General features: G+C 50.2%; 1 protein-coding gene and 1 long non-coding RNA gene across 6 annotated transcripts; one reads left to right on the forward strand and one right to left on the reverse strand.

Moving 5' to 3' along the window:
- Window positions 1–14,643: 14,643 nt before the first annotated feature.
- On the forward strand, window positions 14,644–23,441 carry LOC116579771. Of its 2 annotated transcripts, XR_004281415.1 has the most exons (7): window positions 14,644–14,724; window positions 15,589–15,758; window positions 16,141–16,433; window positions 17,889–18,097; window positions 19,420–19,525; window positions 20,293–20,359; window positions 23,335–23,441. It is a non-coding gene; the product is annotated as an uncharacterized LOC116579771 (long non-coding RNA). The 2 variants fall into 2 exon arrangements; XR_004281414.1 differs by lacking the exon at window positions 17,889–18,097.
- Window positions 22,473–32,577, reverse strand: CCNE1 (cyclin E1). Of its 4 annotated transcripts, XM_032325487.1 has the most exons (12): window positions 32,239–32,557; window positions 31,709–31,760; window positions 31,510–31,597; window positions 31,219–31,287; window positions 27,275–27,420; window positions 27,021–27,156; window positions 24,730–24,876; window positions 24,259–24,354; window positions 23,900–24,034; window positions 23,685–23,796; window positions 23,448–23,605; window positions 22,473–23,153 (listed from the first exon to the last, which is right to left on the reverse strand). In XM_032325487.1, exons 2-12 carry the CDS (start codon window positions 31,729–31,731, stop codon window positions 23,031–23,033), a joined length of 1,233 nt encoding a protein of 410 aa, XP_032181378.1. In that variant the 5' UTR covers window positions 31,732–31,760; window positions 32,239–32,557; the 3' UTR covers window positions 22,473–23,030. The 4 variants fall into 4 exon arrangements, with proteins under 4 accessions (XP_032181378.1, XP_032181376.1, XP_032181375.1 ...); XM_032325485.1 differs by lacking the exon at window positions 22,473–23,153 and having other exon boundaries at window positions 23,162–23,605; window positions 32,179–32,577; XM_032325484.1 differs by lacking the exon at window positions 22,473–23,153 and having other exon boundaries at window positions 23,162–23,605; window positions 32,239–32,575.
- Between the last annotated feature and the right edge of the window lie 38,135 nt (window positions 32,578–70,712).

Raw genomic sequence — 70,712 nt, forward strand, 5'->3', positions numbered from 1 at the left:
TAAACATTTAGGGATGAATCTATAAAAATATGTTTAAGGTTGGTATGCTTAAATATTAAAACCGTATTGAAAGAAATTAAAAGACCTAAGTAAATTAAGATACACAATGTTCATGGATTGGAAGATTCAGTCCTGTTAAGATATCAGTTCTTCCCAGATTGATCTCCATGCAATCCCAATTAATATCCCAGCAGGCTTTTCTGTAGCAAATGACAAGCTGATTTCAAATTTTATATCGAAATGTAAGAGATTTAAAATAGCTAAAGCACTTTAAAAAAGACAAGCAAGTTTGAAGGAGTTTCACTGCCTGATTCTAAGACTTATGAAAAAGACTTATTCTACAGTAATCAAGAAGTGTGGTGTTGGTATATGGATAAAGAAATAAAATTAATGGCATAGAACAGAGTCCAGAAATAAACCCACAAATACATGGTGAACTGATTTTTGATAAATATACCTAGGGAAAGGACACTCTCCACAACAAAAGATGTTGGGAAACACAGGAGATCCATATGGAAAAAAGCCTAAGCTTTGATTCCTACTTCATACCACATAAAAACTTAACTCAAAGTAGTTCGTAGACTGGAACATAAAAATAGAACTATAGAACCACTACAAGAATACGTAGGAGAAAATATCTGTGACCTTGGGGTAGGCTAAGATTTTAAAATAGAATACCAAAAAAAAAAAAAAAAAAAGCATGAACCATTAAAGAAAAAAATTATAAACTTAGGCTTCACCAAAATTAAAACCTACTTTTCAAAATTTCTTGCTAAGGAAATGAAAGGGCAAGCCACAGACAGAGAGAAAATATTATCAGTACACATTTGTACTGATAATATGAAGGACTTTATCACAAATACAAAAAACTTTCACAACTCAATACTAAGAAGGCAAATCACCCAGGTAAAAACTAGAGAAAGACCTGAAGAGCCAGTTCACAAAAGAAGATATAGAAATGGCTGCAAAGCACTCGGAAAGATGCTTTGCTCATCCAGGAAACAGGAATGAAATCCATAAGGAGAAACTACTGCAAACTCACAAGAATGGCTAGAATAAAAAGACCACCAGTGCCAAAAGTTGATGAGGATATGGGGTAAAAGATTAAATAGAGACTCACCATACAACCCAGCAGTCTTATTCAAGGAATTTCTAAGAGAAATGAAAACATGTGTCCACACAAAGCCTTCTACATGAATGTACATAGCTGCTTAGTCACAATAGCCCCAAACTGGAAACAACCCAAATGTCCATCAACAGGGGACCAGATAAGCAAATTGTAGCAGAACCATACAATGGCATAAGACAAGAAAAGGCAGAGAACCACTGCTACGTGCAACAGTGTGGACAGATCTCAGACTTCATGCTAAGTGAAAGAAACCAGACACAAAGTGGTAGTGTAGGTGGTTCAGGAAAGACAAATCTAATTTATGACAAGACAAAAAGAATCAGTGATTGCTTGGGGCTGACAGTGGAGGGTGTGGACCCTGACTGCAAAGTAGCCTGAGAAAAATTGTTGGGGCAACATAGAGGTTCTGTACCCTGATCACAGTAGTGGTTACACTGATACAACCCTTTAGAAAACTTACTTGAAATGGATATAACTCATTGTAAATTATGCCTTGATTTTATCTTATTTTATTTTATTTTTATTTTTTTAATTTTTAAAAAACATTTTATTTATTTGACAGACAGAGATCACAAGTAGGCAGAGAGGCAGGTAGATAGAGATGAGGAAGCAGGCTCCCTGCTAAGCAGAGATCCCAATGCGGGGCTTGATCCCAGGACCCTGGGATCATGACCTGAGCCAAAGGCAGAGGCTTTAACCCACTGAGCGACCCAGGCGCCCCTGCCTTGATTTATTTTTAAATATACCTATGTTACTTTAATCTTTAAAATAAATAGACTTGGGGCACCTGGGTGGCTCAGTGGGTTAAAGCCTCTGCCTTTGTGTGTGGTGTAAGGAAATGGTCCAATTTCATTTTTCTGCATGTGGCTGTCCAATTTTCCCAGCACCATTTGTTGAAGAGGCTGTCTTTTTTACATTGGACATTCCTTCCTGCTCTGTCGAAGATTAGTTGACCACAGAGTTGAGGGTCTATTTCTGGGCTCTCTATTCTATTCCATTGATCTATGTGTCAAAATGGATGAAGGACCGCAATATGAGAAAGGAATCCATCAAAATCCTTGAGGAGAACACAGGCAGCAATCTCTTTGACCTCAGCCACAGCAACTTCTTCCTAGGAATATCGCCAAAGGCAACAGAAGCAAGGGCAAAAATGAACTACTGGGATTTCATCAAGATCAAAAGCTTTTGCACAGCAAAGGAAACAGTTAAAAAAAAAAAAAAAGACAACTAACAGAATGGGACAAGATATTTGCAAATAACATATCAGATAAAGCGCTAGTATCCAAAATCTATAAAGAGCATAGCAAACTCAACACGCAAAGAACAAATAATCCAATCAAGAAATGGGCAGAGGACATGAACAGACATTTCTGCAAAGAAGACATCCAGATGGCCAAAAGACACATGAAAAAATGCTCCACATCTCTCGGCATCAGGGAAATACAAATCAAAACCACAATGAGATACCACCTCACACCAGTCGGAATGGCTAAAATTAACAAATCAGGGAATGACAGATGCTGGCAAGGATACGGGGAATGGGGAACCCTCCTACACTGCTGGTAGGAATGCAAGCTGGTGCAACCACTCTGGAAAACAGTGTGGAGGTTCCTCAAAAAACTGAAAATAGAGCTACCCTATGACCCAGCGATTGCACTACTGGGTATATATCCTAAAGACACAAACGTGGTGCTCCAAAGGGGCACGTGTTCCCGAATGTTTATAGCAGCAATGTCCACAATAGCCAAACGATGGAAAGAACCTAGATATCCATCAACAGATGAATAGATAAAGATGAATGGAGTACTATGCAGCCATCAAAAGAAATGAAATCTTGTCATTTGTGACAACCTGGATGGAACTAGAGGGTATTATGCTTAGCAAAATAAGTCAATGGAGAAAGGCAACTATCATATGATCTTCCTGATATGAGGAAGTGGAGATGCAACATGGGGGGTTTGGGGGGTGGAAAAGAAAAAATGAAGGAAGATGGGATCGTGAGGGAGACAAACCATAAAAGACTCCATCTCAAAAAACAGACTGAGGGTTGCTGGGGGGAGTGGGGACAGGAGAGGGTGGTGGGGATATGGACATTGGGGAGGGTATGTGCTATGATGAGTGCTGTGGAATGTGTAAACCTGGCGAGTCACAGACCTGTACCCCTGGGAATAAAAACACATTATATGTTTATTAAAAAATTTAAAAATTAAGATTAATTTTCCTGACAGTCCAGGAGTGGGGGGAGCCTTCGGCTCGGGTCATGATCCCAGGGTCCTGGGATTGAGCCCCGAGTCGGGCTTTCTGTTCAGCGGGGAGCCTGCTTCCTCCTCTCTCTCTGCCTGCCTCTCTGCCTACTTGTGATCTCTGTCTGTCAAGTAAATAAATAAAAACTTTTAAAAAAATAAATAAAATAAATAGACATGAAAATTGCGAGAGAAAAACTAAACAACAATGCAACAGCCCATTATTGTGTAAATCTGATGCCTTTTCCATACATGTGTATCAGAGATCTCTTTGCAGAAGTGCTAAAAGGCTAACTAGAAGTGTGGCTGGCCAGTAAGGAAGGGGGATCCTTGTACGAAACATTCTTTTTCCGGGCGGCTATGAAGGGAGCAGAACCGGGCCACTGAAGCTTGAGGGGGATGGGGGTGTTGGTTTGCAACATTTAAAGGCTTCAGGGCTCAGATACTGTGCAGAGAGATACTAGCAATTTGCAATCCCGTCAGAAATCGGATTGTAATTTATCTGGTGTCAAGAAGGTTCACAAGTGCTTGCCCAAGGCTGCCTTAAATGAGCATCCAAATACTGAAGACAGGCTTCCAGGCCCCAACTCTGCACTAACGTGCTGACTTCCCTTCTCTGGGTTTTCATTCCCCATTTGTGACATAAGGGGGGTTGGCCTAGATGGAAGTCTCCTACGGTGGCGACACATTCCAGGAGATGTCTGCCCCTTCACTTGTAGCTCCAGGGCTGTACTCACTCACACATTGTCACACACCCCCCCTCAGCTGGAGCACCGCCCCCCCAGGAGTTTGTGTTCAAGCTAGGAAAGTGGTGGGCTTGTCCCTGTCCTGCACACAGCTCCCCCTACTCCTGGACTGTCAGGAAAGCCCCATGCCCTGAGAAAACCTCATTTCACACCAAAAAAGTTCTCCCAAATCATACACTTTGGGTGGTTTATCACAGAAGTATTTTTAAAAGCACCAACTTGTAAATAACTTAATGACCATCACTTGGGAATGGAATATATATATAGCCTTTGAAGACTATAATAACAGCAGGAAATCTCATGGTATAATGTTATTTTATAAAAGCAGGATAACCACAGCCAGATTATGGAAAGAGCCGTGTCCACTGACCGATGACTAGATAAAGAAGATGTGAGGTGTATATATATATAGTGGAATAGTACTCAGCCACAAAAAAGAATGACATCTCGCCATTTGCAACGACATGGATAGAACTAGAGGGTATTACGCTGAGTGAAATAAGTCAGTGAGAGGAAGACAAGTACCATATGATTTCACTCATTTGTGGAATTTAAGAAATAAAACATGGCAGGGGGAGGGGTAAGAGAGACGAACCAAGAAACAGACTCTTAACTGTAGAGAACAAACTGATGATGAGCAGAGGGGAGGCGGTGGGGGCTGGGTGAAAGTGGTCATGGAGATTAGGGAGGACACTTGTGATGAGCACTGGCTCTTGTATGTAAGTGTCGGGTCACGAATGTCTACACCCGAAACAAATACTGCACTGTATGTTAACTAATTGGAATTTAAATAAAAATTTGGGGGGAGAAAAGAGGAACATTTCTTAAGCAGGATTTAACATTGTGAGCCTTTTGCCTACAACTTAGTGAATATGCATAGAAAGACAGAAGGAAATGCTCCAGGCGTCCTGATTCTTGACTGTATCCAGTACATTTGAAGCTTAGGAAGGAATGAAATGGCTTGCTGCCTCTGAAAGCAGTAGCTCAAGGGTCTCATCTTACCAGAGGCCCACCTCCTTCTAGACTAGGTTTTCCTATCAAGGGCTCTCCTCCCCAGGGAGACAAAGAGGGCAGTCGGCAGCTCCAGGTTTCTATTTTCACTGACCTAGCAATCTTAGCAAAAATGGAGAGTCTATCTGGCAAAAGTTTTGATTCTCACTGGTGAAGCCTTGGTCACACATCCTGAATTAGGATTAATGCTCTGCTGTCCCTCTACCTTGCAGTTCCTAGTAATTTTTGAATGAGGGTCCTTGCATTTCCAATTTGCCCTGCAAATTACTGGTCCTGGTAAATTAGCTGGTCCTGGGTTCAACCCAGTACAAACCCATAGTCCAAGAATAGGAGGGTTGATCCCCAGTGGAAAATGGGAAACTTTTATTAGGCAGAAGGGACGGAGAGCCAGCAGATGTGCGCCATAGAAGCGAATGGCGGTGGGGCGAGGGTCATTGAATTTACTGTGAGGTCTACTATTATTACCAACACTATGATTGTTACAGGATTTTTTTTTTTCTCTATCAGTGCCCACCAGTCTTGGTCATGCTGCTTCGAAGAATGAAGAGGTAGACCCAACCCGACAGAGCAGTGGGCAGCAAAGCCACGTTCACTGACTGACAGCAAAGCAAGAGCATAAAGCTCCCAAGGAGAGAAGGGACCCAAAGGGGTTGCCACCTGAGTTTCTAAGTCTAGGGGTTTTCTAAGTCTAGGGCTTGTTGGCAGACTGTTTTAATCTGATTAACCCTTCCCGTGCCTGTCATCTGATCAGATTTTGAAATCTATCTATCATATGGGAAAGGGTGGAGGGCTCCTTCCAGTGTGGTGTAAAATCCTTCCAAGGGTGATTTCCTCTTAGGGTGGGGCCTCCCTGCCCCTGCCTGCCTGCCTTTCAACTACCCATCATTATTATTTTGCAGTGTGGTACTATTTCTCATTTAAATACAAAATAACCCTAAATAAAAGAAATGTAGTCCTCTCTCTTGGAACCGGAGTGAGAGCTGTCAGAACCGTGGTCTGGGGTCTGGGGTCTCCATCCCAGCTCACCTCCACAGAGTGCAGCTCCACTGTTTCCAGAGCTGGCTCAAAGCACCCCCTAGTGTCTGCAGCTAGGAGGGGTCCAGACTTGAATTATCCGGATCTGATGGAAGACTTCGTTTGCAGCTCATGAGGTGCATTCCCCGGAGGTTGGGGGAGGAGTGGTCTCAGATATCATCTCTCTTTTGCCAAGTCTCTGCGTTAGGCCTCATTTTTATTTCCATCTCACTGGGAGGAAAATCAGGGTTCACCGTGGCTGGGTTTCCCATCCAAGTTCACAACTCCAAAAGGTAGAAAGGGGATTAGAACCTACATGTATAAACTCAGAAGTCCAGGATCCGCCCTGTGAATCCTTTCTGCCTTGACACCGGGACAAAACCTTGAAGCCTCTAATCACGGCTTCCTTAATATGAAAGTGAAAATACACCCAGTCCTTCACGAGGGATCTTAGGGCACCTTCCAACTTTCTCCCCTGCCTAACCCAAGTGCCCGTCCCGGTGGGGGAGGCAGAGGGTTCATCACAAAGGCTCAGATACCTACCAAGCCCTCCCTGACACAGATCTCATGCCTGGTCTCCACTCACTCCCAGGAAGAGGAAAGAAGTCCTTCTGGCTTGCCCAGAGCTCTGTTCAACAGGTTTCTACCCTTCTTTCCAGAGGCCCAATGCTGGACAATTCTCGTTTGCCGTGAAAGTCCCTGTCATTATCTTCATTTTCCAAATACTAATCCAGTTTCTCGTGGGAGATACCTCCAACTTTGCTTCCCTGAGCAATACCAGAATGCATGTCCTGTAGGCCTCTGAGGCAGTTTCCCTAGGCGCACACCCAGAGCGCTACTGTTGGCTCCACAGGTACAGGGCAGGGACTAAGGGGAGGCAAGGGCCTCCCGACATTTGTTCCCTAGGGCTTCGCTTGCTTGGCCTCATCAGAGCCTTGCAAAGGTATGGATGCATTGCATTTCTCTGCACCTGTCATGTGCTCTGCCATCCCTTAATAGCACCTGACCCGCTCATGATCCCAGGGTCCTGGGATCAAGCCCCATGTGAGGCTCCCTGCTCCGAGGGAAGCCTGCTTCTCCCTCTCCTCCTCCCCCTGCTGTGTTCCCTCTTTCTCTAATAAATAAATAAATAATATCACCTGACCTGCTCAACTGTGTCAGTTCAAGGGTACTGTGGCTCTCGCTCCTTTACTCCACCTTCCTCTGATCCCCAGTGGGGATGAGCCTTGTTTGTCCGTCTTAGCCATTCTGAGTCTCCCTCTGGGAAAGGCCTATACATACCCTTTGCCTTTGTTTTGCCTTTTTTAGATTTCTTTTCTATTTTGGACTGGTTTTCAGAAGTTCGTTGATTATTCTAGCTAGAGCCTTCTGTTGGGTTAAGCCATGGAGAACATATCCTCCTAGCTTATCACCCATATGTTGATTTTGTTTGTAAGTTAAGCAGTATTTTCTATTTTGCTGCAGTCAAATCCATCATATTTCTCCTCATGGACTGAGCTTTAGAGGTAACGATAAATCCTTTCCTATTACAGAGATATTTCCTACATTCTAACTTATTAGCTTTATATTTTTACCTGTAATAACTAGATAGTTAATCTCTTTGGAGTTTATGTATATGGTATGAGGTAGGAATCCAATTTTTTTCTCCATTATGGAAAGTCAATATTTCCAGTGCCATTTACAAAATAATCTAGCCTTCCTCTAATAATTTGTGATGGTCTCTATTACATGCCAAGTTATCATGTTTAAACGAATTTATTCTGGACCCTCCAAACTATTCCACTTACTATCTGTTTCTGTACCAGTATCACATTATTTCAATACTATGGTTTTATAATCTATTTTCATGTCTATAAAGTAAGACCTTCCTTTCATTTTTCTTTTTCAAAATTATCTTAGCAGATCATGGGCCTTTATTTTTCCATATATATCATGGAGTCAGTTTCCCCAGTTTCAACACCATCAGGCTAGAATTTTTACTGGAACTCACTGAATACCCTGATCACTTATGTTCTTTTAAAGTTAAGGCATTATACCACTATGTATCTGCACATTTAGGTCTTTAAAAAACATCCATATATTTGAGTTTTAGATTAAACTCCTTAAAGGTCTTGTGGATTTTTTTGTTAGGTCCCTAACAAATTTCTAAATACTTCAGTATTGTGCAAGGTATCTTATTTTTATTATATTTTCAAGAAATGTATTCTTATTGCAGAGAAATCAATTATTGACTTTACATTCTGATCTTATATAAGCTACTCTTATTCAATGTTATTAGGTTCATTGATTCATCTGTTGATTCTCTTGTGTTCTATGTTGATGATCATTTGACCAAAAAACAAAAACAATGTTCCATAACATCGGTGGACCTTGAGAGCATTATGCTAAGTGAGATAAGTCAGACAGAGAAAGACAAATACTATATGATATCCCTTATACGTGGAATCTAAAAAATCAAAACGAACAACAAAACCTTGGAAAACAGTGTGGAATGGGAGTTACTAAAAGCTGCAGGCGGGGGAATGAGAGTTTAAGAGTATATACAAAATGGGACCAGGGAGGGAGACAAATTATAAGAGACTCATAATCTCAGGAAACAAACAGGGTTGCTGGGGGGTGAGGGGAAGGGGTGGGGTGGCGGGGTATTGGACACTGGGAAGGGTATGTGTTCTGGTGAGTGCTGTGAATTGTGTAAGACTGATGATTCACAGACCTGCACCCGTGAAGCAAATAATACATTACATGTTAATAAAATAAAATAAAAATAAATAAATAAATAAGTAAACACACAATACCTTAAAAAAAAAAGTACATACTTATCAATAGTAGATAAATAAGTCCTGGGGATTTGATACACACTGTAGGAATTAGGCAACAAAACTGTATTATAAACACTGAACTTGCTAAAAGACCAAAATAAGAAGCAGGAGAAGCAGCAGAAACCGCTGTTTTTTTGCTTCCCATCCTTTATCTGCGTGTTCTCACTTTCCTGCACTGCCCAGTACCATCAAGGACCATGTTCTGGCCCTGCCAGAAAAACATCCTTGTCTTCTTTCTGACTTTTTTTTTTTTGATTGATTGATTGACTTTAAGTAATCTCTACACCCAAGGAGGGGCTTGAACTCACACCCGGAGATCTAGATTGCATATCCCACTTACTAGGCACTTCTCCTTCTGATTTTTAAAAGGCTAAGAAGATTCGGGTTTTCGTCTAGTATTTCGTCTAGTTTTCGTCTAGTATTTGAAGGCAGCCATTAGAAATTTGCTCTTGAGAAGGAAGGCTGGATGGAGGAGAGCGAGACAGGAGGCAGAAGGATGGATCCCCTAGAAATCCTTGAAGCTGAAGCCGGGCAGTCGAGTGTAGCAGAGAGAGGTGGGGATAGAACTGATGGGATTCTGGGACAGATTACATTCCTGAGTGAGGATCCAAAATTGAAGCCCTATTTGGGGGTTGGCTGCCCCCAAACAGGGCTGGAAGAGATAGTGATGCTCTTCACTGAGGGGAGCTTAGGGGAGAAGCAGATTTGGGGAAGGAAGTTGGGTTCCACTTCTGACGCGTTCGCCCACTTGGGGCTGTGGAACATCCAGTGAGGGGTCTACCAGACGTGTGACCAGAAGTATATAGAACCGAGGGCAATGGTCTGGGAGAGAACAAAGATTTAGGGTTCTAGGCTTAACAACTCCAAGCGGTATTAGTGAATTTCACAAAGCGCCGGGCACATAGGGGTCAGCCGCTAGTAGAACTGCCAGGATTACGCTCACAGCGGTGGGAGTTCAAACCAGGGATGGACAGACATCCTAGGGCCAGCCCAGAAGCCAAGGGGGCTGAGGCCGGAGCCCTGGGCGACACCAGAACCGGAGGGTCTGAGGACGCCGAGGAGAGACAGCAGGAAGGGCGCACTGGGGAAGCCTAGGGGAGAAGGACCGAGAAGGGAGTGACTGCAGAGTTTATCTGGGAGTGAACGCGCCCTCTCGCGAATGGCCAAGCTTTACCCGGGCTTGCCTCTGGAGAGCCAGGGCTAGCACACTGTGACGCACGCACCTCCCCTCCCACCGCCCTGGGGTCCAGTAGTCTCCAACCCCGCGGCGCTTGACAGCGGCCACGCCCCCGGCCCGCCCCGCCCCCGGCCCCGCGGAGCGCCGGCGCGGAAACGGCCACGCCCCCATCCCCGCCCACAGCTGCTTCGGCCCCGCCCCTGCCGCGGGGCGCACCCCGCGGAGCACCGGAGCCCGAACTGACCCAAGGTTCGCCCCCTCGCTTCGCGCGCGCCCGACTGGCCTGGACAGGGAGCGGCCCGCTCAGTCTTCACGGCCGGCGTCGGGACGGCGCGAGGCCGCGCTCGGGGACCTCAGCGCCTGGCGGCCGCCGCCGTCGTCGCCAAGGTTCCAGCCGCGCTCCCGTGGCCGCGGCGGGGCGGGGCGAGGCGAGGCAGGGGCGGGGCCCGGGGGACGGCGGGCGGGGCGGTGTCACGTGGGTAAACACGCTGCACGTGGAGCAGAGCCTGAGCGCTGTGGGCGGTGCGGGCTGCTGGCTGGCTCCGCGGGGCCAGCAGTCTGCAGCGTGCGGCCGGTGCCGGTCCTGGAGGCCGCGGCCTAGAAGGGCCGCGCGAGCTAGGCTGAGGTGCAGGTCCCCCCATTCTGCTCCTGGGCGGCACTGAGGTCGGGCTTAGCCGCGCCAGGCCCTGCCCCCTAAAGGACGTAGCAAACCTGTGATAGCCAGATGGGGTGGGCACGGTCCCATCTCCCAGATGGAAGAAGCGGCACCGGAGCGCCTAAGAAACTTTTCCAAAGCCACGAGGCCAGAAAGTGGTGCGCCCTAGGTCCTGAGCCTCCTGGCTCCTTCGTGCGTCTTGTGAGGTCTTGTTCCTCACGTCCTGTTCCCACCCGAGGAGTTGGGAGTTGGCAGGGACACTCGGGGAAGGCCTAAGGTTCCCCGTTTGTGCAGCAGGGTAGCAGCGGTGCCCGCCTCCACCGGAGGCTCAGAAGCCGCGTTCGCCAAACGGGGGCGGTAGCTTCCGCCCAAGCGTGGGGGGGGTGGACCTTGATGGGGGGGGGGTTCTGGCCCAGCGTCGCCGCAAGACCCTTCTTCTGGGACCCACCTGTTTCTTCAGGGAGCTGGGGGTCGTCAGCGACCCTTGCATTGGGCAGCGTCCAAGACACTCATGGGCTCATTCCCGGAGCCGCCTCCTACCCTGGCCGCCCGTTCTCTTCTCTCCTCCTCTTCCTCCTCCTCTTCCTCCTCCCCTTCCTCTCCATCCTTCCCCTCCTGCGCCCGCCCCGCGCAACCCCGAGGCGCAGCATCAGCACTGGGCCGCCGCCTGGAGTCAGGACTGGCGGAGGCCTGGGAGGGGTGGACAGAGTGTTCAGGATTCAGAGGAGAGCGTGTCCTGGCCCAAAGGCGGATCTACCTCGCTCTAGGGGCAGTACCCAGCGCTCTGGCAAGTGCACGCGCGACTCGGGCTCCCTAGGTCCGGTCCCTGAGGGAGTACTGGGGCCTCCCTCAGGGTTGGGACCCTGGGTTGGCTTTGGGGGTTCACCTAAGCTGGTTAATAGGATTAACCAACCCCGGGCTTCTTATGCAGTATAGACACCTGAAACAGCCCCCTACCTCCTTCCATTTGACCTTGGGCGAGAGGCTGAACATGAACCGTCCTGTCTCAATTTCTTATTCTCTAAAACGGGGTGGTGGGAGACTTAAGTGACTAAATAAAACCTTGGCGACAGTGCTGTGCACGCCGTGGTGCGCACCCATACTCTGGCTGGGAACTGTGTTTTCCTGCTGCTGGAATCCAAGCCCAACCCCTGTTCTTTCCTCAAGATCTGTTTCGTGGAAGGCTCCTGGCAAGCACCTTCGAACAGTGACTTGCCCTGATGCATTCGCTGACAGGTCAAGACAGTGACACAGGCCTGTGTGGTGCCCCAGCAGCTGAACCCTCCTTGTTGCCTCCTTCCTACTCACCTACCTACTGACCAGCCTCAGCTTGTCTCCCTCTGATAATACCGCTTCCTCTGCCCCACCCCCATGGGAAGACCAGAGGTCTAGCATGTTTGGCCACACCCGTTCTGAGCCTCCCTGAACTGCAGTGTGAAGTTGGATGGGGCACCTTTATTCTACTGGAGAGGGAAAGTCTAACCACAGTGGTTTTCTGGGTAGCAAACAGGCTTTGTGCATGAGAGGCCCAGGCCTGGGGCTTTGGCTAGTGAGGACCCTCCGGATCTCTGTCTTTTTCCTCCTGGCTAAACTAGGGGATCACAGGTGCTGGTTTAAGGAAGGAAATGAAAACACAGGGAGACCTAAGAAAAGCCAGAGGGAAAATTGGGGGAGGGACGGGAAGGTAGACCTCAGTGGGGTGTTGCTGCCACCCCTGAGGCAGGGTGTTGGGGCAGGCATCCTTACATGAGTGTCTGGAACCTTCCCTGCATGCTGGGCTGGCACAGGCAGTGGCCACACACCTGAAGCAAAAAGGATCCTGAAGTGGGATTTTTGCAACAGCTTCAGATCTTTGCTGTTTCAGAGGGTTTCTGGTGTTTGTTTCTGTATTTGCTGCTTTCTCAGAACAGTATCCCTTTGCTTCCTCCATGGAGTCAGGTAGTTGGGATGAGACTGACTCCAACCCTGCCCCAGGGCCTGGCCGGAGCCCACATTTGGCCAGTCAGAGCACTGCCTCCCTCTGGCCACAGTGATGAGAGAAAATATGGTCATGTGACCCATGCTGGACCAATGAGTGTCATCCTCAGGACTCTGGCTAGAGGTTCTGGGAAGGAGGTGCTTGCTGGTAGGAATATTACCCTGGAGATAATGGCAGGTGCCATCTGGAGGAGGAGGTCAACACAGAACAAAGCAGAACTAAGCAAGGGAGAGAGATTCCTGATGATAGCATATGAACACCCAGATCCAGCCATTCCTGAAGCTATGTGTGCCCCTGGGCTATCTAGTTAAAAGTAGCCGTGAATTCCTTGTTTCTCCTGTTTGAATTGTGTTTCACTTGCAGCTAAACATCTTTATGTCATCTTGCCATCTCATTTCTTGATGAGAAGGCTGAGACTTGGGGGCTCCAGGCCACATGGCTTATCAGAGGTTGATCTGAGCTACAGTTATCTGGAGAGTGTCTCTGGCAGGAGGCTCCTGCCTCCTACAATCTCTCTCAGTCTCCTGCTCTGGCCTTCCTGACCAGTGAATCTGTAGCCTCCCAGCCCACAGATAGTCTTGACTGAATATTCTCTGGCCAGTGCTCCCTGAGTGTGTCTTGTCCATAACCGTACCTCAGGGCCAGCCGTAGAGGCTTTGGGCAAACACTGGGGGGAGAGAATTAATGAGTCATCAAAACCCCTGTGCCTTTTTGGGGTTTGGAGGAGTTCAGAAAATCAGGAACTCCCAGAGTTTCCTCTCTTCACTCTGCCCCCTGCCCTTGGCATTCATGACATCCCCTTGTCCCTCTTTCACTGATGACTTTACCCGAGTCCTTGCTCCAGTCCCTCAGTTCTTCCTTGGACCATCTTGTGGATGGCCGTATGGCCCGTCTTGGGCAGTGGAGTGAGGGATGGGCTTTCACTCTAAATCCCTTGCCCCATACCCCTTTGCACCACTCCAAAGGCTCAGGAACCCCAGAATTGCATCCAGGAACACCCCCAGAGGGGCCATGGCTGCTCCCCCTACTCCTCATCATGCCAGAAGGGGCGAGCGAGAATACACAGGAGGAGAGGGCTTGTTGCCGGGCCACAGGCTGTGCGCCTCCCGAAATGTGCGGCGGCACATCTGCCCAGAGAAAAAGGGAGGCCTGGAATCGCAAGCTTTGTTATTTTTACTTTTCGGTGTGAGGGGCCATCTGTGCAGGTTTGAGCTTGTCTGGAGGAATGAGGATTTGCAGATGAAATTCAAATGTAGGATTACTTTGCAGGCTGTCACGCTGAGACTTTCTGCCCAAGCTGGGGTGGCCGCGACAAGACTTCCAGCAGCAGAGTGTGCCAGGGTCCAGCAGCTGTTCAAGGTGAGCGACTATGTGGGGCCCTCCACCAGGGCATCATCAACCCCCATGGTGACAATGGGTCTTCTCAGCGCTGGTGCCACCAAGGCTGCCCGGAGGGGCCTGGAGCACTGGCTGAACACACTGGTCCCCGTCGCCTGCCAGGAGGCCATCCGGAGGTTAGGAAGCCAGGTGGAGGAGGAGATGGGCAATGCCAGCGTGAGGAGTTGCCTGTTCCTCCCAAACAACCTCTATGAACTTGCAGCAGCACACCCGCCCTCGACTATGCCCACGGTCCCCGTCATCAGCTGTAGGACACCATAATTCCCCTGCATGGAAACCAGAACTTTGCCATCCAAGTGGCAGGGGGAGCTGGCCACTTGGGCCCCCGCTCTAGGACCTTCCCACAAACCAGGGCTATGGTGGGGAAGGGTGTCAAGGTGAAAAGGGGGGCAGGAGGGTCATCCCAACCCCATTCTAGAAGCTCTTTCTGAGGCATTGCAGCCGAGAGTCCTCACACGGGGCTCTCATTTTAGCTCCCGGCTGCTCACAGGTCGTGCACCAGCCCACATCTCCTGCAAGGGAAGTTAATCTCCACACAGCAGCCTAAGTGCCAGGTAAGCACATTTGTCTGGTTAATTTGTGATAGGAAACATTGTTTCTGCGCTAGATGCTTTCCTCGGACCTGTCCGGGGCCAGATGTTGGCAGCCTGTGATGGGGAGGCAGCCGGAAGGAGAGGACCGTGAGGTTCAGCACTTCTCTGCTTGGAAACTTCGATGCCATTCGAGACCACTCCTCCCAGGCTTGGGGGAGCGGGGGAGGTGGTGACAGACAGGGGCAAATGCTTTGGGGCTCTTTCAATCATCTCTGTGTTCCAGCACACACACCCTTGTCCAATTTATGCCAAATAGTAAAATGCAATACCAGTAGACGGGGATTGCGGGAAGAAAGCAATCCATAACCTCTATTTTTTGTTCTTCAAAAAGAACCCTTGGGTGAGGAATGTGATTCGAGGTGCACCAAGAAGGGTTCTTGGCCCTGAAATGCTGCTCCAAACACACACACTCCTACCCACCCAGCCACCCACGTCAGCAAGGGTACCTGTCCACTGGATTATGGCAAAGCAGGAGGCTGGCAGGGCCTGGGGACAGGACAAATGGCCACTGCCAGTGCCGTTGCCATTGCCCGGGTACCAAAAGCACAGGGGGAGGGGCCCAGAGGAGAGCTTCCCGGGTCCTGCTGGGCTCTAGGCTCACTCTGGGCCTGACTTGCTGGGGCAAACAGACCTTTTTTTTTTTTTTTTTTTTAGACACAGAAACAAAAGGATGAAATCATTAGCATCAATTGGGCACATTCAGTGAAGATTACTGACACGCCATTGTTAGGAGGATAAAAGAAATATAATTAATAAAACCCGCCCAGCCCGCCTTTTGTGCTCCCATGAATTCTTTATTGGCACCTGCATCTATCTCGTCCACAGACGAGCCCTCTCCTTCCACTGCCCTGGACGTCGCTAAAATGAACGGTGCAGAAAATCACTCCCGGGATCTGAAAACTCATCTTTTTCTGCTGCAATGTGTCTTCTGGTGCCTCCGTGCTCTCCCTCCCAGGGCAGAAGTAGAAAGAGCATTTCGTAGCCCGACAGCACAGGTTCTATTCAAGGAAGAACAAAGCTGGACCCCAGCTGCCCCCACCCCCATCCTCGGGGACCCTGTCCAGGGCCACCCTGCACAGCCAGGCCCCTTTCAGGCACCAGCCTTTGGGTGGGGGTGGGAGCATTTTCTGGAAGCAGCCCCAGAATCACACTTATCCCCTGTCTGGCCTTGACATGCCTGAGATGGGCCGAGTGTCAGAGGTCACCGTGAGGGTCATCAGGCCTCCTGGAGGACCTGGGGGATGTGGGGCAGCCCTCTGTCCCTGGCCAGCTTCCGGCCCACCTGCTTGCCAACCTGTCCTCTGCTCTGTGCACTGTCGCCCTCGTCCCCCACCCACCCTTGATGTCAAGAGAAATGAAACCTCCTTTGCATGACAGGAAGCAGGGAAGTTCCCTGAAGTGTACTGCAAACCTAACACCCCAGCCCCGGCTTTCATCACCACCTGGAAGACCAGCCTTTGAAGAGAAACAGAAACCCACTCTTAACCCCTGAGAGCCTGGGCTTCCACTGAGAGAACATGCTGTGGCCTCCCACTCACTGGTCCCTTGAGGGGTGTGAAGCCCGAAATGGGTCAGTGATGAGCCGAAAGCCCCACAGCATCGCGCGGGGAGCCGAGACTCTCCCGGAAGTCCAGGAATCTGAAACCCCAATGCCTGTGGGAGGCAGACAGGTAAAGATGTCTTTGGACACCACAATGCTGATCGTGAACATGCTCAAATAGTCTGGTCTCTCTGTCACTTTCCTTGAACCTTTCTGCTCTCTTTCTTTGTACTCTTTGCTTGCTTTTCACAGTTTGGGGCACAAGCATTTGTCTTCTCTGGGAGGTCGGCAGCGTGTGGATGAGAATCAGAGGCAGGGACTCCCGAGCCAGGGGCAGGGGGCCGTGGGCACTCTGATGGTCTGCACGTTATGGGCCTTGCCGGCCAGGCTGTCAGAGCCTGGGGGGTGGGCACAAGCCTATGTGAGCTCTCCCACCTTTCACACATCGGCTCAAATGTTTCAAAACCTCTTAGCAGCCCAAACACAGAGCCCCCCACGGCGGCAGCAGCCCCGCAGCCCAGATGGGCAGCCTCTTCTTCTCCCCCTGAGAGCCCCAGGGACCCTGCACAGAGTCGGGGAGGGATGGAGGACACCGAAGTTCAGGGGGAGGGCTTCAGACCGAGTCATCATCTCACACGATGACGGATTGCTCGTTGCTCCTCTACAACAAGGTAATCACTTGGTTAGCTTGGCAAGAGGGACACAACGAACCATCTGGAGGACTCAGAGAATGGCTTTGCCTCTCTGCTCTCTGTGTGATGATGCACTGGAGTCCGGGCTTTTGTGTGTCACTCCACTCTTGTGACCCTTCCAGGAACTGGAATTCAATGGTGTGGGGCTCCTTTGCCCAGAAGAAACACTAGAACAGCAGCAGCATCTCTGTTCGGGTCTTGCTTCTTGCTTCTCAGTTTGAATGTGGTCTTTGCCAAGTGAAAGATAGCATGTATTCTTCTGGGCATGGAAGAGTAAGAAATTTAATGAAAATGACTACATATCTAAAAACCAATCCATCTCCCTGCTCATCCAGGGAGTGAATATTTAATAAGCACCTATCATGTGCCAGGCCCTGAAATGATGTGCTAAGCAATGAAATCAATTGCCAAGCAATCACTGAAAAAGAAAAATGGGAGGGGGTGGGTGTGTATGGGTATGTGCGTTTTTAAGCAACTTAAGAGATATAATTAGATGAAACAGCTCTGTATAAAACCCAGCAAATGTTTTGTCCATGCATATGTTCGTGTCTGCATAGAAAAGGTTCTGGAGCCACGAACCCTATTTTAACATACAAACTGTTAAGGATGGCACCTCGGGGATTTTTACTTTCTCTGTTGTACATGTCCATAGAAGTCTAATTTATCATATCACACATGTTCTGCATCCACAATCAGAGAAAAGCCAAGGAACTTAAATAATAGCAATTTTCACGGATGAAAAGATGGCCTTCATAAGTGCTGGAGCCACCGCGGGAAGGCAGGCTCTCTCCTGCTCCCTGGCTGGGAGGATTGATCGGCATAATTTGGGGAATTAGCTGACCACACCTAGTAAAGCCACAGGAGCACACGCCCTTTGACGTGGTGGTTTTCAGATCTGGGGACATGCCCAGGAGAAACCCACACACATGGCCCACGCGTGTGCAAGATGTTCATGGCAGCGTCGTCGGTGACGGTGACGGCATTGCTGACCTACTCATGGGCTGGCCTGGGAGGAACTTTATACCTCGTGGGACAGTCACAGAAGAGAAAACTCGACCACAGTTAAAAATAAATAAATCCAACCCTCTATATGTTCACGCAGGTGAATGTTGAAAATAACTTTGAAAGAGAATAGGAAGTGGTATTATTATTATTTTTTTAAATATTCATTTATTTGACAGAGAGAGATCACAGGTAGACAGAGAGGCAGGCAGAGGGGGAGGGGGAAGCAGGCTCCCTGCTGAGCAGAGAGCTTGATGCGGGGCTCGATCCCAGGACCCTGAGATTATGACCTGAGCCAAAGACAGAAGCTTAACCCACTGAGCCACCCAGGTGCCCCAGGAAGTGGTATTATTATAGGTAAGGATGGATGCCACTCTTGCTGATTTTTAAAACGCCCAGAGAGGTATTTTTCTAAGTCTATTGCTTATGGAGCCAAATATAAAAGATAAAAGTCTAAAAATATGTGTGGGAATCATTCACACTGATCCCGGGGTGATTATTTCCTCTGAGGAGGAAAGACAATGGGACAGGGGAGGGAGACAAGGGGGCCCTTCGGTGGCATCCTTAATGTTGTAGTCCTTTAAAAAAAATGTGACGAGAAATTGGGGATGGGTCTTCATGTAAGTTACTGTATTGCTTTCTGCACTTAAACGTGTTTGCCTGTCTGATGCGTGGGAGCTGATCTCACTGATGACTTGGGAATTGAGTGGTTTTCCTATGTGTATTGTGTATTGCTAGTTTCCATTGTATTAACAACGGGAAGTGGTGTAAGCAGTTTCCCTAGAGGATGCAAAGTTTTCCTAGAAGATGCAAAGTGCATTGCTAGGAGGAGATGCGCAGGTGGAGGAACCCTTCAGAGGGGAGGTTCTGGGGACAGCGGTGTGGGACAGGCAGGGCTGGTCTCCTATGGGAGCTGAGGGTCTAAGCTGCCTGTGGATGAGCAGACAGGCCGAGATGCAGGTGCAGAAGTCACTGTGGCCTGGAAGGACAGGTGGGGTAGTCACAGAGGCAGGGCCATTTAGAAATCACTGATGCATGGAGCGCACGGTCCTTTTCCCAGGATGCTGAGAGGCAGAACTCTGGGCTTGTTTCTTCAATTTCTGCCTCCAGACGCAGGTCTGAGCCCATCACCGTCCCCTTCACAAACACCAGCTCCCTGCTGCCAGGGACACTGGCCCATGTGCAGCCTGACGTGTAAAAGCCCATTATGACGTGGCCTCTGTCACCTGCACTGCCTCATCTCCTATTTCCTCTACTGAGTCATGACCGTGACTCCTCTTTACTGCTGCAGACACAGCAGCACCCTCTCAAACAGACACACCGGCTCTGCTCCAGGCCCTTCCCATGCCCCCGTGCTCCTTCCTGGCTCCAGACAGGCTCACCTGAGCTCTAGGATTGCATCCCGTGTGCTTTCATCTCTAGGACTGGTGGTGCCCAGTGCACAGCAGGGGCTCAGGACTGAGGCCACCTCACATACCACAATGAGGAAGCCAGCATCAGACCAGAACTGACTGCAGTCAGATGCTACGTGAGTTTGGGAATTGGCATTGATCAGGAAAAATGATTTAAGAGACAGGCGGGGGGTTAGGGTGTAAAGGGAGTCGTTATTCAATACAGGACAGCATTGGCCTCCCGTCTGAGGCTCCTGGGAAATGGTACCTGGTAAGCCTGTGAAACTGAGCACATCAGCGTCTTCGGGAGTTAAATTTGGAATTGGGATGAGGTAGGGAAAAGTCTATGCTCATTGAATACAAAATGCAATTGTCTGTCAGTGCGGGAACTGAAGTATCTGCAGCAAATTATATTTAAGACTCTATTGTCACAGGCAGATTAGCTAATGCTTGATTTTAAGTATAGGCTTCTAATGCTATTACTCCTGGTTCGCTCTGCCTGGCAGGTAACCTTGTGGAACAAATGACTGCATTGCTTGAATAACATATTTGATCAAACAGGACAATTCTTTCAAAAATTGAGTTCTCTGTGGCAATTTGAGACCTGTAATCAGCAAATTAGATGATTACAGCAGGGATAAAAATAGTCTTCTAACAATGTCCAAGGTATAAATGTGATTTGAATTTCAAAATGTTGAACATGTGGTAGGGAAATGCACGGTTGGGTAAATATGACTAGACATTATCAGATTTGATTTCTCTTTCCAACCCTGCTCTGAGCTAGAGCCTAATTTTGCCCGAATAAACGCCAATCTCGTTTGCATCTGAGTTAGAGGCTAGAAGTCTATCTTGCTCTGTGCTCCAAATCTTAAAGGGCTCACCAGCTTTACTTATCTGCCTTTAGGAACTTCAAGTCCCTGTGAACCTCAACATCATTTATCCACTTGGTGTGAAATCCTTGCAGTAAGAAGGTGAGTTCCATGAGGAGAAGATGGCATTGGAAGGCCTTGCATACCCACTACCTGAAAACCATGGTTTTCTTTCTTCCGCACGGGGGACAGAGACACCAGAGCAATTCTGGGGAGGTCTAGCGAGTGAACTGTGAGCTAGGGTGTGACATGAGGATGTGGTTTGCTCTACCACAATCCAATCAGCCCTTATGGTTGGTCAATAAGTTACTCTCTTAGCTTCTCCTCTAGCACAAGGAAGTCAGACTAAGGGACAACGTCACCACCTCCTCTGGGTCCTCCTGCTCACCACCTCTGCCTCAGAGCATTTACTCATCCAAGGTGGACCAGAGCTGGCATTTTCCCTCCGATGTCTTGTTTGGCATCCCCTGGCCTCTGCTGGGTTTAGCTGAATGGCAAAACAAAAATGATTTGGCAAATGAGTATGCAGAGCCAACCAGCGAGGGAGCAAAGTTGGTGCCGACTACTAGAAAGGGAGGAGCTCCTTAGAGCTGGGAAACTTGATGTTACTTACTAGTGGCTCTTAGTGTTTCTGGCAAAGTCACAGAAAATATGGGTTCCTATGAATTTCACTTTCCCACCTAGGATCCACCCGGGACACATCCTTCATTAGAGCTGCCTGTGGTTAAACACTGCTATTTGATAAAAACAAAAAGCACCGAGGTCCAGAAATGCAGCACTCTTGAATTTGCATATAAGGCATTCGCATTTCAGCACGTGGGCCAGACTGTCCATGAAGTAGTGTTTGCCTCAAAGGTGTGTTCAGACCAGTGTTACCTCACCGGTCAAGCCCTAAGACTTATCCATAGCTTTGAAAATAGTAATGTTTCTGGTGCCCAAAAATGCATAGAAAATTCCAAATGTGAATTAACCACTTTTAGGATTTTTCCAACAAGTCACTTATGAATGATCGCTGTTAAAAATCCACTGCTTTTTAAGCTGGGAGCATCTCTGCCTGAGATGAAGAAACAGTTAGCTCGGAGAACCATTTGACTACCAGCACATGTAAATTTATAATGCATTCATTCAGAATGCCGTATTAAAACGTGCCAGAACTATAGCGTCACAACAGGAAGGAGTAGGGTCTCTCTCCAACTTTATATAAATATGATACAGATTTTTAAATGGCTGTTTTTCCACTTCTGACAGGGTTTTGCAAAGTGAGATAAAATACCAAGTTAAAAATAAGTGGGTTTGTTTGCTCATTTGCCCTTCCTTTTTCTGAACCCATACACCAAAGCATTGCAAGGAAGTGAGACACACAAGACCACCACGATGAGGGACACCTGGGTGGCTCAGTTGTTAAGCATCTACGGTCAGCTCAGCTCAGCTCATGATCCCAGGGTCCTGGGATCCAGGCCTGCATTGGGCCGGCTCCCTGCTTAGCAGGAAGCCTGCTTCTCCCTGTCCCACTCGCTCTGCTTGTGTTCCCTCTCCTGCTGTGCCTCTGTCATATAAATAAATAAAATCTTAAAGAAAAAAAAAAAAAAAGACCACCACGATGAGAATGCTCCACAAAATGCGGGGTGACCGCTACATGTTAGGCCTTAAAATGGGCAGGGACTTCCTCCATTAGCATGGCACTTGGGGACTCCATCAACGGTCAGGGAACAGACTGTGCACTTGAGCTCTATATCACTTTATTATACATTTTCTTTCTCAAAGTATAGTTTTAGGCTATGACATTTTGTTACCAAGCTCTCCCAATGAAAGCTCTTCAGGTTAAGATGTGGGTAAGGATGAAAAGGGTGTGGAGGAACACTTACTAGAGATGCTTTATGACCTCTGGCGTGTCGTAGCGCAGACACCATCCCTAAGAATCCTCTTGCAGACTCGAGTTCCCCAGTCCTGCCACAGCCAGCCCGTGAGCCCCACCTGAGCAGCCGCTGTGCAGGGCTGGGACAATGTGGGAGAAATGCCAAATCGAGGCGTTGTTCCCCCCTCAGGAGGCCCTCGGGAGGCATTTGTGGCTATCCCTAATGCTCACTTCCAAAGTCTTCTTTTAAATATATTTGCTTGAAAGGTGGGAGCTTTAAGAGGTATGAAGCGAAAAAGGAGAACTTGATACAGCCACACTCAAAGAAGACTTCTAACTCAAATGATCACACAGAGCTCATAAAACCAGCTGTCTCAAAGACAGTGTTATCTTTATTAAAAAAACGGATAGACGTAGCAGCACTTACAAAATAACAGTTCATAAAAGGCATTGTACATTGTCAACTGATAGTGTGAAAAGGGCAGGCCCCCAGCACAGTTGGTTGTGGGCTCCACATCACAATGCTCACAACCACCTGTTCCCCTCAACGCGACACAGCCCAGCACACCCGAGAGGAGCCCACGGCAACGTGGCACTCCACGACTTCAAGCCTTTGTTCCGTGCGTGAACAGTCAATCAAGTCAAGTATCACCCTCCTTAGCAGCATCTGGAGCACTCATTGGTGTTCTGGAGGTGGCTGGTGTACTTGACCCACTTATTTCAAAAACTCTAAGCATTCAATAAAAAACACTTGTCCCTGTCCAATGCCATCCACAGAAACACTTCGGTTGCAGAAGAGACATGCTCTTCCATTTAAATATCTGTAAAAGCTAACGCACGCCTCCGCTCCGGTGCGCAGCCAAGAACCTGGGGCGGGCGCTTCCGCACGACTGTCTTGGGTGGAGGAGGCTGGTGTGCTCACGCGGTCCCCTGCTCACTGCTCTGCTTCTTACTGCTCTGTGGGGGGGTGAGGACCCCAGTGGGGAGGGGAGAAATCCTATTTTGTTCAGACAATATGGCTTTCTTTGCTTGGGCTTTGTCCTGGTAAAAATAAAAGCGAGAAATGGTAAAAATGGAAGAATGCATCCTTTAGGCTTCGTGTCCTGTGTGCTCCTCTCTGCGGAGGGGAGGGCAACAGAACAGCAAAGAACAATCTGAAGTCACTGGTCTGCGGTGCTATCTAGACATCACATCTATTAAACACAGTTTTTCTTTCTCAAAGGAATTAGAGGAATTGGAGGCTTTCGAGGATAGCTGGAGGCTGCCCAAAGAGGAGTGGAGAAGCTGCTCAGGTGGTTTCAGGAGTTTATCTGGGGAACAAAGAACGCGACTCACCAGCAAATCCAAGCTGTTTATATGGGTCTGGATGTTGTGCGCATCTTCAGCAGGAACTCCCCTGAAGTGCTTAAGCTTGGAACTTCCTGTCTCCCTTATAACCATGGCAAATGGAACCATCCACTTGACACACTTCTCTATATCACACCACTGATACCCTGCAACCAAAGTAAATGTTAGGCTCCGTCGATTTGTAAGTTCAATACTTCTTGTGAGTGAACTGGAAAGCCAACATACCTGAAACCTTTTGCATCAATTCCGATGAGGAGAAATGATACAAGGCAGAAGCAGCAAGTACGCCGTAGGGAAATTCTAAGCAGCCAACATCCAGGACACAAAGATCTAAAAGCTGCGGAGCAGAAAAGAACACTGAAGCAGGCAGCCAGCCCCTATCCTGAGTTCCTCCGTCTCCCGGTGGGGTTGGAACCCCCAGAGGTAACAGAGCCACTCACCTCTGCAATCTGTATGAAGATGTGCTGGGGATACTGAGGCAGGAGCACTTCATATAAGTCATTTAGATACGCAACCTGCATATACACATTCAGCCAGGACACAATGGTCAGGGGACTTAAGTGCCACTTAAGGGCCTAGGGGAAAACAGAGAGAAAGGTCAGATCAATGGTTGAGAGGGACAGAAAAAAAGACATTTCTGCTCCCTTTGGGCCTCTAAAGGAGTTCAAACTCCAGCCACACTCCATGCCACAATGTGTCTAGCTGGAGAACACTTAGTCAGAGGCACTTCCACTGAATGTAGAAAAGATATTATGTATGCATTTAAAGAAAAGGACTGAAAAATCAACTTGTAACCTACCTTCATAATGATTAATTCCATGCTAAGAATTTCCTCTCCTGAACAAGCCCCATCTGTAACGTAAGCAAACTGGTGCAGCTTTGGAGGGTAGATTTCCTAGAAGGAAATAAAAGGGAGAAATGACTAGCAAATTTCTCTAATAGTTTCAGTTTACAGTGTACATCCACATTCACTGTTTTTAGTATACAAGCATAGAAAGAGAGAGGGAACATCATGGATTAAATACAGGAGCTACTCCACTGATCAAAAAGTTCAATTTTTTGGCTTCAAGTAACTACATTCCCTTAAGCATTTTACATACTCACTACTTCCCTCACTTCTTGGTTAATTTCTAGCCCTTTCTGCATGTATCTTCACTTTAGATGACCTCAAATTAGAAAAATGTAGACAAACAGTTGGCCTCTTCCAGTAATCTCGGGGGATCTCAAGAAACAGTATGTGTTACATAACAAATATTTGAAAATAATTTACCTCAAGTTTGGCAGCAATAAATAAAGATGAAATCCCAATAAGCTGTAGAAGTGTTTTTACAATATTTTGTTGTGTTGCCATATACCGATCAAAGAAATCCTGGGCCAAGTAAAATGTCTCCCTGTGAAGTTTATAGACTTCGCACACCTGAAAAAAATATTTATTACATTTTAGAATAGTTACTTGAGGAAAAAAGAAAGACAAAAAAACTTGTCATGAGTTTTGGTGAAGGACAATACAACCAAATCAAGAGAGAGAACTTTGTTTTTCTGAAAGGACTGTTACCTGGCTTGTCCCTAAGTACAAGGACAGTACAAAGCTGGGACTCAGAAAGATTTAAGTGTTCTTAAGTGTAATAGTAAGAGCAAATGTGCATAGGCTGGTAAAGCAGCGTTTTCATGGAAAAACCGTGAATGATAATCTCTAACTATAAAATTAGGACATGCCTGCCCTCCCCTCCTCACAGGATTGCTGAGAGATTGGGTAAAATGGTGCACATGGGCGAGCTGAAGAGGAAAGGACCACGGAAATAGTAGACCTCCACTCATCACCACAATCTATAATGTCTGATTATGCATATAGACCTGCCATTCCTACACAGGCCTTCTCATGTGTGAGTGCAATTTACGGGGTTAAAAAGTAGAAAAAGCACGGGAGAAACAACAGAACATTGAGAGAAAATTCCATCAATCACTGAAGAGTATTTCTAAAGTCCAGGTTGAGGCATATTTGAAGTCTGTTTTTATAAAGTAATACTATTATGATCTGATCAGAAGTGAAACTAGAGCTTCTGTCCTCTCCAACCTGTCACCCAGCTCACAATTAGGCACATGGCCTGAGCACTGCCTTTCCCATATGCACGCAGACTTTCTGGCTGGGCTCAGGGCTGAGAAACAGCATCACTGCAGACAAGCCTACAGTCTCGTTCCACCGAAGACAAAAAGGTTACCATTCTTTTCTATCCTTTCAATGGTATTATATGACTTTTTTGATTTACTTTCAGAGAGAAACCTTCCCTAAAGTATTTAGCATCACCTGCATTATACAAAATAGAAGTTCTCCATCACAACATCTTATGAGGTGAAGCCTGACAGTAAAGTATACTACATCTAATGTTTTGAGGCATGTCTTCTAGAAGATTTAAGAATCTTCATTCTAGAAGATTCTAGAATGTCTCCAAGGGCCCAGAAGGGCTATGTGACATTAGTGGGACTGCAGTGGGCAACGGCAAGGCCAAGAACTCCGTACAGAAAATGTTAATGTTTTCAGAGACCAATAAAGAAAAGCAAATCAAGGATGGTAAAAACAACTATCTTTTCTTGCCTACGATTTCTAATCCCTATAAACTCTGAAAGGAAAGTACTGGTAGAAAATGTGACAGATGAGAAAACCAAGATTCTAAGTTCAGTGACTTGCCTGACCAAGAAGGATATGTGGTGAGGCGGCAGCAAGGGATTGGATTCTAGGCTGAGCGTAAGAGGGGGCCGCATACCCCTCGAATATAGGCTTTCCAAAGAGTACACAGCAGAGTTTGTTTTTAGGGAATAGACACTTAGCTTTCCCATGTCCTTCTTCATAAATATGATATCTTCAACATTACAAAGAGAGCCCATTTCTCATCACCCAAGGCTTCCAGGTGTCCAGGAAGCACCCCTTCATCGAGGCACCACTGAGTTACCCACACTGCCTCTCAGAGGGAGGTGCAGGCCCACACAGTATCATTTTTTATGTTTAACAATTACCCATCACAATTTGTAATACTCGTTCTTTTGATCAATTGTTGCAGAGAAGTCTGACAGTGCGACCAATAAAAGATTTGAACAATATATTCTGTTAGGATGATATTCTGTGGGGAAGGAGAAATGGATTCCAAGGTGTTAAAAAGGAACAATGCAAGCTTTCTAGCTGTTAAAGATAAGCCTGCTCATATATTTTTAAAATTTATGATAGTGGCTATCGAATAGCTGTTATCTGCATTCCACTGGATAGTTTAAAAAGCAATTTAATTAACAAAGACCAAATATCAATATTTATAGTTAAGTGGAAAATAGAACTTTGGTAATTATTTGAACTTTGGAGAATAAAACTAGAGGCCAACTTAAAAATATCTTCATGGTAAAGAGACTTCAGAAATTCTTCTAAGGAAGCATGCAAGCAAAATGGCAAAATACATACCACAGCTTCAGAGACACAGAATGTGTCAACGGGATCAAACACAGGAAGGAACATAATAGCATAGAAGATTCTAGAAGTGGTCAATGCTTCCAGTCAGCAGGAAGGCTCAAGCTCACCTCCATTAACCAATCCAGAAGAATTGCTCGCATCTTAGGCTGCAAGAGAGGGTGCCGCTGCATAAAGTGCTTATCCCTTAAGTATGTCTTCTCCTTGTTTAGCATAATTTTCCACACCTCGTCTCTATTTGCCCAGCTACAAAATACAAAAGAAGTGAAAGACGAAAGGTAGGTGTCAGTATGCATCCACACTAACTTGGTGAGATTGTGCACAAGGAGTAAAAGATCTGGAAGGCACATGGTATGTGACTCACTTCAATATAGGCAGTGGTGAGGCTCTGGAGGGCATGAAACTCTGCAGTCCACACGTGGAACTTGGGGATGCTGGCTCACCCTCTTCCTTGTCAGGTGTGGGAATGAAGGAGCAGGGGTTTTCACACACAGAATTATCGTTCCATGGCTGTAAAAGAAAAAAGAAATTTCTAAATATTTGATATGAACCAGCTATTTTTACACCCACTGATTTGTAGAACAGCCAGTAAAACAGAAAATGTCTTCATATTGAGAGCAATCCCCAGGCCTAAATACATGTTCTGTACTAAATTCAGATGACGATGGAACATGAAGTAAAAGCCACAGTAATGCCTCCAAGCTTTCATTTCACTTGTCATTGGCTTAGGAGTCTATGCAGTAAACATCTAAGACAACTAGAAGGTCAGTAGCATTTTGTCCTCCACGTTGTCACCCTCAAACACGTACCGGAGCAGTAAGATGGACCCAAGAGGGGTCAAGACAAAATGCAAACAGCTCTTATATTACAAAAAATGACACTACCACCACCAATACAAATCCATCTGCAGCTCAGTGAGATACTAGGCATAACTTCTAAGGTATGCTGTGGGATTGCTTGGTCACAATTGAAGACTTGTTTTTTTTAACAAGTACAACTAATCTACTAAAATTTCTTAAAAGTGAAAGGATTTCCAGTAAAAGTATTTACATAAGCACTCCACATTCACAGACCTAAAAGATCAAAATGTAAACTGATTACCATCTATATTTAAAGTCTCCCCATCTTAAAAACCCATCAAATGTGACATCTTTTGGTTCTAAGACTAGCCTAATATATTACATAATTGGGACCTTTTGTTTTCCTTAACTCAAAACAAAACAAAAAGAATATCTGCCTAGTTAAAACCAAATCCAGGAATGGTCACAGGCTATACCATGAAGTCTGTGGAGATAGAAGCCAGATACCCCTGAAGACCTTTGAATCATTTCCCCAAAGTCTTGCACAGAAGGATTCAAATAACTGATAAGTGAATAAACCATCGTTAAAAACCCAAATATGCTTTTCCTTGAAAAATTCCAGATAGTTAATTTTATTCAATTTTCAATATTTGGAGAATACTAAGGTCTTTTTGCCTTTTAGAAAAGCGTCTTTTAAAGCTACTATGTTTATCATCCTACTCAGAAAAGAAGCCTATGTTGGATTTTTTTGAATTAGATGAGTGATTCTGGTGACAATGTGGCAGATAAATCCTGCCAGCATGGAAACCCTGTGAAAGTCTGAGACTCTTGGCACTTTTTTTTTTTTTAAAGCAGACAGCTCATTAAAGTTGCCTAGAGAAGAAAAGGAACAATGGGGCAACTAGAAATGAGCATGGGGACATGGGCTCCAGGTGCTGTCTGGAGAATAGGGTAGAGCAGGGCTCTCATGACACACCAGTCACTTTCAGAGGCAGCCAGAGCACTTTCAGTATGCTGAGAAGAGCAAAGCAGGATAAAGTTCTTCTCCACCCAGGGTGCGAAGAATTGGGCATGCAAATTAACCATGACAACTCCTGCCAACAGCTGTTCCAGAAGGGCAACCTCCCCTTCCAGCTCTAGTATCATGTGCTGGTAGCATTTCCTTGACGCAGAAAGGGTCACATAACTGCTTCAAGTTGTTCTTCATTCAAGAATGAATTCTAGCTGTGAAGGCAGGAGCTGGGTGCCACCCTCCGCAGCCAGATGGCTGAAAGAGCTGAAAGCAGTTTTGAGGAGAAAATGGCAGCAGTTTCCAACTTGGAGTTCACAGACAAACTGGATGACCCACAAGCAGACATGTGGTTCAGAAAGTTTTAGGACCCAGGGGGTGAAGCACAATTTGAAGTCTCTGTCCTTTCTCTTGAGCAGATACTGGGTTTTAAAGAAGCCCAAATCCATCTGACTTTAAGAAGGAAAAGGGTAAGAGTAAGATACCAGTTTCGACTATTTCTAACCACCCCAACTCTATGTCATTTTTAATTAACAATAAGATGACCTATGCAAAATCAGGGGCTAAGAAGTAACAACAAAAAAAGGCCAGGATTCACTTCAGTAAAAAAGGTGGGTCTCGTGCAAAAAGTTAAACAACAGAACAAATTATGTTGAATGGATTTTAGATAAACGGGTAGTCCTGTTGGTAAGAAAGGCCTAAAGAAAGAATTCAAGGTTCTCTGTGGTCCTGATGAAGCAGTTATAAGGATTTAGGATAAAGCCCACAGGTAGCTCAAGGGTGTTGTACTGGGTTGAATTATAACTCCTGAGAAATTTCTGTGTAATTAATAGGCAAGAAGGTTGTGCTACCCCAAAAACCTAGGTTTATGAATCTACACAGAGAAATAACAAGACAACAACTACCCCCGTAAGTAGATGGGACAATTTTCAAGCTATCTGCTCTACGAAATGTGCAGAAACCTGTTGTTGTTAATCTCGGAACAACCATGAAAATTCCTTCTAATTAGTGAGAAATGATACGGCTATTCATATACCAGAGCGATCAACTAACTGTCCACAGTTTAGGGATAGGACCACAGCCCCATTTTAGGCACCTGAGCACTGCGCTGATCCTCCTGGAGAACAGAAACTACTCTGCAACTCTAAGAAGTCAATATGGATGCCTTTGTTTCATTTTCACTTGGAAATTTCAATTCAGAAACAGTTGGCAAAATAATCTTGAGTTTCACAAAGCAGAGGTCCATTTTTATCATGTCCCACACAAATCACCCTGCTTAAAGTTTGTTCTTTATTTTTTTAAAGAAGAGGAAAAGGAAAGAAAGCATTGTCTTATATCCTTCCCTTAAGTGAAATATTTCTTCATCTAATGAGAAGGAAATCATCAACCCCTTGTTCAATATTCAGTGGACCTCCCCAGAAATGCTATTTACTAAGGTCTATGTACAATGACAACTGTTACTGCAAACCCACTGCCTTAAAGCCCCTCACTCTTCCAGAACCAACTGCTATGGCTGTTGCTCACTGGCCAACAAAGTGATGTGCCGCCCATCGTTAACCTAGTTGGGACCATTGCCCTCAGCTCAAATTCTCCTCCTGCTCAGCTTTTCTCTGTGATAGGGTCAGAAGGCCTGACCCACTAGTTTGGAGATAGGCTGCTTCCCCTATTAGAGCCGTAACTACCGTCTCCAGCCATTTCTGGAAGTACAGAGATAACACAAGCTTTCTCTGTTAGAACTTCTGATATTGTAATGATATCTATCATGAGCATGCGGGAAATTTGGCAGTAACTCCATTCCACAGCGACAAGAGAAATGGACTAGTCGGTTAAAAAACTGGGTTGAGACACATGTATCGTCACAAAGAATATTCCACTAATACTCTGGCTGAGGCCAGGTCAAGCCCCAGCCAGCAGAAGTCACTGTAGGTTAACTGCTGGATGGGCTCAGAACCCCCAGAGCAGGATTCTAAAGGGGGTGACCTAAAGGGAGTGGGAGGTCCTTAAGCACCATGACATGATGGAAAAATAGAAGAACAGAGAGGGAGAATTCGTGGTTGCTTACAAACACAAACAAACCCTCATCATCACAGTTACCCAGAGATCTCTGTGTTAGGAGCCCTCCCCCCCAGTTCAACAGCCCAGAAACAGGGTTCTAGGATGGACTCCGCCCCTGGATTGCACAGGACTCTGGGTTACTTTCTTCCTCTGAGTCTGGGTTTCCTCAAGGGCAAAAGGAGAGAACTGAGTTATTTGATGTCCATTCTGGTGTTTTCAGACATCAAAGATGTCTCAAAGGTGCTGGTGAGGAACCCAAGACCTTTCTGGAATCCCATGGCTGGCGGAGGTCAGTGCCACTAATGGGTACAGAGCTCAGCCATATGTACTGTGGTCATAGGTACAGAACAAGCCTTCAGCAGGAGGCAAGGGGGCTTAAGATTCAATCTAACCCACAAAGAGCAGGAGGCCCTCCACCTAGGCCCAATCAGCAAGTGTACCTACCTGACTGCCACACTGACTTCTCACGGTCCTGTCCATTTTTGCAATTTCTTCATCTGGATCCTGCAAAAACTAAAATAAAGCAAACCCACCCCCAGGGAAACACACCAAACAGTTCAAAGACAAAAACAGAGAGAGAGAAGAAAGAAAAAGTTGGTTAGGTTGTGGGCACCACTTCTCCCAGATGCACTCCCATTAACCCCCTACAATAAACCTGTGGCAGAGCCCAGTCTGGTTCTCAGGTAAAATTTTGGGGGGGGATCCTCCTCCCCCACCTGTCTCCTTTGTACTCACAACAGCCACATTTGCCTTCCTTTTCCTGGAACGAACAGAGACATCAGTGCCACTTTCCTCCTTCATGGTGTCCCGTTCCTTTGCATCCCTGCAAAGTCAGGGTGGCACAGAGGTCAGGGTGAGTTCTCCCCAAATCTGGGTTCACCCCTCCCCCACGACTGAACACCCTTCCTGTCCCCACAGCGACAGGGCCACTCACCTCTCCCTCCTCTCCCTCGGCATGGCTTGGGGCGTGGGATCAGGTCTCAGGCCTTGAGGGTACAAAACGGGCAGTGGGGTGAAGACGACCGGCGGTGGGGGGCCAGGGCCGGCCAGCCCACCCCGGGCACCCCTCCCCCTCCCGCGCGGGCGGCGGCGGCGGGAGCCTCCCGGGCCGGTCAGGAAAATGGCCGATGGGCCCCGGGTGGCCTGTCACCCGCGGCGCCGCCAACAGTCTGCGATGCCGGGTCCGAACCCGGGGTTGGGGGGGACCCAGACGGCCCCCCAAATCCCCGCCGGCCCACCGCCTCCCTTGCGGCCCGGGCTGCCTCAGTCTCCCCCTCAACACCTCCTCCTAGTCCGTCTCTGAGCCACCCTACCGGGGCACCCCGCGCTGACGCCTCAGGGACCCGGTGACCCGGCCTCGCCCCACCCCCACCCCCACCCCGGCCCGGCCTGGCCTGGCCCTACCCGGGAGCTGTGGGAGTCCTCGCTGCCGCGCCGTCCCGCAGCTCGCGACAGGGCCCTTACCCGAAGCCGTCTCCGCGGCAGGCAGGCGGCACGAGCCGAGGCCGGAGGCAGGCCGAGGCGAGCGGGAAGCCGGGAGGCGGGAGGCAGCGGCGGGCAGAGCGCGCGGCGGTGGCGGGATCCGCGCCTGCCCCCTACACCGCGCTGGCGGCCGAGCCGGCTGCTCCTGCGCCCGGCTAAGAGCGGGACATTTAAAAATCCCTGCGCGCGGAACCGGCCCCCGGCCCGCCCTCGCACCCTCCCGCCACCCTCCGCCCCGCCCCGACCGGCTCCGAGCCCCTCAGCGGCAGCCCTTGGGCCGGGGCCCGCCCAACTACAGCTTTCAGGACCGCCCCGGCCGCCGCGCAAGCCAGCCCAGGCGCTCGGGACCGCCTGGGGGGCGGAGCCTTCGCGGGGCGGAGCCTTCGCGGGGCGGGGCTAAGTGACAGGGGCCTGCGCGCTGGAGGGGGCGGGGCTGGGGCCGTGGCGGGGCCTGCGCGGCGCGAGCTGCGGCGCCGCGCGGAGCCGGACGCGGGAGGCCGGCTGGCGCGCGCGGTGGAGGGCGGGGCCGCGCCGGGCTGGCAGAACGCGGGGGAGGTCTGGCGCGAGCGCCGCGGAGGGGCGGGCCGAGGGGCTCTGTGGGCGGAGTCGAGCGGCGCCCGGGAGCCAGAAGGCCGCGTGGCCGGCGCGGGTGGAATGTAAACACCGCAGACGGCGAGAGTTCGGGCTTGGGCGGGGGTCTGGCAGGGGTCGCGCAGGAGCAAGCGGTAGGACCCGCCGTCTGTCGGTCTGTCGCGCGCGCGCCCTGTCCCTCCTTGCACGTCCACCCCGCCCCTGAGACGCAGGGTTCCGGGCTGTGTGAGTTGGGGCGGAGATGTGCCCAAGGTCACAGCGCCTCCTCGCTGGCCTACAACCGGTGCCACTGGCAGCCCCAGCCGGTCTGAGACGCCGGTGGCATGGTGGTTGCTCCTGGACGTGCGTCGGCCCATCCTTCCAAGGGTGTATTCATTCATTCAATGAACAGCCCAGCACCTTCCCTCTCTGCCCCTCCCCCACAGACTCTTCCAGGGGCCTTAGAAGAAGCTGATTTGGACCTTGGGATTCCAGGCAGCTCCCTCTAGCCGAAAGCCTTCAGAGTAATTCTTGTGGGGCTCAGGGTCAAATTCGCACTCTCTGTCCTGGTGTCTGGGGTTCCACTGGAACTGGCCTTCATATCATCACAGACTTCCCTTCAACCCTCTTCACGCTCAGCTTCTCACCACCGTCTGCCCTTTCTCACCTCAGGTCCTTGGAGCTTGTGCCCTGCGAGGACCCCCATCGGGCTGTTGTTCCTTCCCTAGAACTTCAAGGTCTTCAGTGACCACTTAATCTGCAGCACCCCACTAACTAGGACTTTCTCTCCACCTCATTTGTCCTGCTGTGTTTTCTTCACAGAACTTGCCACCAGAAGACTCTTGCTTTTCATTTCCTTGTTCCGTGTCCCTTCCCTACCTTGTCTGTCTTGGTCACTGCTGTATCCCCCCAGCTCTTGGCATAGTGCCTGGGTGAAGGGAGACACTTGTTCCTATTTGTGGGTGAATTCCAGAAAAACATACGCTGACCAAGCCCTTGTGGTCCTGACAGGCTTATGAGAGAGATACGGAGCAATTGTCACTTGAAAGTGCCTTCTCTACTAAACTTGTACAAGAAGCATGTAGTAGAGGGCTCCCAAAACTCCCAAGACCTTTCCTGATGCACAGTCTCAGTCTTGTTCCCTCTCACTTCTTCTTGAAGTGAGAGCCTGGGTCTTACTGAACAGTATGCCTTGTATCCTCCCCAGAGGTCCTTGCTAGCAGAGGTGACCTTCCAGGGTCTCTGAGGTCAAGGCTGCTGAGATGACTCACTCAGGTTGTCAGGGAGGCATGGATCCCAGGGTCCTGAACTCCCAGCCCTGTGTCCTTTGGTAATAACAATAAGAGGTACCATAAACAGCATTTCCAAAATGGCAGCTTTAGGCTAAGTCCTTCAGAGTGTTAGTTCAACTTCATGATAATCCTATCATGTTGATACTATGATGGTCTTATTTCAAAGATGGCAACTATCTACTTTTTAGGTTGATTGGGAGGATTAAGTGAGGTAATGCAGACTTAGTACAGTGCTTGGCACATACTAAGCACTCAATGAGTGCTTATGGTTATATGACAAGGATAGATGATATATATGTCAATATATAGATATCAAATATATCATTGTTATCGATGGTAGATAAGACAGTTTTCCTTAGTGGTGGTAGCAATTTAAACTGCAGCCAGCAAAGAGTGAGAGTTCCAGGTGTTCTGTATCCTAGCTGACACGTTCATCAACAGTCAGGGGATACAGAAATTTGGTATGTTCATTCAGTAGAATACTGCACAGCAGTACAAAGGCCAGACCATTGAAACCTGTAGCAAGAGGAATCATGGGGAGCACAAGAAGTCAGACAGAAAGTATTACTGTGTGATTCCATTTATTTGAAGTTTCAGAAAACGCAGAACTATAGTGACTGGTCACAAGACTTCTGGAGTGGGGTTAAAAACTAGGAGGGCACCAAGGGAACTTCTAGGCACTACCTATGTTTTATATCTTGATCTGAGTACACGGTTATGTACATAAAAATACCCAGTTATGATGTATGCACTTTATTGAACATATATTTTAAAAAATAAGAATTATTTTCCAAAATAATCATTTAAAACAAACTCAGACTTTAATAATCCCTGCCCACTTAGAAATTTCCAGTTTGGAAGGGAGGCAGCTAAATGGGCAGTTGTGATACAGAGTGGTAGGGCTGGGATGGGAAACTTCTAGGGTCTAGAATCACATGGAGTGGTGGCAGGAGAGGGTATCCAACCTATACTTGGATGCCGGGAAGGCTTCATGGAGGAAGCATCAGCTAGGCCAGAAGGATGAATGGGTTTGGCAGAGATGATAGAAAGGATACGTCAGTAGAAACAGCCTGCCACAAAGCTTGGAGTCTCTGGAAGGTACTAATGGCCACTTGTCTGGGGTAGCTCCCCTTTGGCTGTTTGGTTTCATTTCATTTTATGCCAGCCTGCATCAGGGTCAGAGTGTCCAAGCATTGGCTCAGCCTTGAGGAAGACCGTCGATAGAACTAGGAAACCAGCCGCTGGGTAGGGAGGGTAGCACCCTGCTTCCGCAATGAGACTTTGGGAAAGTTCCTTGACTTGTTTGTACCTCAATTTCCTCATCTGTAAAATGGGGGTGATTCTACTTATCCTAACCTCCAGGGTTGGTGTGAGGCACAAATGTAGTAATACCCATAATGCATTTGCAGTAGTATCCAGTACATAGTAAGTGTTCAGCATGTGTTCACAGTCATTATGATTCATAAAGTAATTTGGGGGCATTAGTGTAGCTTCGTACATGGTAAGAACAGCAGCCAGGATGGAAGGATTAAGAAGAAGTAAGTCCTTCTGCGAAGTCCTTCTGAGATAAGATTCCTTAACCTGAGGCCCCCAGATAGCCTTCAGGGGCCCCGGGAAACTGCCTGCTGACAGTGTTGGCTCATCATTTGCACTTGGGCCCCTGGTGCAGAACGTTCCAGCAGTTCCTTAAAGGCTCCTGTAGGAAGTTAAGGAGTACTGGAGTGTGTTGATCAGGGAAGGTGTGGGCTGTGCCCAGAAGCAGAGCTGGCCCAGGCCTTGCTATCAAGCAAAGCTGGGCACATGTGGCTACTTGGCTGAACTATAGGAGGTGGGGAGGGGCATCTCGGAACACACATCTCAGCTACACATAGGAACCCCAGAAAAAGGGGCGTCAAACTGGCTGCACCAGTGTGAGCTGTGAGGTAGGGGCCAGGCAGGATGGGCAGGACTCAGTGCCAGGGAACCTGAGTGTGGGAAGGCCCCGGGGGCTTGGCTCCTGCCCTCTCTCAGGCGTGGAAATCTGTCTGCACAGGCTTGCCAGGTCAGCCCAAGTCCAGGGCCCCGGCGCATGCTCCCCAAGCATAGGGGTCGTGGTTCAGAACAAGCTCACGCTGTTAGGGACTCCAGGGGGGAGAGTGGCAAACCAGTGAGTGGTCCCATAACCCTCTTTTACTCTGGGGATCAAGTCCAGTCACACTTCTTCAGACAGAGGCTGTAATCAGTTTAGAAGTCCCAATGAAAAGGAAAATTGACCTTTAAACTTAGTACACGATAAAGCCATGGTGGCAGCTGACATTTATGTATTCTGTGCTAAGCTCAGGGTTCCCAAGGACAGAAACTAATTAGAAGATACTTCGGGGACCGGGAGTGTCTGATCAGGTTGGGGGTGTGGGGGTCAGTTAAGCAAAAACAAGCCCCTGCCCCCCTTCAGCATGGGCTAAGACACAAGCGTTCTTTGTTCTCAGTCAGACCACCATATTCCCAGATTTCACTCAAACCTCCCCATCTCCGCTTCTCCCTTGTGGGATATTTTCCTCCAAGCACTGCACTCCACTCTTTGATGGGGAGGGAGGCTTGGCCAATCAGAGAACCACAGTCCTGACCGTGTGATAGGTTCAGGGGTGGGCACATGACCTAAGCTGGACCACTAAAAATCTCTGGAGTTGCTAAACTGCCCGGAAGTGGGTCTGGAACCAGGAAGTCCTCTTGCCACTCAGGGTGACCTTCCTTAGAAGGGGGTGTCTTGGGAGTAGAGGGAATCAGAGCCAGAGGTAAGGGGAGGCAGCCTTCTGGTCATCGAGCTCCTGGGTCCAGTCCAGCCCAAGACCAGGCCACTAGGAACTTTACAGATGCTGGAGCTAACAATTTTCATGTACTCACTTAGCCTGTTGAGGTTGGGTCCCCCATCCTTGGCAACCAGGAGAGTCTTGGGTGTTAAAGTATGCATGAAAGGGTGATGGACGGTCCCACTATGTCCATTTGTGGCCACCAGAGAGCCTCCCAGTGCTCTCCTGGACCCACCAGGACTGCTCTGTAATATCGTAAGTCCATACTGGCATGGCTGGTGGGCTCATGGCCCTGGGAGTGCCAGGCCTGGCTCTCTGTCTCAATTCCCCAGGAATCCTGACTTCCCAGGCAACATCCCTCAACCACTAGCTTATGTCAACCACATAAGAATCCACTTCTTAATCAGCCTGGCAGCCTCGGGATCCCCTGGGGCCTGCCCCCCGCCAAGTGCCAGTGGGCCTGGGGTGCACTGCCTTGACCCTGGCCTCCAAGAGCTCCCAAGAACACTTCACACCTTCTGGGGGCCAGGAGTCATTAAGTGAGCAGGACTCAGTCCAAATGTGAGTGAACAGAGGTCACAAACCCATGGACTCGCCTGTAGGATATTAGCAAAGAAGTTGAATTCCTGTACATAGGAGGGCTCCTGACTCGCTGAGCAGTAGGATGGCTTGGCAAACTGGGCTTACATCTGCTCAGGGCAACAGCAGGCAGCTGACCTGGGGGATGGAGGTGAAGGGGGAGGGAAAGGGGTCAGCTTCGCCCTATGCCTTTATTCCTTTATGTATCAACCTGGCCGCATTAGTTCTCTGACCTTGGGACCCCCACCACCCAGGAATTCAGAGTTGAGTAGTGGGGTCTTGGATGAGGGAGGGTGTCAGGTGAGAGAGGGTCAGCATTACATACACAAGAAGAAAAGAAAAAGGTCCTAAGGAGGGGGTGGACCGGAAGTAACGCAGGCCCAGAGGCCTGAAGATTCCCCAGAGCCAGCACAGGGTCTGGACTGAAAATTTTGCAGAATAAATAAGTGGGTGAATGGATAGGGGCAAAGGTGAGAGGCACAGAAAGTGTTTCCCAGATGGTGACGGGAAGCTGAGGAGGATGGGCGCACGGAATGGGGCGCATTCTTGTGCTGAGGCCCTTGCGGCTGGTGTGGGAGGTCACAAAGGGCTCCAAACACACAGCCTCCGGGCCCAAGGCTGGGGCTGCGCCCGTCCCCCGCCCCCACCCCACCGTCTCTCTCCTGCTCTGTTTGAGAGCCTCTCCACCCTCAACCTTCCACTACACATTATATTTCCTTATCTGTTTGAAAAGAAAAACCTCCTCTAAGTGGAAAGCCAGCATCCCCAGCCCCGAATTGAAAGGAAGCCATTAAGGGTGTGAAACTATAGAACAGAGGCAGGCCAGGGCCCGGAGGCCCGAGCTCCCTCTCTTTAAAAGAAGAGATGATGGTCTAATTCCACTTCTGTGAGGAACGGGGGCAGCTGGATTTGTAGAGACCGAAAGCAGAAGGGTGGTTGCCGGGGCAGGAGAGAGGGGAACGAGGGGTTTTGAATGGGTACAGAGTTTCAGTTTTGCAAGATGGAAAATTTCTGAAGACGGATAGTAGTAAAGGGTACAACAGCGTGAGAGTACGTAATGCCACGGAATGGAACTCTTAAACATAGTGAAGATGGTACCTTTTATGGCATGTGTGTTTTGCCACAATTTTTAGGAAAGGAGATGAAGAAACAGCAGCCAGGTGTCCGCCATCTCAGCTTCAAAATGAGCCTTTCTCCTCGATGAAGCAGAACACGTGAGAGTAAGTTGAAAAGGGAATGACTCACTCCCGGTATGATGTGTGTGGGCTATTATTTAAAACAAACGCGGCCCACTGTGGTCAGAGTAAGAAAGGGGCTGACTACAGGGCAGAGGTGTAAGCAGGCTGGAAGAGGGACAGCCCCCCTGCCATAAGGGCTTGTGGCCCACGTCCTACAGAGCTGGAGCAGTTGGGGCTGGTGCCCGGGCCACGCTGGGAGGCATGGGTCTCGGCTGCTGGGTTCCAGCTCAGTGTGGTCTCAGAGAAGACATCTCCCCTCCCTGTGGGTCAGCTTTCTCCCCTGGCCCAGAGGGGGATGAAGAGGGTGTGTGTGGTGTGGCCTGGCTGGCTCAGTCAGTTAAGCCTCTGCTTCGGGCTCAGATCTCAGGGTCCTGGAATCGAGGTCTACGTTGGGTTCTTATCTAGCACAGAGTCTGCTTCTCCTTCTGCCTCTCCCCTTACTCATGCTCACACACTGTCTCTCAAATAAATAAATAAATAAATAAATAAATAAAATCTTAAAAGAAAACAAAAACAACCAAAAAAAGGTGCATGTGAGGCTGAACTGAGTTTGGCCGTGGCAGAGTACTTGGGTCGGCTCAGTGCCCATGGACTAGCCGTCCTGGATGGCTGTCTTCCCAGGGTTTCCTGGATCTCATAAAGAGTCCCCTAGCTTGATTCAGATCGGGGAGGGGGGGGTGGGGGTCAGTGAACTCAGTGTCCCGTGGGACATCTGACCCAGTTCCCTGTTTTCACATCCTTCAAGACGTCAGATGAGAGAATTGGTGATTGTACCGTTCTGCTGAGCCCACGAGGTATGGGCGTACAGCTGGTGCTCATTAAGTGTCTGTTAAATGGTTACAGGGATGAATTCTGTTCTAGGGGTATGAAGGTTGAACCAAGCATCTTGTCTTCAAGATGCTCAGATCCGGTGGAAGAGAAGAGAAGAGAAGCCTGTCCTTCGTTACCAAGCAGCGAGAGCAATGCAGGCGGAGGAAGCACCTGGCGGCAGAGGTCCTCATCCAGCCCAGGGAGAGGAGAGGGCGGGGAAGAGAAGGGTCACCGAAACTGCCTTTGCCAAGGACACCAGTGCCCCCCATCTCACCAGCTCCCCTGGGCTCTCTTCAGGGTTCTTTTCCTGGCCCTGTCAGAAGTGCTGGCCATAGTGGCCCCGTCCCCGTTCCCGAGGACACCACTGCAGTCTCCTGGTTGCTCCTCTTCCTCCTTCACCTCCACTTAAGTGATGGACTGGTTTGTCCACATGCCCTCCTCCCTTAAGTGGTCTTTTCTTTCTACTTCCTGCCCACTTGATATATCTATTTGCCCGTCTTTTGGACCTCTCGGCATAAGACGCCCACCGGTGGATTCTGGGTTCCCCAGCCTGTCCCACTGTCCTCTCCATCTGGGCCGCCATTCACTCAGTTGCTCAAGGCACAAACCTGGTTCTTGTTGCTTTCTCCCTCTCCTCATCCTCTGTACTGCGTGCATCAGCAAGGCCCAGACTCTCTGTCCTCCAGATAGTTCCAGTCTGTCTCTTGTCCCTTTTCTGTCCTGCCCTGGAGGGAGCCACAGTCTGCTGCCTGCACAGGTGTATCCCGTCCTGAACTGCTTTCCCGCTGTCGCAGGCTCTTCCCCACCAGAATGCCTTTGTCACCAAACAGCCAGAATCATCTCTTTTCCCTAAAAGATAATTGACTTGCGTGAGTCCAATCAAACCTGCCCCTTCTGGAAACCATTTGACAGTTTCGCGCTGATCGCAAATAGTCACATTGCACGAGTGCCAGGCCCTGCCCGACTTGACTTCTGCCGCAGCCCTCTGGTCCTGGGGTCCTGGGCACGTACCCTCCACTCTCTGGGCTCCAGCCTTTCTCTGACACGCTGTGGGCTCGGTTTCTGGGGTGTGTTTGCACCTGTTCACCGGCTCCCTGCCCCCCCCCACTCCTTCTCAGGGGCCAACTCAGGCTGCAGCCGCTCCTCCCAGAGGAGGCCTTGCCGGCCACCTGCCTACATCAGGGTCTCTCTGGCGGGGCTCGCTGCTTTCTCTCGCAGCCTGATTTGTTTTTGTTTTTGTTTTTGTTTTTGTTTTTAACTATAAACATGTCAAACATACACTGGAGAAATGATAGTACACCTCATATACTTATCCTACAGATTTAATACTAAAGATTTTGTCCTATTTGTTTCATGGACCTTGTGGCTCTTTTTTTTTTTTCTTTGCTAAAAGATTTTACGGCAGATTCCAAACATTATCATTTCATTTTTACATGTCTGAGTATGCATCTCTAAAAGTGTGGCCATATTCTTCCATAACCACAATGCTAGTAGGACACCTAACAGAATGAACAATTCTTGGTAGCATTTAATACTCAATCTACAGTCACATTTTCCAGTTGTCTCCAATGTGTCTTTTAACCACTGGTGTGAATGACGCTCTGAACAGGCTCCCCACACCGCATCTGCCTACTGTGTCCTCCGCTCTTCACTCTGGAGTAGCCTCTTCGGTTCCACATTTGCTGCAGAAGGCAGCTCAGTCTCCTGCAGAATCACGTTGCTTCCTGCATTTGCCCCTTTTGCTTCTCCACGGAGTCGTTTGACTCGTTCCTCTCCCCCCTGTAGTCCTGTATGCGGAAGCCAGCTCTCCTAGCTGATTAGGTTCATGTCCATCAGTGATGCTGTGTGCGAGGCTGTATGCTCCAGACCCCGTGTGCCTGGCCGTCCACTCTTGTAAGGCTGGGACTGATCAGTGGGGTCAGGTGGTGACAGCCTTCTCTGTCCATAATACCATCCCCTGTCAGCTCTCATCTCTTAGTTTCATCCATTCATATTGTTTCCTGAATCAGTTATTTGATTAGGGTCTGCAAAATGGCGATTTTGTATTTCCTTCATTTCTTCCAAATTAGAGGCATGCATAACCAGGGGGATGGTGTGTGAGAGCCCTCGGCCCTGATGCAGGCGATAGGGGAATGCATTGTCTGTAAAGAACTTAAAAAAAGAGAAATGGACTAAGAGTCATCTTAGTCACATCATTCCCACAGCCTTGCCATTCCAAACAATGTCTGGGATGGAATACTGCTCCTCCCCAGGCCCCAGGACCCCTGCTTCACCCCGGCCTCGACGCACCTCTGTTCAGTCTACTCACTGGAATCTTCTTTAAAGTAATATTCTATATCAATTAGGGTTATTTGGTTGCCCTGCAATGTGGCTACTATGGTGGCATGAACGCTTAATTCTGTCTTTTTAATTAAGCCCCATATTTTTATTCTTCATTGCATGTCCTGGAAGTGACAGTCGTCAGGTGTGTCTGGGGCTGAGTGGAGGTGGGAAAGGAAAGCACAGAGGCCGAAGTAGACTCGGGCAGGAGCGCAGGGAGCACACTCTGTGTCATGCTTCATGAGGAGCTGGACCCTATCCTGGGGGCCGTGGGGCCGTAAGATCTCTGTGCTCGGCCCTACGTGGCCATGACCTCCTGGGTAGAGCCCGCCCTCCACGGGAGGCACACATAATTCTGGAGACTTGGCCATGGTCTCAGGCAGCACCCGCCTCCTCCCTCCCTCTCTAATTGCTCTGTTTTCCTTCCACTTCACAAGTGGGTTGGCTAGTAACACCGACGTCTGTTTTATACACATATAGATAGTCAGCAAACACAAAATGTGTGGTAAGCTATGTTCCATCTTTATGTTATTAACACACAAAAGCAAGAAAGCTCCAAGTTAGAGCATCTGCAATTCAGCCCAATGTGCAGCAAGCCATATGGCGAAAACATGGGACGGAAGGCAACAGAAGTGCATTATCTCTGCCTTCGTCTGAAGAGCTGCCTCTGCAAGCCAGGGCCACGGACTCCTCCAGCCTGTGTGTCCCGGTCGAGGCCAGCTCGCTTCCATCCATCCGTCTATCCATCCATTCCATTCATTCATTCATTCATCAAATATTCTTTGAATTCCTGTCATGGACCAGGAAGCGTTCCCTCACCACGACAGAGGAACCTAGACAGGCAGAGGTCTGTCCTCAGGGAGGGAGAAGGAGTCAGGACATAGGTAAGCAAAACACATGAGAAAGACACGATGATCACCTCCAGTTATGAGAACTCCTGAAAAGTAACAGGGCAATGGGATAGGAAGTGGAGCAGAGGCCTGTCACTAAGGATAAGGTGACTGCAGGAAGACGTTTCTCAGGAGGAGGCAACAGAGCCAAGCTCTGAAGCATGATGAAAATCCAGCAAGAATTGCTGTGAAGAAAGTAGCCCAGGCAGAGGGAACAGTATGTGCAAAGGCCCTGAGGTGGGAATGAACTAGCACTTTAGTGGAACTGCTAGAAGGCTGGAGTAGAGTGAGTGAGGGAGAGTGGGACAAGGCAACAAGATAGCTGGGAGATGGGCAGTAGGGAATTACAGGCTTGTAGGGAGTTCTGAGTTTTACTCTGGTGCTATTAGAAGACCTTGAAGGGTTTGAAGCAGGAGAGTAACTCCTCTGATTTACCTGTTTATGGGTCACTCTGCAGCTGAGGGGCGTGTGGATGGGGAAGCAGTCATATCCCAGGGTCTAAGAGGCTGGTCACTCAAGCCAGGGAAGATGGCATCTTGGCCAAAGTGGGGACAAGGTGGAGGTGGACACAGAGGTCAGATGTGTTTGCAAATAGAGTGAGGGAGGGCTGCCCATGGCCTGTTAAGAATGCAGACCTGTGACCTTTGGTCCATGGTGGCTGACAGCACAGCTTCCCTGCTCTCTGCAGGTGAGGAGCCCCATGTGTGTCATCCCCATGGAAGGCCTGGCTTTTCTTTCCTGTCCCTTCACCTCCATGGTCATAAGCATAGTGACACGTCACTGGCATTCTCCTGCCAGGTGGAAGTGTAGAGAGAGGAAGTCACTGCCTAGGATCACACAGGACAAGAGGCACCTCAGGAGGACTCTTCTCCATAGACTGCATGAATGAAGCTTTGGGGTGTTAGTCAGCATCCACCTGAGTATCCTTCATCCCGGCTGGCAGCGGAGGGTAGTTCCACCCATACCAGCAACAACACACATTCCCACGTAGCCCACAGCAAGTGGCAGGGCTTTCCAACTTCGTTGTGAGAGCACCCTGTTGGCTTCTCCTGGAATAGTGGGAAACTGCACATGGCAGTGTGCAGACCCCAGAAGCAGAGTGGAGCATGTGGGAGGTGAGGAGGGACTGCCGAGAAGCCATGACTAAGGACAGGGGAGTGTAGAAGTAGGAGTGGGAAGAGGACCCTGGAGTTGATGTGGCCCAAGGGCTGTCCTGCTTTGGCCAGAGTGACCAGGCCTTTCTATCTCTGCCTCCATCAGCCACTGTGTGGCAGCATGTGGCCCTGGCAAGGCTGAGGCAGTCCAGGAAGGCTGGCAGCTGGAGGCTGAGTGCTGGTGGCACCCCAGCAGCCGGGGCACTAGCACCTCCTACAGGGGGCCTTGGGGGCTGCATCTCCATGTCCACTGCAGTCCATCCCACTAACTCAGCCATGACCCATTTATAAACCAGCAGTTGGGGTTGTGCTAATGTGACATAGGGTTCTCCTAAAGCAGGAATAGCCAAAGGCCCAAAGTCGTGAGCTGACAGCTCTGAAACTCGGAAGGGGCTCCCTTTATAGGCCACCAGCCACTGGAGAAAGACACATGTCCTATCCTCTCCATCTAGACAGGTTAGTATCACACAGCGCCGTGTTCATCCAATCTGTTCTTTAATGTCCTTTAGAAACATGCACTGTGTGTCTCTCCAGTGCTCAGGCTGGGAGGAGCAGAGACTCCCAACTGTCCTTCCCTGTGGAGTCCACAGGTTTGGGGGACACCAATCGAATGCCCACACAGAGGAGCTCATCATGAGTACTGGCGACAGCAGACGCTTCCTGTTTTCACGCGTTAAATCATGTCTCGGCAAGGGCGAGGACTAAGGCCATGCCGTCCCCAAATGCCCGATTCTGGGTTATAGTTAGCTTCACTTCTAGTCATGACACAGCGATGGAGAGGTCACGGGCAGCCCTCAAGGTCACCAGCAAGGACACAGTAGAGTGCACAGGTGTGCTCTGAGATCAGGACCTGTTCTTTGGAACCTGATCTGGACTGCGGAGGGGACGTGGGGAGGAGGTCACGAATGGTGCCCCTTGAGGCGTAGATGCTAGTGCGGATGGGGAAGGGATGAGAAGGAGTGACAGAGACGGGAGGCGTTGGAGTGGAAGGAAGGGCTTGGAAGAGGCCCTGGGATTGCCGAGACCGATGCTCATCTGGGGAACTGGGAAGTGGCTGGGGTGCTGGGACTTGCAGGCTGGGGGCACAGCCCACAATGAGTCCCTCCTTCTTCATCCTGAGAGCCACAGAGGCCACCTTGTTGTTTTCCACCTTGGAAAGACTCCTCAAGCTGCCTCGTGGAGCACGGGCTCCTGGGCGGCCAGGTGCTGGAGACTGCCCCAGGCATGGGGAGAGCCATAGGGCAGGCGCCGCGGGAAGCGGCTGGATTCAGAGTTATTTGGAGTAAGATCAATGTGGCTAGAGTGGATTTGCAGTGGGGAGCAAGGGTCCGGGCAGGGTCCAGAGACCCAGAGTTTCTGGCCTGCAGAACTGGACTGGCACGAGACCTTTCACTAGAGTGAAAAGGGACATTCGGGTCCTGAGCGGTAACACAAAGACAAAAGCAACATTTAGAAATTTTTTGTACCTCAAACATCAAAACACTGAAGGGATAGTAGCATCAGAAATATCTGTTGACTTCATCTAAACAAGCAGTTGTTAATACTTTGCTGTATTTGCTTTTCCGGATCCGGGAGGCCAAGTCTGCTGGGGAGAGGCTGCGGGAGCAGAATGCCAGCCGGACTTAGAGCAAAACCTCCCCTGAGGAGCACTGAGAAGGTCTGTATCAGAAAGTCAGAGAGTAGCAAGCACTGGTCAGGCTGCAGAGAAGTCTGCCTCATTTGCCGCCAACAGGAATAGAAAATGTTTCAGTGGCTTTGAGAAGCTGTCTGGCAGTTCCTCCAACAGTTAAACATGAAGTCGCCCAGAGGGCACCTGGGTGGCTAAGCTGCCTTCCCGGGGTGGCTGCAGGGTGTGTCTGCTCCCCATGACCGGGTTAGGCTAGGGCAGGCAGCTGTTCACCCAGGCAGCGAAGGCCTCCCCTAAGGTTCAAGTCTCCCAGCCCACCTGCCCCAACCCTGTGCTTCTGGGACTCTAACCTCTTCTGTTCACCTGTTTTCTTTCTGGCCCATCTTCAATTGCCGACATCAGATTCAAGGCCTGGCCAGATATCACCTCCTCTTTGGAGCAGTCCTGCTCTGCCCTTGTCTGAAGGTCTGTGTAGTAGAACATCTGTGCCTCCTTCACACACTGACCCAGCGTCCTATGGTTCTGTGTTCTTGGTATCAGGGCTGTGACTTCTGGTCTTAAGAGATACTCTGGGTTCTCCTTGAGGGCAGGGCCCGAGTCTGGCTCTCCTTTTCTTTCTTTATTGATTTGGTCAGAATTGTTTTGGCCACCAGTAACATTAGCTCAGATTGACCTAAGGAAAAGGATCCACTGGTGCATGTTACTGAAAATCCAGGAGCATCAGGTACAGCTGGGTCCAGGACCCATTTGTTTTGGCTGTGCCCATCTCCTGGTCCTGCTGTCGGCAGGCTCTTCTTGGGTGCTGGCAAAGGTGGCTAACTCAGCTATCCTGGCGGGATCCCAGACTGGAGGTCCATTGGTCTGGCTTGGGTCATATGCTCACTCCTGCGTCAGTGGCTGCCCAAGGAGAAGCCAGCTCTGATTGGCCAGGTTTGTGTCATAGTCCCATTTTAGGATTAGGGGTGTTGTCATGGACCAGTTGTTGGGCGCGGGGGAGAGGGGTGCTTTCCAAGGCAAATCCTGGCCACTAGGTGGGCAAAACAACTCCCTGGAGATGATTTTCTTGGACTCCTCCCTCCCTCTCATCTGTAGGTCTTATTTACCTTCCTCCTGGATATTTCTCACCCCTGTTCCTTGTTCTCATCAGTAACTTGCCCCCGCTTCTCTCCTTCTCCTGGCCTATCACTGTTCACTCTCCCTGCAACAGCAAAGAAGGGTCTTCCTAAAACAAACGCTGATCATATCCTAATTAAAAACCTTGATGGTGCCCCATTGCCCCTTGGATGAAGTCCATTCTTCTGAGAAAAGCATGTCCATCGTTGATGATCTGGCCCTCCAGCCCTCTCTCTCTCTGCTTCTTCCTCCCTCTGGGGCTTATGTTCCATGTTCTTCAAACCATCTCGAATTTCCCCATGCTTCTGCCTAGGATGCCCTTTCCCAGCTGGTCTGACTGGCAGACTCTTCCTTTTTAATACACAGCTCAGGTATCCCCTTATCCAGGAAGGCCTCTAGGACTTCCCTGAACACATAAGAGCACTTCTGCTTGGTGCCCATATCTGTTCACCTCTCTGAACTAGGCTGATTCTGAGGATCATGCTCTCTGGCCCTTGCTTTCCCTTTAGGTACTTCTTCCCATCTATCTTCCTAGGGCTGATCCTGGTGCTAGGCCCAGTGATGTATTCTGAGCAGTGACTAAAGACAGGTCAGAGAACCCAAGGGAATGAGGATCCTGGGTGGGCCCTGCCTACCCTTGGCAAAACAGAGTTGCAAGGTTCCTGCCTGGACATGTTCAGCCCTGGTCTTATATGCCCCTCCTCTACCTGCCCCGCCCCCATGATGGGCTTCCTTCTGCTACCTTACTGTATTGTAGGACTGCTTTCACTTTCTTCCTAACCTTTAGCTTGGCTATTGTTCTTCTGTGTGTTTACTTACCATCTCTCTTCCAACCGCCATGTCTATGACCTGTCAGCTCCACCAGAGCAAATTTTAGTACTGGCCATATCCTGGTACTGGGCACAGTACCCCACACTAAAAGGACCCAATAAATATTCACTAAATGAATGAACTCCCTGGCTGGGGCATTTGACCTATCTTTGGGGAGAATATTTATGGTTCCCAGGTTCAAGGGGCTGATGCCAAACTGGGAGAAGTTCCAATGTGGTTGGTGATTCTCCCCGCCAGAGACCCCTGTCTACTCCAAGCCTTTGGCTGGAAGAGGCTATTCCATTGAAAGAAGAAATGATTCATTCCAGGTTCTTAATTCTTAAGTCTTAATCTTAAGACTTAATTCTCAGCAAAACCATCAACAATGACAAAGAAGATGAATCTGCAGGTGGGAGTGGGAAGGGTGAGCTTTCTCAGATCTGTCCTCCTTTTTGCTGAACTGCTAGGCTTGCTCAGTCATCCCCAACCTCACCATCCTGTCCTTGCAGACTTGGGGCTTGCCGTCTCTTTCCTGTCCTCTCTCCTTGTTCTTCTCTCTTTCCTTATCTTTCCCCCTTACTCCTTTCATCTTCCTCATCCACTGCACAGCAGGTGGCATACAGCATGTGCACCAGTTATCTGCTGACTGATTCCACTTACAACATTTTCCTTTTCTTGGGAATGAAAAGGAAATGCAAACCCAAACCCTTACTGATTATTTTCTTCTAGCCCTGAGGTTCCTAATGCAGAGTATGTAGGTGTCCATGTACTCTTTCTGTTTCATTTGGTTCATCTATGCAACCACTAATCAGTCCATCCACCCATTCATCCATGCACCCACCTATTCATGCATCTGCTTCTTCACCCACTCATCCATCCATCCATCCATCCTTCTGTCTGTCCATCCATTCATCCATTCATCTATCTGTCCACCCATCCATGTAGTCATCCATCATTTGTCCATCCAACTGTCCATCCATCTGTTCATCCATCCATCCTCCCCATTCTTCTATCCACCCACCCAACCACCCACTCATCCAACCATCTGTCTACCCACTCCTTTGTCCATCAATTCATCCATGCATCATGCATCCATTCAGCTATCCATCTATCTATCCATCCATCAACTCATCCACCCATCCATCCATTCACTCATCCATCCATCCATTCATTCATCTATCTCCATCCATCTGTCTACCCATCCATCTGTTCATCCATCCATCCACCCATCCATCCATCCCTTCATTCATTCATCTGTCTCCATCCTTCTGTCTACCCATCCATCCATTCATCCATCCATCTATCCATACATTCATCTTTCGCATCCATCCATCCATCCATCCATCCATTCAATTATCTCTATCCATTTGTCTGCCCATCCATCTCTTTATTGACCCATTTCTCCATCTATCTGTCTATACATCCATCATTCATCCATTCATCTGCTTCCATTCATCTGCCCATCCATCCATCCATTTATGCATTCATCCTTTCATCTGTCCATATATCCATCTAACCATCTCTCTATCATCCTTCTCCCCATCTGTCTCTCTGTTCATTTATTCATTCATTCATATATTTCCATCCATCAGCCCATCCATCCATCCATCCATCCGTGCATCCTTTTATCTGTCCATCCATCCACCCATCCATCCATCTCTTCATCCATCTACTCATCCATGTATCCATCTATGTACCTGTCCACCAATTCATGTGTCCATCCATCTACCCATTCATCCATCCATCCCTCCATCCACCCATCTTTCCATCCTGTAGTCCATCCATCTATCCATCCATCCACTAGGCATGGACTGGCCCTGGATCGATGTCACACAACAGGTGGGTGGTGGGTGGAGGAATAAGAAAAATGCACTCACAGATATAGTGTTAATTGGAGACTACAAGGTCAGGTGCTGGCAGAAAGAGACACCAGGCACGGTGCCTATAGTGTATGGATCCTCTCAGCCCACCAGGCTGATATCACAAAATATCCCCCTCTGCCTGCTGGCTGCCAGTTTGTGAATTTGACCTGGAGCTACTGCAGGAATCTTAGTGGAGGGAGAAATCCCATGTGGCTGGGGGCAAGAATGAGGGTGCTAGGCAGGGCTTCTGAGAAGAGGGACATTTGAACCCAGCCTGAAGGCTGAGTACAGTCCATAAACCCAGGACTTATGGAAGGGGCTTTGTAAGGAGAGGGAATGGCCATATGTCATCCCATTTCCTGCATCTCTGGGACAGCCTACTTACTATTCTCCTTCTTTCCCCATCCTTCAACTCAAGGGTGAGGGACAACAACTGCCATTGTCCCTCAGACTATGATCAGGAAAGTGAGGGTGGAAACCAGCTTATTTTACATTTCATTACTTTTTAAATGATTAACTTTAATTACAGAAGCATGCATGAATACATCCTTGTCATAATGAGAGTAATGCAAATATTGCAGATAAGGCCAACATACTCCTTTCTCACCAGTTCCCTTCTCACCCCCAAAGTGGGCATGGTTGATGGTGTAGAATGTTCCCTTCCACAGCTTTCTCTGTGCATTTCACATATTTATATGTGCACGTGTGTGCGAGTGTGTGGAAGCACTGATTGCAGTATATGGCGTAGCACTAGGAAAAGCCATTGAGGTCCCTGGATGGCTCCGTGAGTTAAGCATCGGACTCTCGATTTTAGCTCAGGTTATGATCTCAGGGTTGTGAGCTCGAGCCCCGCTTTGGACTCCATGCGGAGTGTCTGCTTCTCTCCCTCTGCCCTCCCCCCAGACTCTCTCTCTGTGTCATGAATAAATAAATCTTTTTTAAAAAAAGATTAACAAAGAAGTGGAATTACATTCCAAGTATTGTTTGCATCTTACTTTATTTTAAACTTATTTTCTTTTCCTGGAGTAACATTTCCTGGAGCTTCCTCTATAGGAGAACACATCTCATTCTTCTCCTTGCTGCTGTTGTGGACTGAGGTTCTGTAGTTCTTTTAGCCTCTCCCGTTTTGCTGTCAATTTGGGATGTTCTGAAATATTTGTTCACAAAGAGAGTGCTTCAGTGAGTGTTCTTGGAACCAGCTTCTCACGTCCTCTTGACATTGCCCCGTCATAGATTGGCATGACTATCCCTTTCCTGATGATTGCAGTGGAAAGAAGGCCCCCTCCCTGCCTACAGCTTGCAGCACTGGAGACCCAGGAGACCACACAGCCTGAATGTCAGCAGGAAGGTCCCACTCCCCAGAGAAGGAGTCTTCTGACCTGGCCTTAATTCAGACTTGAGGTACTTCCCCAATACCCACGATGTGCCAGACCCAGGGTGAGGAACAGAACATGTTAGTGGCCCCATTCCTACCTCATGAGCTCTCAGTCCACCATGTGTTTGTATCAGTCTTGTGCTGGAGGTTTGAGGGAAGGATGAGGTGGGGTGGCTGCCCACAGGGTCCTGGAATGAGTGGCTTCTACAGGAGCACAGAGACCTAGGGCATGAGGGTACTGGTATCACCTGGCCCCCTCCTGTGTAGCATCACTACAGCCCATGGCCAGCTCTGCTGAGCTCACCTCTGCATGGCTTGGAGGCAGCCCGGCTTGGCCCTCCATGCCTCTGCTCTCCTCCGCCCCTCCTCTCCTCCAGGGCCGGAAAGCATCTCTAATTCCGGTGGGCACCACAGTCTGCAGCTCCTCCGCGGGCAAACTCGGCACAGGTGCCAACTGTTAGTGCACTCTCCCAGCTTCCATTTCCGCAGCTCAGCACCTGCAAGGCCCCCCATCAGAGTCGTGCCAACAAGAGGGGGCTGCGGCTGTGTGTGTGTGCGTGCCCGTGTGCGAGCCCACGTGCCCGGCTGCTGGAGCCTGTGGGAAGCCACGAGGGAAATTTCCAGCACAAAGACCGTATGCCTGAGAGCGAGGGGAATTGCTCAGCAAACTTCAGAAGCGATCAAAATGTCCTTTCCGTAAAGTCCCGGCTTAAAAAATGTTAGCAGGTGCGTATACAATAGCGAGTCAGTTGGGATGGATTACTATAGAATACCATTTCCGCTCATTCCGAATTATGAATTCAGGGCATAATTTTCTGTAAATTGTCATTCTTGTCTGGTAAGGAAGGCTAATTTTTTCCTCATATGGAAAAAAACCCACCACTATCCTGGGCCACTGCTCTTTAGATCAGGCTCTGCCAGCTTACCTCCCATGGGGACGGCGGGATGGGTGAAGCTGTGTCCCAGAGTGACTGCGGCCAGAGACACGGCAGGAGGCCTTTTCCTCCCCGGGTGACCAGGTTGCTGCCATGGGTTACTGAGACAGCTTGTGGGGGAGAAGAAAGACTCCTGATCATGGACGCTGGGCCTGCTTTGGAAGGAGGATGGGTAATGAGGTTGGGCTGCTCTGGATGTGTGGCGTGAAGATGAGATGTAGGAAACCAGGAGAGAGGTTGCTGGCAAGGCACTGGAGGCATTCATTCATTCATTCATTAACTCATTCATTCATTCATTCAACAAGGGTTTACTGAGTGCCTAAGGGGTGGGGGAGGGGCCCTCTTCCAAGCCATGTGGTCACAGCAATGCTAAGATTTTCTGTTCCAGTGGAGAGAAGCAGCCAATCAACAAGGACAAAGACAAGCATCCATCTTAGCTGCAAAGGAGTGAAGGCAGAGGGACTGGTGGGGGCTCATCAGAGAAGGCCCTGGGATGAGGGTGACTGTGGGATTGAGCAACACAAAGAGGAGGAACCAGACATGACAGGTGAGTGGCCTTCCCACTGTGCTAAGCCACTGCAAGTATGAGGCCTGGAGGTCAAGAAAGCTGGGCTTGAGAGAATAGGGCAGGAAGCCTGGAGCCCAGGGAGGAAGGGCGAGTGGAGAGGCTGGCCTGGGTTGGGGACAATTGAAGTGCATGAGAACTGGATAGTTTTGAGTGAGGGAGAGACGTGCCTGGTTGTTGCTAGAGGCTTCCTCAGGCTGCCATGTAGTGGACTCTCAGCAGAGATGCCATGCTAGGAGAGGGAGCCTCTGGGAGTCAATGCACTTCTGGTCCTTCATCCCGGCTCCCAAGGCGTCGGGGAGCGTGGGTGGCTCTGTGCCAGCTGCCACTTCTTCTCCTGATGGAACACAAGGAAGGACAGTCCTTCCAGAATAGCTAAGGCTGTTCGCTCCGTGTGATGGCTGGAGAATCCCGAGGGCGGGGGAAAGCAGGGGACTTACTCTAGTGTGGACCCGTATTTGTCCAGATTCATTCACATGAAAATGGTGGAAACCCAAGTCACCAGGCTCAAGTGAAACTTGAAAGAGTATCAACAAATTACTGGCCCTTGCTGTCAGAAAGTCTAGGGGTTTCAGTCATAGCTGGATCCAGGGGCTTAAACAATATCGAAAGGAATCTTTTTTGCTTTGTCTCTACTTTCGTCTGTGCCGACTTCATTCTCAGGCAGAAGGTCCCCATGTGGTGGAAGAGATGCCATTGGCACTTTCAGACTTAACCTCCTGTCAGCTGAGGAACAGTCTTTGCCCAAATGAGACTCCTTGTGGGAGTCCCAGAGGTAAGCCAGACCAAGAAGGAGGTGCCGTGGCTGAAGTTGGGGAAGTCCCTTCTGCTCACTGTCCTCTTCCCTTGAGACTTGGCAGTAGCTTCTGACAGAGCTCTGGCAACCACAGCTGTGCTCCCTGCCTCAGTGGTCACCCCCACCCCCCGACTGTCTGTACTGGCTCCCTCTGGTAATGACCCTACAGACCCTTCCCCAGCATCCGCAGCCACACTGAGGGCTGGGCCAGAGTAGCTTTTGTCATCACACACACACCGTGCCTGGGGAGCCGGCCTAAGCTACATGACATCCTCCTTCTTTGTGGGGGACCAAGATTGTGCCAAGGCCCTCATAGTCCCGTGGTAGAGGAGGTGTAATAGGGGGAAGTCACTTTATCCGCCTCCCCTTGCCTCTGTCCTACTTCTGCCTGCGAGACGCCAAGAAGCCACTGTGCTCTTTTGAGTCAGACCAACGTGCTCATCTAGAATGCAGGCTCTGGGGACAGATGGCCTGAGGTGCTCGCTGTGTGACCTTGGATGGGCTCCTTAACCTTTCTGTGCTTCAGAATCCTCATCAGTGAGGTGGGGCTACTGCTGCTGGAAAGCCCAACCGAAGTAACTCAGCAGGTGCCGGGGACGTAGCAGGTGCTCCCCCCACACTAGCTCTGGTCTTCATCAGGTGTGACGGAGCGTGGGGCATGCCGGGCCGAGGTTTGGTGCCAGCTGATAGTAACTGACTCCAGCCATCTCAAAGAACAAGGGCACCCGTGGAGATATCTGACTTCCCAAAGGACACTCCCTTCCTCACCGTAGCTCCTGCTTCAGACTCCCAGGCCCTGGGAACAGGATTGTGATCAGCTATGCCTAGCACAGGCCCTGCTGTCTGGGTCCACCCAGGGTGGGTGCAATTAGGCCAGAGCCCACTCTCGTCTCTGTGGTGTGAAAGGGCAGGAAGGGGCCCTCTTGACAAGATCCCTTGTCGAGACTATACCCATGAGGAAATTCCCCTAAAGGGGCAGATTTCTGAAATAAGGGGGACACTGGAAACCCAGTCCCACACCTGTGTACTCTGGCTGTTAGGTTCACAAGTCATTTTTCATCCACTGCTCAGCTGCTGCTGGCACTGGCACACACACACGGTGGCCTGCAGGGAGAAGCGTCATGGATGGGGCAGCCTGGGGCTTGGTTCCTCCGGGCACCGACCCTGAGAGTCTCATCTGTGCAACCTGGGGCTTGGGCCCAGGCTTTGGAGCCATGAGACAGTCTGAGGTCCTGGGGTCCAATCAGCATCACACCTGGGGTCCCGGATCCACCTCCTCACCCTTCGATGAGCTCCAGGCTGCAGGCTGAGCAGCTCATCCTTGCCCTTGATGAAGGCACACCGCTTAAGGAGTATGCCCGCACGAGGAAGGGGAGAACACCCACCTTTCTCCTGGAGCATTTAGCCTCTGGGGGACACGGCAGTTAGGGTGACCCCCCCTTTCCACCCACACACTGAGAATGTGACAGCAGCTGGATGCTGTGGGGGGCCCACACCATGTGCTCCAAGCATCATTGGAAAAGGCCCCAGAGACACTGAAGGTGTTATTACTATTATTACTGACCATAAAATACTCGACAAATGATTGCGGATCTGAGGGCGAGAAGGAGTCTTCCTTCCTGGGGAGAGATTTGAGGGCTGGTTTAAGAGCCTTTTGGAGCCACTAGGCCCAGCAGAGGGAGCAGGCTGTGCAGAAGCCTTCAGGAGCAGAGCTGTTGGGGCTGGGAAGTCTTTGATTACCTACATCTGTTTTTATGGAAACTTGTGGGAGCTGCGGAGGGGAGAGGGAAGTGTAAACAGCCGGAGTCGGTGGCCTCCTCGCCAGATTGTTGGTGGGGCATGGGCCACACAGACCTGGCCTGGGCTCTGCAGCAGGGGCTGCTGAGTGTTCCGAGAGCAGAGAACAGAGTGCAGGATGGAACCCAGGAGAGGAATCAGGGCTTCATGCCCTTGCTTGTGCACAGCAAGAGAAAATAACTCTGGGAAGTGTGAATTCATTGGCTTGGTCATTGGTGCATGGTACTGCCCTAGCCTCCTAGTGGGCTGGGGGAATCCAAGGCCTGTCCACGGCAACAGAGGCCATACGGCCCATGAGCAGGGTGGGGGTCTACGCAGGCCCACTCCGCTGACGGAAGCCCTTCCTGCTGTTCTGCACCCAGGCTGCCCTGAACAGCACTCACTTCTGGCAGGTCTTGTCTGCAGCTGGCTGGGGAGCTGCCTGCCTGGCTCTGGGCTTCTCGCCCTCTGCGGCGGGGGCAGGGTGGTGGGTGGTGGGATGTTCTTATTTCTATTGCATCTTGTTGCTGCAGGAGGATGGGTCCTAGCCAGGGCTGTAGAACATACACACACACACACACACACACACCACACTGTTCAGCTCCAGAAAGGAAGTCTCAGGTGGATTGCTGAGGTCCAGCCAGTATAGTCCTGACATTCTCGTCAGGGTTGTTACACACAGTTGTGCATGTTGTGCACTGCACAACCAGGCCCAAATCCATGCTGCTTTCCATTTGCCATGCCATGAACCCTGGGATTGTACTAGCTCAGAAGGGCACCTTTTGCAAAGGGCACCATGCCAGCTCTCAGAGACGTGGTTCTGGTGTTGTGGCTCCAACCGTACCCCAACACTGCAGCCACACCCGGTTACAGCCCCTGCCCCCACATACCAGTTCCTTCAGCTGGTATTCCTCACCTCTCTGTGCTGTGGACTGCTGCCCACCCTTTGAAGCCCAAGCAAAAGACACTTTCCGCCAAGTCCTTTGTGTATTCTTTCTGGAAACAGTACCTCCTCCCCTCAACTCCACCTCTGCTCACACACTTGCTCTTTTTGGGAAATGGCTTGTCCTCAGTCCATTCCCGTGGTCTGGCAGAGGCCACAGTCACCTTCCCTGCCCCCGCCCCCCATGATCCCTGAAGCAGTTGATTGGCCCCAGTTGGGCCCAGGACCCCAGCCAGGCCCCAGGAAGCTGTTCCCTGGGCTGTCCTGAACCCGCAGCTGGAAGGACAGATTGGTCCTTGTGTGAGCGATAATGATAGAAGAGCCTCCAGGAGACTTGCTTCCTTCCCTGGTAGGGAGGTCAGCCTTAGAAAATATGAGAAATGCAAAGGCAGGCAGTCCTGACCCCTCAGGCTGTACCCTGGCCCAGAAATGTCTACTCTGCTCAGGGCCTGTCCCTGGACATTGCCCTCTCAGGCTCCAGAAATCATGCCTATCTGCAGACTGGGGACAACCCAGGAGCCTGCAAGGGGTGTGGAGGGAAGGTGGGTCAAAGAGAAGAGCCCCGCTTCTCCCACCCTGACAGCCTACTGTACCCCAACTCCCCTCCTTCCCTTTCAGATGGGCACAGACAAAAACAAACCATTGACAAGACCACACGGAATCTTCTTGCGAATTCCCAGGGCTATTGTCAGCCTTTCTCAGCCTATATCCAAGGGCTGGGCTGGAGCGTCAGGAGTAGTGCTCCGGGTCCCGTGGACACGGGTGATGCCTGTGCTGTAGGTGTCCAGGAGTGGGTGAGAAGCCTGAGGTGCCGGGGCTCAGGCCTCTAGAGCTGGGCCCAGGTGGGGTCAGGTGACGGGTTCTGCCACCTGTGGCTGTGTGAGCTCATGCAGATCGCTTACCTCTCCCAGGCTCTGGGTCCCCTGACAAATGGGCAGGGGCAGGGCTGGGTCGGGAGGAGGCAAACTAGTGTGGGAGAACACCAGGCACTCGGGCACACTGTCCTCTCCTTCTGGAGACAGGCGCTGTTCTTTTGGCCCTCGGCTCTTTCCTGACCATATGCACCCTCCGCTTGCCTGCCACGATGCCTTGACCCTCCTGGGAGTAGTCCTCCTGTGCACCCGCCTCTTACCTAGGAGCCACAGGAGGACAAGGGGACGTCTCCCCTCTCTCAGCCCCCGGCGACACCCCACCCCTGCCCTGTGCAGGCGGAATTAGATGCAGCCTGCGGAAATTATAGGCTAAGCAATATGTTGAAAAGTGTCCAATTGTGTCTACAATGTAGCAGATGTCTGCACCGCCTCACACAGAAGAAGTGTCAGAACTTTGCTCAGTGGCAGCGGGAGCCTGTGAGGAGTCCCATGTGTTTCCAAAGGCTGCAAACCGGGGGGCTTCCCACCAGACACCCACTCTCCCACTGCAGAATCTTGGCACCTCAGAGCCTAAAGGGCCTTCTCCTCCACTGACCACCCCCCCGCCCCAGATTCTCACAGCTCTTGGCATACAATCCAGCTCCTTCCCAGGGCTCCCGCACGGCCAGGGTCTGGCCACTCCAAACCTCTGCCTTCCTACACTCTTGCTACACTCATTTCTACCAAAGGGCCTTTGCGTTGGCTGTTTCCCGTCAGGAGAGCTTGTCCCCCAGGCGTTGCTATGACTGCCTCTTTCTCCTGGTCAGAACCCTTTCTGATTGAAACGAACTGCCCTCACCCCAGTCAGTCTGTCGCGCCCCCGCCCCCCGCTATGCTTTGGTTCCAACAGCACCCTTCTTTCCACCTGCTTTCCGGGGTTCATCTGTGTATTGGCCATCGGTACCCTTGCAGCCAGATGTGGCCTCAGTGACAGCAAGGGCTGGTGCGCCCTTAGCACCCCCAGCTCAATAGCTGTCCACTGAGTGGAAGGGACCAAGATGTAAGCACCGCCACGCTCAGACAGGGACACGGCTCTGGCACCGTGGGGGTGCAGCCTGGGCCCTCCGCAGTTTCCTTCCTGTGCCTCTCGATCGCTGCCTCTTGGCAGAGGCCCAGGTGTCATTTAGCAGCTCTGACCTGAGCAGGAACTGGGCTCTCTCTGTCCCTCCTGGCAGCTGGCCCATGGATCCCTGTTTTCCACCCTTAAAAAGACCCTCAGCCCCACAGAGACATCTTCCCCACTTTCAGTCTAAGTGGCTCATGGGGGGCTTTTCCCACGGTCCTCCACCATTTCAAGGTGAGCCTATGGCCTTGCTAGTCAGAGTTTTCCTATCCCCTGGATATAAGGTCAGCCCTGGACTGGTCCTGTGATGCAGCTTAGACCAACAAGGGCTTTCATTACCACTATCAGCATGTAGTTGGGGTTGTGATAAATGTTGCTATGAAGAAGGTTTGGATTTCATGAGAGCCTAAGGGGAGATTTGAGTGGTTGGGCATGGGGGAGGTAAGAGGGCAGTCAGGGAAGGCTTCCAGAGGAAGTGAGCTATGACTTAGGACCTGCAGGATGTATAGAAATTGCTTAGGAGAGGAGGAAGGGGAGTGAAGAGGATCTAGTTACAGAGAGAACAGTGTGCAAAGGCCCTGTAGCAGGTGTGAGCATATTCTAGAAACTAAAGGTGGGTGTGGCTGGGGCGTGGAGCCTAGGGAGGTAGAATAAGGAAAGGCTGAGGGTTGGGTGAGTCTAGACTCTGCAGAACCTTGTAAGCTGGTCTCTTGGAAGGCCCTGAGGTTTCAAGTGTGTGTGTTTGGTGGCACAGAAGATGTGATGTGTGTCTCGCTGGCTACTGTCATCTGTGGCTACTATGTGAAGACTTGCCTAAACCTCAGCCTTCAAAGAGGTGGGCCAAGACTGTTGTGGCCCTGAGGGTTCTTCTAGAAGCCCTGACTACCCTCCAAGACCACTGACCAAAAGATTCCTCCTGTCCTCTTTGGCTCCACCCTGTCCTGTCATCTCCTGGCCACCTTTCTGGATGATAGATGCCAGCCAGCTGGGCTCTTCATTGAGGACCCGGAACAGGGCCCTGGGCAGAGCTGGGACAGCACCCCTTCTTCCACTGCGGACACCTGCACACCCCCAGCCCCAGCACACCTCCGAGGCGTGGCTTCCATATCCATCAGCTGGGGAAGGAATCTCACCAGGTCGTCCTTACTCAGGCCTGGGGGACCCAGGAGAATCATAGGGCCAAAATGTATGTGTAGGTGCTTTCGACTTCTCCTAGAATAGGAGGGGGGATGAAGAGAGGGAGTTGTGGGGAATGATGGGGATGAGGTTTTCCTGACCCAAGCCTGGGCTGCCCAGAGGAGGAGGACCCACAGGGCAGGACAGGAAGGGCAGACCATGGAAGGTGGCACAGAGGGCTCTCCCTGAAGGACATCCTTTGGAGCAGGGAGGCCACCCTTGTGAGGCATGCTGAGCAGGTCACTTTACCAGGCTCGTGTGACCCTCTTTCTGGATTCTAGGGGCTTTCAGCCCCTTGCTGGAGTCCTAGGGCAGAGAACTGTATTGACACCTTGGGCGCAAGGGGATTTCATCTGAAGTCTCCAGCCTGTTTCTGCAATAGTGGAGGGATGTATGGTCGCTTCCTGACACGTTCTGGGTATGAAGTGCCTAGAGTTGTTGGAACGAATGACCACAAACTTGGTGGCCTTAGAACAACAGATTTACTCTGTCACACTTACAGAGATTATCAGCCTGCGGTTGAGCTGTCAATGGGGCCACACTCCCTCTGGGGGCTCCTGGGGGGCTCTTCCTTGCCTCTTCCAGTTTCTATTATCTCCCCAAATCCTTGGCATCCCTTGGCTTGTCACTGCATCATTTCCATTTTGGCCTCTGCCTTCTTCCCTATGTGTGTTTCCATGTTTCTGTCCAATCTCCCTCGCCTTATAGGGACACCAGTCATTGGATTGAGGACCCATCCCGCTCCAGGATGGCCGGGGCTAAACTTCAGTACCTCTGCAATGACTCTACTTCCAAATGAGGTCACATTCATAGGTACGGGGTGGGGGGATGGGTCTCTCTAAGGGACACAATTCAACCCCCAACACTCCCATCCAGAAATTTTCCATGTAGTCTGGGGAGGAGGTGGGGATAGCCTCGGTGTTTGCTAGAGAAGCTCTTATTACCCTTGAAACCTCATTACACAGAATCCACTAAAATTGGAAATGCACTACATGTGAGGCAGCATGCACACCTCTCGGTGCTCGTATGGAGGAACTCTCCCATGGGCACAAGGAGATGCCAAGGATGGACACTGTACCAGGCTCATGCCCGTGAGCTGTGGAAGACCAGCTAGACACACTCCAGGCCCCTGCCTGCAGGGTAGGAAGGAGCAGGGACATTTCTAGTCTGGAAAGCAGGGGACAAGGTGCAGTGTTCATGTGAGCCTCTTCCTCAGGCTCATATGTAGGTGGGCACATCGAAATCAGGCTGGGACAGACGTCCCCAAAGATGCCAGCATCAGGATAATGGTCAGGGAGAACTCTCCGTGGCTATGACATTTTTGTTTTGCCTGGAGAATGTCTTTACAAGTAATTTGATCCACTAGTCTCAGATGACTTCCAGTTGGGACCGGAAGTCCCATATATCCTGGGCATCCTGAAATAGTCCTGAGGTCCAGGTCACCCCACTGTGGAGTCATGGGCCCCAGGTGGATGGAGGAGGGGTTTGGTTGCGAAGGGTTGGTAAGAGGCCCCAGCCAGACATGGCATAGCCACAGATCTGGCCTGGAGTTTGGGCCCTATTTGTCTCACGTGGGTCAGGTTCCAGCTGAATAGAGCACACACACCCTGAGGGGCAGAAAGGTCAAGATCTAAGCTTGGTTTGGGAAAGGAGGTCTACCCCTCCTGGTTTCTGAGCTCCCACAGTCCATAGCCATATAGGCCACTGCTCCAGAACATTTTGTCATCTACGGACAGTGGGATGGCCAACCTGGGTGGGACCTGGCCTGCTTGGGATGGCTGCTGTGAGGAAGTGCCCTGCCTGATCCTGAAGGAGTATCTGGAGACGATCAAATATGTCAACGCAACTTTTGATGACTTCGACACTTTAACTTCCCAGCTACTGGAAAAAAGATGGTGTAGATGTATGAATCAAGAATGCCTCATCTTTGGATTCCCTCTGGCTAATATCTAGTTTAATCTGGTTGCGTGAAACACTGGGAAGGGAGCGCATCTGACAGGCCCGTAAGCAGAACTCCCAGTTCTCCAGCACTTCTCAGTGTCCATGCTGCTGCGAACGGCGTCGTGACCCCAGGGACCTGCAGGCTCGTGGAGCTTCTGCTGAATTACCAGCAAAACATTTAAAAAAAGTTCCACATATGTTCAGTAAGCTATTGCTTGTATCCCTAGTCAGTTGGTTTTTGAAACTGGTCACACCATCCAGACCCCCTAGAGTTGTGCTAACGCAGCAGCCGTGGGTGCCCAGAGCCGCCCCTTCGGGGGGACGTGTACTCTTGTCCTCCCGACACTCCAGGATTATGAGTCGTGGCTGCTTCCCTGAAGGGACCTCAGGTACCCGTTGGACAAATGAAGACACACCGATTACGTGGCGATGAGTTCACTGATCCAACCATGAACAAGAATCAAGAGATGGCCTGAAACTGGCCTAATCCCATCGTCCAGTTAGAATGGAGAGGGGCCCCAGTGTGTGTAAGGGGTGACTGTGTGCGTGTGCATGTGTACGTGTGGAAGGGCCAGTGGGAGTTTGGGGTCTCAATGTGGGTGCATGTGTGCAAGGGGGTCGTTGTTGGGGCTTGGTGTGTGTACACGTGGTCACTGTATTACCTCGGGCCACCAGACCACGGCGCACAAAGTGAGTGGCTTAAACACCAGACATTGAGGTCCCTGTAGTTCTGGAGGCTGGAACTCTGAGATCAGGCACATGACTATCACCCATCTGACACGACCCTTTTGTCCCAGCTGGGATATGCATTGCTTTATTTTGTGTAAATTTAATTTTTGTGTCATGTGACTCTAGGTGCTCGTCCCACCTGCCTGTGAGAAAGTTTCTTCATTTTAGGGCTCCCCATCCTCTGTATCATGCAAAGTGCTCCGTGTCTTTATACAAATTTTGGGGGGCACCCTCCAGTCTTAGGGTTGCCCTGGTTACATCGCGATGCTCGCTGCTGGCCTTGGAAGTCTCCACTGCTCCCCCCAGGCATGGGGCTTTTGGAGCTTGGTGCCTCCAGGCTGAGGCCCAGCAGCACCCACTCCTCGATGAGGTCCTGACAGCTGCTGAGAAAGAAGCTGGGCTCCGGAATCTGAGTTCTCCAGGCTTGGGAACCTCCCTCTCTGCTTCCTGTGCCTGAGGCTGGGGCAGGGGAATGAGTGGGTGTGGCTGCAGGGGTGATGGGGCGGGTGCTGAGCTCAAAGGACACCCCGCAGAGGCCCCTCAACAGCGCCCAGATGTCACGGCAGCTGTGTGGACTTCAGCAGGGACAAGAACACCCAATCTTTGTGTTTTCCCAGAGAAGCAGGGAATCTTCCATTTTTAATGTCATTTCTCCCAATGTTTAATCGCTGTCAACTATTTTGAACTCTTCTAAAACCCTGTTTTAAAAGCAACAGGTGGGCACCAATCAAATGTAGCCTTGACTGGGTCTGAGCCCCGGAGGAGGAATTCAGCCTCGGGCCTGGGAATTCCAGGAGGTTTTGGTGGAAATCATACTTGCTTTGGAAAGGATTTGTGGGGAGCGTGGGGAGTAAGCAACTGAGACCCCCCCCCCCCCAACACACACTCAGGAGCTTCCCTCCTGTCCCCAGGAGGGATCTGAGAGGAAAGTCTTGGTGTCATTGTCATCCCAGTGTTGGTCCAGGCATGGCCATTGCTGAGCACATAGACCCCGGACCTGCCAACCCTCTGACCTCTCTGTGTCCTCTCCCTCACCACAGCTCAGCCGCAGAGATTGTGCCCCTCGAATGGCCTACACTGAGCGCATGCCAGCCCTAGACCTTGCACCTGCTGTTCCTCTGCCTGGGACGCCCTTCCTCCAGAATGTCACATGACTGGTCCCTTCTCCACACGCAGGAGGCATTACCCCACAGAATGTGCTTCCCTGATCTCCCTCCATCCCCATCTATTGTGTACCTTGTTGTGTTATCTGCATAAGACCTACTGGTCTGGAAATGTATCATGCTTGTTGTGACCTTCATGCCCCAGGAATATCAGTTCGGTGAATTCAGGGATCTTGGACTATCTGTTCACTGCTCTACCCCCTGTACCTAGAAGAGTGCCTTCTACATTGTACATACTCAGTAATTATGTGTTCTGTGAATGATGCATAATAGATGGATGGATGGATGGATGGATGGATGGATGGATGGATGATTGGATGGATGGATGAACAGAGATGGATGGGCCAGACGTGGATGGATGGATGGATGGATGGATGGATGGATGGATGGATGAATGGATGGATGGACCAGACGTGGATGGATGGATGGATGATAAGTGATAGATGGATGACGGATGATGGATGATAGATTGATGGGTAGATGAATGCATAGACAGGGATGAACAAACAGATGGACAGAGTTGGAAAGAGGAAGGTGAGTCCTGGGACGCAGGAGGGTCAGCTAGGTTGAGCTAGAAGCCACGGAAGCCATGTGCAGTGTTTCCAGGCTTGGGCTTGTGCTGGAAAGTAGGTGTGTAAGTAGGTATGGAATGCTGTTGCTCAGAAGAGGTCCTCTGACCCTGGCTGCTTTCCTAGAGCTGAGGAGACACCTGACCTTGGTGCCTGGGCCTTGGTCCGGTGCTACTCCTCCCTCACTAGGCGAGCTCAGGAACATCTCTGCTCCTTGAGCTCAAGCTCCTCCTCCATTGTCCATAAGTTACAGTCCCCAGGCTGCCTTCCTCAAACGGCAGAGGATGCATACAAGAGATCACATGTGTGGCCGCTCTGGCAAGCTCAAGGAGGGTATAGATAGTGACACATGTGTCCAAGGAGGCAAGGACATGTTTGCTCGTGATGGAATCACTTATGGCAAACCTTTAGAAATACCCTAAATGGTCAGCAATTGAAGCAATGGGTACCAGGCAGCCCCCATATGCTAGCCAGCCCCATGGCACTGTGTGGGTCTCAGAAAGGAGCCTCCTCTGAGCAGGCGAATTACAAGGAGACGCCCTGCCTCTAGGCTGACAGAGACTCATTTGGCCATAGAGCAAGGCTGATTTCAGCCCTCACTCACCTGTATGTATGTGTGTGTGTGTGTGTGTGTGTGTGTGTGTGTATGCATTCATGTATGTATGTCTGTATCTATGTAAACACATTGGGATACAGATCCAGCAGTGATACCCCCCACATTGGGTTAAGAGTGCAGAGGTTAGGGGTACGGTGGGCCTTATGGAAGTTTTCATTTGTCCTAAGAGAACACCAGATTCAGGTTTCAAGCAAGAGCTTAAACAGTAAGAAAACATCATGGGCCATCCCCAGCCCAGGTCTTGGTACCTTCTGGATCAGAGGAGAAAGCTGCGCCTTGCGGAATGTTCGGATGACACTACAAATGTCACTCCTTCCCCACCAATTGTCAGGGGGAATTCTGCAGAAGCCCATGAGGTTGGGGGCACTTAGTAGCTTCAGTGAGCTAACGGGAAGTTGGTGTGGAAGCCATAACAAGTTTGCTAGTATGATGCTTTGGGGAAAGAGGCTGTTGTTAAAAACACTTAGCAAAGTTGCTAAAAGTCACATTCATTATGGGGAGTTGAAAATCAATTATGTTGCTGGTGTGGAGTCACAACATTCCTGGGAGTCCCGGGAAGGAGGGCCTGAGTACTTACAGCCTTCCCCAAGCCAAGGCCCTTTGGACTGGAGTGTGGGGATAGCCGTGACCCAGTGAGCTTCTGGTATTCCTCCTATCCCCTCCCATCCCCCTACTGCCCTGGAGACATGGAGGGGCACCCCAAGCCCAGGCCCACTGTGGTCCACTCTGACCCTCCTTCCTTCCTTCTGTCCCTGTCCCTTCATTTATGCAACAGTGTACAAATGCATTCTGGGAAATAAAGGGGAGAGATTACCCCCAGGATGAAAGTTCTTTTTGACCAGTACCCAAACTTTGTACCAGTTTAATTTGTGCGCTTCCAGTTACTTTCCTCTTTTAGAGCAGGCTTTTCAACCTTGGCTCTACTGACCTTTGGGGCTGGGTGATTCTGGGTTGTGGGGACCGCCCCGAGATTTGTAGGATTTTTTTAGCGTTATGCCTGGCCTCTATCTGCTAGGAGCCGGTCATACCTCCTGCCTAGTTGTGATGACCAAAATATCTCCAGACACTGCTTCATGTCCAGTGGTGGGGTGGGTGGACAATATCACTTTCTGTGTGAACCTACCCAGTTCTATACCCAATTCCCAACATGTGTGTGTGTGTGTTGGGGGGGTCCCCCAACAACATGCAATGCTCCCACACCAGCCGAGTGCCCTGCCATTCAACCCAGCTCTGACACTACTTACTGGGAGACCAGAGTTGGATCCCATAGGTCAGGAGCTCGGGCCCACAAAGCTGGCGCGGCCCCTTCACCTTCAGAGGCCAGTCCCGAGTCGGTTGTCTCCTGCACTTTAACTTACTAGATCACTGGTTTATTACAAAAGGATATAACTCAGGAGCAGCCAGATGGAAGAGATGCACAGAATGAAGTTCGGGGAAGGGGATCAGAGTTCCCTCGTTTTCTCCCAGTCCGCCATGCCCCCCACATCTCCACGTGTCCACCAGCCCAGAAGCTTTCCTAACCCTGTTCTTTGGGTTTTTATGGTGACTTCATTACATAGTTATGATGGATTAAATAACTGGCCATTGGGATTGGCTCAACCTCCAGCCCCTGTCCCCTCCCTGGAGGCTGGGGGGCGGGGTGGGGGGGCACTGAAAGTTGCCCCCCTCACATGACAAGATTGGTGCCGCTTAGTAACCAGCTCCCATCCTTGGGTCACCTAGGGGCTTTCCCAAGATCACCTCCCTAATAGGAAAAAAGACACCTTCCAAGTTATCATCACTTGGAAATTCCAAGGGTTTTAGGAGCTCTCTGTGGAAAACTGGGACAGAGACCCAATATATATTCTTAGTGATTTATAGTGATACTGTGATTTATACAGTATCACAGAACCACTGCCCAGATGATTGGCAGTATTACTTTGTGGGATGGATTTGTTAAAAATAAATAAATAAATAAATAGAAATAAGAATATAGTCTTACATATATATTTTTAAAGATTTTATTTATTTATTTGACACAGAGAGAGAGAGACACAGCCAGAAAGGGAACACAAGCTGGGGGAGCAGGAGAGGGAGAAGCAGACTTTCCGCTGAGCAGGGAGCCCGATGTGGGATTCGATTCCAGGACCCCAGGGTCATGACCTGAGCTGAAGGCAGACACTCACCGACTGAGCCACCCAGGCACCCCAGAATATAGTCTTATTATAATAGGCATCGTCATTCTTTATTCTCTAAGATTTCTCCAGGGTAGATATGAAGAATGGAACTGCTGTATCATAGAGCACATTTGCTTAGAATGCTCAAATACACCCCAATGTGCGTCAGAACAGTCCCAGTTTATACTCCCACCCTTGACAGGGGGCGTACCTCCCCACCACCCTCTTCAACATGTGAGATTATCCTACTTTCACGTTTTTGTCAATTCTGTGGGTAAAACATGGTGTCCCCTTGTTCCATTCACTGGTATTTGTGCATTAATTTGTCGGCGTGCTCCTCACGCCTGTCTGTCTCTCTACTGGATTCTCCGGAAACCAGAAACAGCTCCTGCCTACAGTGGGGTGGACAGAGAGGTCAGGCTCAAGGTCAGGGCCCACTGCTCAGAGGAGGTGGGGTGGGGAGGAGAGAGTGTCCAGGCAGAGGGAGCGGAGGCCCGGTCCGGCGGGCTGTGAAGCCTGGAGCACGGGGAGCCTGGGCCAGCTGAGCAGGGCAGAGTTTAGGGAACGCTGGCAGCCAGAGTTGGGGTCCTGAGGACCTGGCCACGGGAGCCTCCAAAGGGTCTTTGCCAAGGACATCAGGCACTCACAGAACCAGAGGGGGCATGTGTTGGAGCCACTCGTCGTTGAGCGTCTGAGCTGCCCACCATGCCCAGATGAGTTTTCTGGGGCTGTTCCAACAAAGTACGGAAAACTGGGGGCTTAAAATGGTAGAAATGTGTCCTTTGTCAGTTGTGGAGGCTGGTAGTCCAAAAGCATGGTATCAGCGGGCCTGTATTCCTTCCTTGTCTTGTCCGGCTCCCATGGGGCTCACAGCTGGTGGCTGCATAGCTCCAGTCTCTGGTCTGGTCCGTGTTCCTGGGCCCTTCTCCATGTCTTCCCTATGGTCCCAGAAATAACGCTCAACACTGTTTGAGCCCGAACTCATCTCCAAGACCCTTTCAACAAGCCAGGTCACATGCACGGCTTCTAGGATGTGGCCTGTCTTTCTGGGGACCCACCATTCATCCACGACAGTGCCCATCTGGCCCTGCTGTGGCCCAGTCCTTGTCCTCAGCCCCCTACTCTCCCGGATCAGCATCCCCCAGGAAAGCCTGGAGGGTGGCCCCTGTCCTGTCCACCTTCCAGAGGAGCAGCCACCCCTCAGAAGCTTTGGCTGCTTGTTGCCAGAGTTTCTGAATGTGATTAAGACAAGAAGCACTCAGGATCTTTAAGTGAGATCTCTGGCTCATATACAGGGCTCAGATAAATAAATGATCATTGACCAGCTGTGTCTCCATGGCCAGTTTGCCGTCTCCGTTCTAGGCGGAGCATTGCACAGCCAGCCCTGCTCTCTCCCTCTGGTCCCGCTCAGCCCTCCCCAGACCCTGGTGAGCACTTTCTCCACATCCCCATCGGACTTCGGTCACCCCTGTGGGAAGGGTCTTCTTGTTCTCATCTCAGACTAAGCCGCGAATGCTTAGAGGGGAGGTCACCTGTCCAAGGTCAGGTCGGGTGGAGCTGGAATTTGAGCTCGGGCTGCTTGATTCCAAAGCTGATGGGTTTAAGAGCAAACACCCCAAGGCCGTTGAGAATTCCTTGGAACTTCCTAGCTGGATTATGGGCTCCATCTGTAACCCTGAACCACTTCCCTTAGGCATTTTGAGCCTTGGCCATCTGTTCACCATGGCTGAGTTCACCACCGGCAGTGTGGGGCTGATGCTCCCCAGCCCGCTCACCTCATGGGGAGGGTTCTTTGGGGGTGCCCAGGGCTACCATGCCGAGAAGGCACCTAGACCACCACCCCCCACCCCTGGGCTGTGCACGGAGAGAGGCAGCATCAGCATGCATGTGGGATAGCTCTGTTCCTGCTGTTCCTGTTACTAATCCAGGAGACCTCGAAGGGCCGCACCGACACTTTCTCATCCTCCTTGGCTAATTTTCGCAAACATCAGGCACAGTAGGGGAAAAGCTGCATTTTCAGATGTAAATTTCTGCTCTGAACCGCAGAAGCTTTAAAACCACCAGATGAAGTATAGAAAGTGCTTGACAATGTCTTTAAGACTCTCTCATTCTCTGGGTTAGAATATCACGCGTGAGTATATGTGTGTGTTGTGTGTTTTTTTAATCCTGCTATCGTGAGCAGCAGGTAGCAAAATGTTGATCTTTAATGTGTTAGTAAAACAGCATACATTTGAATATTGGCTTTTTCTGCCATCTGCACCAGTCGACACTGTTTTTCATACCAGCTTATTACATTTCTTGTACAAACATACTTTTGGGTGTCTCTGTTGATTTATGCTATAGTTGCTCTGGTATTTGTGTTAAAATAGCATTTTAAGACTTATAAAATATTGCTATTTATTCCTGCCTTGATTCTTTGCCACTCGACAAGCTCTGGTTCCCGAGGACTGAGTTTTCCGTGGTGGTTGTGTTGGAGGGGGCAGGGAACAGGAGGCAGGTGGGCCCGCGGGAAACCAGGTCTAGGGGTCACCGCTGGACCTGCAGCGTCCGAGGTCATCAATGCCCCTGTGGAGGAGCCATGGAGTCTGTAGGGTTATTTTTAACTCCAAAGGAGAAAAATAAAAACAACATGGTCTTCATGAAGCTGGATTTGCTCAATTTAAAGAACTTTTATTCTTAAATTCTGTCTTCTTTCCCTTCCTCATGTCAAAATTTCCTTTCTTAGGTGAGCTGAAGAAGGTTTGGGATGCTAGCTTTTCAGTTTTTTTGTTTTCTCTCCGATAGCTTTCCTTGGCAAAATCATGAATGGTCCAGTTGGTTTGGGGGCTTAGCTTCAGTGGTCTGCAAACTCCACAACTCTGGGCCCCATGTGTGCAGACCTGGGTGGGGGGTTGGGCTGGAGCGGGAGGTCTGGGAGAGGGGTCTGCACCTTCCGGGGGGAGGCTCTGTTGCGATGGAGGGAGCCTGCAGCCGGCTGGCGGGTAGATGAGGCATTCTGCCACTCTAAAAAAAGTCTGTGCAAACTGCCACAGATGGGAGGAAGAGCCGGTATTCAAATTGGAGGCTGTTTTGCTAACACGTTAAAGATTAACGTGTTTTTACTGGCTGCCGCATACTAGAGCAAGATGAGTTGTCTTTTTAAAAAAGCAAGAGAAGGAAAAGAAAAAGAAGGAATAAGAAGAAGGCAAGGGAAGAGCAGCCTGTTTGGAACCAATGCTGGGGGGGGGGTGGCGTGCACTGGGCAGCCCCCCCACCTCCTCTCGCCCCCATTGCCTGAGAGAGCCCCGCGTTCTGAAACCCAGCCCCCATCTCCAGCATGCTTGCTCTTGCCCTTTTGCTCAGAGATATTCAGCCCACTCCGTGCCTTTATAGAGGCTATGCCTCCTTCCTTCTGGCTAGCAGATTCCAGTCCCCTTTCATTAAGGCACAGCCCAAGTGTCAGGATGAGAACTAAGATTTCTTATGTGTGGACATCTATGCTCAGACCTTCCCTGTGATGTCCTGCTGAATCCCCCTGAGAAGCATCCAATTACCCTCATTTGATACAAGGGGAATTAAGGCACAGAGAGGGTCGTGACTTGTCCGAGGCCACACAGCTGAAAAGTGGGGTCTGAGTCCAGGCAGAGGGCGTCCAGAGTCAGTCTCTAACTCTTACAGCAAAGCTCAGATGCTCCCTCCTACCCCCAGCCTCTCGCCCATGGCCAACAAGATCCCCTCTTCCTGGAGCTTCACGGGTGGGGGGTGTAACTCTCATCTCTCCCATGACTTCCAGCCTGGCCCTCGGGACAGAGCCAAGGTTCTGTGGGTCTTCGTAGGTTGACATAGGGCTCTCTGCGAGGGATTTCATTTTAATTTTTGCAAAATGGGGCACGACCTCGGGACCTGGAGGGGGAGAGGCGGGGTTAACGCATAATAGGAGACAATGGCAGAAAGCCTGATAAACAGAACTGGAAGCTTCCATTGGGCCAGTGTGCGGGTGTGTGCGGAGGCGGTCCGGAGGCCTGGGGTCCAGTCCCAGCTGCTCTCCTTTTGAAGATGCTTCAGGTTGGCTCCCCGGAATAAGGACCGTCCTGAGCCATCTACTGACTTCGGCCCTCCTTAGGAGTGTCCCAGCCTGGCGCCCTCTGATGATCAGTGGTGGTAATTCAGCCGATCTCTCCCTGGGGCAGAGAGGTCCCTGGAAAGCTGGGGCCTGGGGCGTGCACCAGGCAAAGAAGGCCCTTCCAGTGGGGAGAGGAAGGTGGGGTAGAGAGGTGGGTACTACCCCTGACTCATGGTCACCCCGGGATGCCCACTGAGGAGGAAGGCCCCTAACAAGCTCATCCTTGTGCCCTCCGCAAGTTAGGGCCTCCGTCATTAGAGTCAGTGGTGGCTTCTAACACAGGCCAGGCCAGGACAGGGGGAACCCTAGCTGCCCTTTAATCTAGAGAAACAGAACCAGGACCAGCTCCCAAAGATTCAAGCACTCTGATATTTGTGAAAGTTCACCCCACCCAACCCCTGGAGGCAGCCCAGGTGGGAAGGTTTCTGGCAGGCAGCAAGAATGCTATGGAAACTGGCTGATCTGGCTAAGCCAGGCTCTTGCCACTCCCTCTGTGCATGGTCTTGTACAAGTTGGAGCCTTGGTTTCCTTATCTCTGTAATGGGCACACCGGTGATCTCCGAGATTACTGTGTTGTGTGTCTGGACTCA

This window comes from Mustela erminea, chromosome 19, assembly GCF_009829155.1.
Source record: "Mustela erminea isolate mMusErm1 chromosome 19, mMusErm1.Pri, whole genome shotgun sequence".
Lineage (NCBI taxonomy): Eukaryota > Metazoa > Chordata > Mammalia > Carnivora > Mustelidae > Mustela > Mustela erminea.

Bases quoted from the DNA above. Each gene is read 5' to 3' on its own strand.
- CCNE1 (XM_032325485.1), bottom strand. From the start codon at position 31,731: ATGCCGAGGGAGAGGAGGGAGAG. The intron at 27,157-27,274 runs GTGAGTCACATA...TGTATTTTGTAG, and splicing joins TCACCACTGCCTATATTGAA to CTGGGCAAATAGAGACGAGG. The intron at 23,797-23,899 runs GTGAGTGGCTCT...TCTGCTCCGCAG, and splicing joins TCTTCATACAGATTGCAGAG to CTTTTAGATCTTTGTGTCCT.